At 42.3% G+C, this 71,376-nt stretch overlaps 4 protein-coding genes, 2 long non-coding RNA genes and 1 pseudogene across 7 annotated transcripts; 5 read left to right on the forward strand and 2 right to left on the reverse strand.

Annotated features, from left to right (window-relative positions):
* Positions 1–4,403: 4,403 nt before the first annotated feature.
* KLHL9 (kelch like family member 9) lies at positions 4,404–8,695 on the forward strand. The gene has a single exon (XM_027549135.1). It carries the CDS (start codon positions 4,916–4,918, stop codon positions 6,767–6,769), a length of 1,854 nt encoding a protein of 617 aa, XP_027404936.1. The 5' UTR covers positions 4,404–4,915; the 3' UTR covers positions 6,770–8,695.
* Positions 8,696–30,592: 21,897 nt separating this feature from the next.
* LOC113896983 lies at positions 30,593–37,578 on the reverse strand. 2 transcript variants are annotated; one of them, XR_003512207.1, is made up of 3 exons: positions 35,928–37,578; positions 34,667–34,753; positions 30,593–31,710 (listed from the first exon to the last, which is right to left on the reverse strand). It is a non-coding gene; the product is annotated as an uncharacterized LOC113896983 (long non-coding RNA). The 2 variants fall into 2 exon arrangements; XR_003512206.1 differs by lacking the exon at positions 35,928–37,578 and having other exon boundaries at positions 30,593–30,692; positions 31,639–31,710; positions 34,667–35,914.
* A 453-nt stretch (positions 37,579–38,031) lies between these two features.
* LOC113897795 (interferon alpha-G) lies at positions 38,032–39,033 on the forward strand. The gene has a single exon (XM_027550773.1). The coding sequence runs from the start codon at positions 38,204–38,206 to the stop codon at positions 38,771–38,773; it is 570 nt and encodes a 189-aa protein (XP_027406574.1). The 5' UTR covers positions 38,032–38,203; the 3' UTR covers positions 38,774–39,033.
* Positions 39,034–40,368: 1,335 nt separating this feature from the next.
* On the reverse strand, positions 40,369–42,151 carry LOC113897796. The gene is made up of 2 exons (XR_003512434.1): positions 41,903–42,151; positions 40,369–40,921 (listed from the first exon to the last, which is right to left on the reverse strand). It is a non-coding gene; the product is annotated as an uncharacterized LOC113897796 (long non-coding RNA).
* A 5,685-nt stretch (positions 42,152–47,836) lies between these two features.
* Positions 47,837–49,335, forward strand: LOC113896984 (interferon omega-1-like). The gene has a single exon (XM_027549137.1). It carries the CDS (start codon positions 48,439–48,441, stop codon positions 49,099–49,101), a length of 663 nt encoding a protein of 220 aa, XP_027404938.1. The 5' UTR covers positions 47,837–48,438; the 3' UTR covers positions 49,102–49,335.
* A 10,393-nt stretch (positions 49,336–59,728) lies between these two features.
* LOC113896985 lies at positions 59,729–60,812 on the forward strand (annotated as a pseudogene).
* A 7,893-nt stretch (positions 60,813–68,705) lies between these two features.
* Positions 68,706–70,472, forward strand: LOC113896986 (interferon omega-1-like). The gene has a single exon (XM_027549138.1). The coding sequence runs from the start codon at positions 69,635–69,637 to the stop codon at positions 70,220–70,222; it is 588 nt and encodes a 195-aa protein (XP_027404939.1). The 5' UTR covers positions 68,706–69,634; the 3' UTR covers positions 70,223–70,472.
* Positions 70,473–71,376: the final 904 nt, after the last annotated feature.

A 71,376-nucleotide genomic window follows, 5' to 3' on the forward strand; every position in this document is an offset into this window, starting at 1 on the left:
ATAATTCATAAGATCCATAGAAGAATGAAAATGGGCGAGGATTGGTTCTACACATTCAGTATTCTGGCATTAGAAGAAAATATAAAGAAAATGAGCTGGTGTTTGTAAAGATAAAGTTGACAAATGTTTGCACCATAGGAATATAGTTACCATCTGCATAAAAGTTTTATATGTACTTTTAAGAATTAAGGATATGTAAAAACATAATTCCCTAGTGGCTTAGATGGTAAAGAATCCTCCCTTAATTCCAGAGACCTGGGTTCAATCTCTGGGTTGGGAAGATCCACTAGAGAAGGAAAAGGCAACCCACTCCAGTATTCTTTCCTGGAAAATTCCATGGACAGAGGAGCCTGGTGGGCTGTAGTCCATGTAGTTACAAAGAGAGTCAGACATGACTGAGCATCTAACAAACAACACAAAAACATAATTCACAAGGACAATATACAACTAGTTAATGTTTTAAAATGAAATACAAATAAAAGAACTAAAAATAGCCAACAGAGCATATGAAAAGGCATTCTGGCCCACTAGTCTTTACAAATGGTTTAACAATGATGCTTAATATTTTAGCCTGTTTATATAAGCAGTTTTTTAAAAAATATTATGTGGTTTGTGCTACCACATATATTTCTTGAACTCTATCCCTAAAAATGTTTGTAAAACTTTTTTTTAATTATATCAAATAATAGAAACATACATTTTTATTCTCCCGGTGCTACCCTAGTTCTCTTCCTCTGTTCACAGATAAATCTCAGAAGAGGTTTCTATTTATTCTGTCTCCAAAACCTTTTTCTCCTATTTAAACTTAGTTGGTATACTCCAGTCTGGATTCTGCAGAATTAACTCTGCCAAACCAGCCCTCATTTTCCCTTAATATAAGATACCATGTTTTAAATGTATTTCTTCCTGAAACATTCTCTCATCACCATTTGTCTCCAGGTTGTCATCCTGTTGTGTTGCATTCCATTCCGGGGTTCTTTTCAGGCTCCTTTTTCTTTCTCTTCACTACATTAAAACATGAAGGTTTCTAAGCTTCAGTTTTTGGTCCTCCTCTTCGCTACTCTATTCCTAAAAGTCCTCATTCCTTTCTGGGCTTTCTGGAACCAGGATAAGCCAATTCCCAGGTTACCACTTCTAGCCATGCTGCTGCTGCTAAGTCGCTTCAGCTGTGTCCGACTCTGTGCGACCCCACAGATGGCAGCCCACCAGGCTCCGCCGTCCCTGGGATTCTCCAGGCAAGAACACTGGAGTGGGTTGCCATTGCCTTCTCCGGCCATAGCACTCTGCTAAGTTCTACAACTGTACATCCAGCGTCAAGTCGTAGATTCTTGAAACTGCATCCTCCAGTTTCTGGTGACAGGAGCTTTTTCTTTTGCCTATGGTGTTGTATGTAATGTAGTTGAAATGAATTAACAAATTGATTAATACTTTTATGTTTCCTTCTAGCAAAAAAGGAAGTTCCAAGAGGGCTGGCACTTCATTTTTTTCCTTCATCCTCACCTTTTAATCCTTCAAAGGCATAAAACCTGTGATTTAGATACATAACTTTAATGAAATGAATGAATGAAACTGCAATTCCACCCTTTAGTTTGTGAAATCAGTCTTAACATTAATTTAAGGGAAACAAATGCAAAAAGATTTGAAAGTAAAACTTTAAATAATAAATAATTTTAAAATAAAAAGATGAACACTTGTGTAATTAGCACAAAACAAAAATAATGAAATATAAGAGATATAGTAAAATAGATATTTAAGTATATAAGTACATTAGAAAGATTATCTGCAATTGTCTGGTGCCTGCTATGAACTAAATGCTTTTACTTATAGTTGTTTAATACTACCAATAAATGTTTTGACAAATTTAACCCATTAATTTTATGATGAAGGCAGAAAGAGGCTTTTGAAATTACTAACATGTGGGGGTATGATGAGTTGTATCCATCCATAGTAATTGTTTAAGAGCATACCTCTAATTCCTCAGCTCTTAGACTCTCTTGCAAGCTTGATAATAAAGAGAAGGATTTCATGATTTCTTGCTCTGACAACTTCCCAGGTATTGCAGCTCTGTTCTTTCTTTTCCAGAGAGAAACTGTTTCCTTGGAAGTGCTTTTTCACAACCATTCTGGAATTTTCCCAGTGAAGAATTCCTCCATGCTGGTCTCATTCCAACCAACCTCTTCTGCTGAACAGTTTGAAGATTTGCTGAAGCCTCTGATGGAACATAGCAGTGACCTGAGCCTTTTGGACCTTGCTGCCATCTGCCAATAACAACAGAAGACCATTGGAACCAGCTGAATGTCCATCTTTAGGGGACTAATCAAATAATGTAGGACTCATCCATTCAGTAGGAAACAATACAGCTATTTAAAAAGATAAAGAAGTTCTCTATAAATGACTAAGATCTCCAGGTTAAAAAAGATAGGTGCAGAACAGTGAGTATAGTATGTTATCTTCTATATAAAAACAAGGGAGAGTGTAATAAAAGAATATATCTATATTTTCATCAGTTAGCTTATACATAAAGAAACTAGAAGGATGTAAAAAACAGTAATAACTTCAAACCGTGGAAAATGTTGGAAGCAGTTGTCAAAGTACACATTTATTCATATACCCAAAGTTAAATTGACTAGTAATTTTTATGGAGAAGGCAATGGCACCCCACTCCAGTACTCTTGCCTGGAAAATCCCATGGACGGAGGAGCCTGGTGGGCTAAGGGTCAGACACAACTGAGCGACTTCACTTTCACTTTTCACTTTCATGCATTGGAGAAGGAAATGGCAACCCACTTCAGTGTTCTTGCCTGGAGAATCCCAGGGACTCAGGAGCCTGGTGGGGTGCCGTCTATGGGGTCGCACAGAGTCGGACACAACTGAAGCAACTTAGCAGCAGTAATTTTTAAAATATAAGTTAATCAACTATATTTGAATTTTTTAAAATGTAAATTTTTAAAATAACCATTAAGGGAAATATCAGTAGCGGGATACATATACACTCAAAGTGTCGACTTAAAAAAAGTACTTAAAAAGAGTTGCGAGTTAAGTTTTATTGGGGGCAAAATGAGGACTATAGCCCTGGAGATAGCATTTCAAATACTCTGGGAAGCTGCTCCAAAGAGGTAGAGGGAAGGTCGGTATATATGTGATTTCGGTGAAGAGATGGGTATATGCAATCAAGCACGTGTTTTTGCAGAAGATTTTGCTAGTCACGAGGGAACAGGTATCACCATGAAGGAATTTAGTGCTTTTCTAGATATGAGGAGATGCAAGAATTGTGCTCCTAAAATCTGCTCCTGAAAATATCTATCTGAAGACCTGTTCTGCCAGTTTTGCCAGAGCACGAGTGCCTCCTTTGGATCTCCACTCTGAATACCCATCAGGTGGTGTTGAAGGCCAGCAGCTACAACAGCAGGAATGATTTATTTAATCCTTGTAGGTAGATGGCAAGTGCCAATGGAAAGTGCCAATCTGTCGTTTTTCAAAACATCTCTGGTGACAATATTTTGGAAAAAAAACTTTGTATGTCTTCAAGCAGCATTCTAACGTTAGGATTTATCCCAAAACGGGAAGTTTTGTGCTCAGAGTCTGTAACACTGGAGAACAAGGAAGTATATATTCAGGAACAAATGACAATTGTCTATCCATTTAAAAACTTGTGAGTGGAAAACAAAAGCACGAAAAATTTACTGATAGAATTCTGCTGCATGGGAAAAATTCAGCCTATACTATTGACATAGCATGGTCATAATTTGGTATTTTAAGAGAAGCAAATGACCTGTTTTAAATGATTAAAATTTGAAAATATGTACCCAGAGTTATAAATGAACTGTCTATTAAATTGTGTGGGATAGGATTTTTTTGTTTTTTTGTTTTTTTGGTTGAGGAGTTTGAGGGATCTTGGTTCTGCAGCCAGGGTTTGAACCCTGGCCACAGCAGTGAAAACGCCGAGTCCTAACCGCTGACCTGCCAGAACATTCCCAGTGTGGGATAAGAATTAACAAAGTTTTTTTTATAGAGGAAAACTAAAAGCATCTTCCCCCTAAGGAAGCCTTCTGCCAGGTTTCAGCTTCCAGAAAAGCTGCATTTCAGTTATCCACAAGGGAGAAGCCAAGAAATGTAAATCTCGAAGTATTCATTTAGAGGAACAGCTCAGCTGCAGTGAAAGATTTATATTAAAAATAACATCTGCGCACCCATTCCTATTTAATAATACCACATACAAAGTACCCCGAAGACACCCCGCTGGCCCACCCAGCACAACCCTGCCGGACCCAAACCCCGCCTGCTCGAGGCACCGCCCACATCCTCCCATCCCCCACATGCCCGCCTACTGGCGAGGTCTGGCGGCTGCGCAGCCGCAGTAGCTGCCACGGCCGCTCCTAGCCCGGGGGATCCTGGGACGAGGCCTTTCCGGAAGGACCGGCTCGGCGTTGGGGCCTCGGCCCGTGTTCCAGGCCCAGGCTCGTGTTCCAGGTCCTTGCTCCAGGACGGGCCGGTAGCCGCGGCGACGCTCAAAGGGCGGCGGAGGGCGCGGCGGGCCGCTCTCTGAGGTGCCGGCCCTCGCCGTCGAGCGAGACGCCGGGCCGCAGGACGTGGCGGCACCTCCCCCTTGGCCCGGAGCAGAACTGCGGGAAGAAGAGCAGCGCAGGCCGGACCAAGTGAACCGGGTCACTTAACTGCCTCAGGTGATGAATCATCTACACAGTAGTCAGATTTGAGGTCCACAGCCCTCTGGGGCCAGCTGCAGAACAATTTTCAATGTGGGACTGTTGTGTTCTGAGGCGTGCTGCAGTGACAGTTTGCCCTTGATAAGGAAAGCGAACTCTCTTGCTCTTGGGACATCCTCGTTCCCTTTAAAGCTTTCCAGTCGTAACGTCTTTGTCCGGCATACATCTTTGTGCAAGAGGAAGGCGTTCACATGAAAGTGTCTCTTGGTAACGGTGAAATGGGCGTCTCCGCCCATTTACAGCCTTGCAAGGCAGGAACCACACGTTTTTTTACCAGCAATACTCACAGTTCGGTGGTATTGCAAGGTTTTGATCAACTTAGAATAGAAGGATTGCTTTGTGATGTGACTCTGGTACCAGGTGATGGAGATGAAATCTTCCCTGTTCATAGAGCTATGATGGCGTCCGCTAGTGATTACTTCAAGGCTATGTTCACAGGTGGAATGAAAGAACAGGATTTAATGTGCATTAAGCTTCACGGGGTGAACAAAGTTGGTCTGAAGAAAATTATTGATTTTATTTATACTGCAAAGCTTTCTCTTAATATGGACAATCTTCAGGACACTCTTGAAGCTGCCAGCTTTTTGCAAATCTTGCCTGTTTTAGACTTCTGTAAAGTGTTTCTTATTTCAGGAGTCTCTTTAGATAACTGTGTTGAAGTTGGACGGATTGCTAACACCTACAATCTTATAGAAGTAGATAAATATGTCAATAATTTCATTCTGAAGAATTTTCCTGCCTTACTGAGCACTGGAGAGTTTCTAAAACTCCCTTTTGAACGGCTTGCCTTTGTGCTTTCTAGCAATAGCCTTAAGCACTGTACTGAACTTGAGCTCTTTAAGGCTGCCTGTCGCTGGCTAAGGTTGGAAGATCCTCGGATGGATTATGCTGCAAAATTAATGAAGAATATTCGATTTCCACTGATGACACCACAGGATCTCATCAATTATGTGCAGACAGTAGATTTTATGAGAACAGACAATACGTGTGTGAATTTGCTTTTGGAAGCTAGCAATTACCAAATGATGCCGTATATGCAGCCAGTGATGCAGTCAGATAGAACCGCCATTCGATCTGATTCGACACACTTGGTTACCTTAGGAGGCGTTTTGAGGCAGCAGCTGGTTGTCAGTAAAGAACTACGGATGTATGATGAGAGGGCTCAAGAGTGGAGATCTTTAGCCCCCATGGATGCTCCTCGTTATCAGCACGGCATTGCTGTCATTGGAAACTTTCTTTATGTAGTTGGTGGTCAAAGTAATTATGATACAAAAGGAAAAACTGCTGTTGATACAGTTTTCAGATTTGATCCTCGATATAATAAATGGATGCAGGTTGCATCATTAAATGAAAAGCGCACATTTTTTCACTTGAGCGCCCTCAAAGGACATTTGTATGCTGTTGGTGGGCGAAGTGCAGCTGGTGAGCTGGCCACTGTAGAATGTTACAATCCAAGAATGAATGAGTGGAGCTATGTTGCGAAAATGAGTGAACCCCACTATGGCCATGCTGGAACAGTGTATGGAGGCTTAATGTATATTTCAGGAGGAATTACTCATGACACTTTCCAAAATGAGCTCATGTGTTTTGACCCTGATACAGACAAATGGACACAGAAGGCTCCAATGACTACAGTCAGAGGTCTGCATTGCATGTGTACAGTTGGAGACAAGCTCTATGTCATTGGTGGCAATCACTTCAGAGGAACAAGTGATTATGATGATGTTCTAAGCTGTGAATACTATTCGCCAACCCTTGACCAGTGGACACCAATTGCTGCCATGTTAAGAGGTCAAAGTGATGTTGGAGTTGCTGTCTTTGAAAATAAAATCTATGTTGTAGGTGGATATTCTTGGAATAATCGTTGTATGGTAGAAATTGTCCAGAAATATGACCCAGAAAAGGATGAGTGGCACAAAGTTTTTGACCTTCCAGAGTCACTTGGTGGCATTCGAGCTTGTACTCTCACAGTTTTTCCACCTGAAGAAAATCCTGGGTCACCTTCCAGAGAATCACCTCTTTCAGCACCTTCAGATCATTCTTAGGACCAAGGTGTAAAACCTTTGCAGTGCATCAAGGATGATCCCATAATTCCCCTTCAGTTGTATCTTCTTACAATGATTGGTACAGTTATTAGATTAAAAAGGTAATTGATGTTATTTGTATTGTTTGGCTTAGTATGTTTATCAAATGGTTAACAAATGTATTCTGCAAATGTATGTATTCAACATAGCTACTTTAACAAATGTAAAAAGCAGAAAAATGATAGATATCTTTTTGTGGTGTTGTGTAAGGTAAAGTGTAGGTGATTGAAGTAAATGTATAATTATGTTCATTATGCATCAAAGTTGAAAGTTTTCATCTTTGACTACAAAACATCAAAGGGAGGATGCCTGCTATAACCTAAAATAATAAACAAAAAAGGTCACCAAGCCTTATTAGCTGCTTCCCTCTTTTCATGGTTTGTGACATAGCTGCTGACTCACCAAATTGTGTGGGTACATTCAGAATATGTGACAATTCTTTGGCAGACTGGAGGAATATTAACTCAAAAAATAGTATAACCCCAAGTCAGGGTTTCATATCTCTTTCTGGGGAGAGGAAGAGAGAAAATACATTACCACACACATACATATGTATATACATGCATATACATATATAATTTTTAAATTGATTGGCACTTCAGCTATAGTAAAATTGTAAATTTAAACTCTTCTACGTAGCAGCTATTTCTGTTCAAATGGGAATTCACTACTAGAGAATAAATGTCTATGTAGTCTTACTGCAGTGATGTAGATAAGGACGTAAACATTAAATTATTAATAACAACCAAATACGTCATTTGACTGAATTGTTACTATAGATGAAACTTAACTTTTCCTGCTTGTATGTTGTTTTCTGTAGAGTTGCCTTTATACAGATTATTTAGCAGAGTTCAAGTCTCAGAGAATTGCTTTTGCTCAGTAAATTTAGACTCTGCTACTTTTCACCTTTGTGATCAGTAAAACTTATGAAAAAGACAAAAGCATGCTCAACAAAGCTGTAGGTTTTTAAGTTCAGTCTCTCAACTTAGTCATTCTGACATAACTATTTGATTGATTTGAGGTGGTTGCTGTGGTGCTGCTCCAGCCCATGTGCATCCTGAGCTTTGTGTGATCAGTCTTGAGGCTGTGATCTGAGCAAGTGGAAGATGTACTTTTGGCATCACATCAGAAAATGTCCTTTTGGCTATGTCTGAAGGACAGGACCAACTTCAGATTCCCTAAGAAGCCAGCCATAGAAAGCCTAGGACACTGTTGTCTTGCAGGCAGTACTAAAGTATATCTTCAGCCTCTTCAATACCAGAGGCATCCCTACTGGTTGAGAACGACAAGGGGAGACCTTAATGGGACCTTACCAGAAGTGGAATCATATGAGTCCTCTGAAGTGAGTGATTCTGAAGAATCTGAAGAGGTACTTCCCTGGAATAATTGCCTGCCTGAAGAAAAAATTTACATATATATTTATATCCCTGTCATAGTGTAAAGAGATTGTCATAGTGTAAATCAGAAACAACCTTGTTATTGACCATCTCAGGAACCAGAACGAAAGGAATTGGCTTCAAGGGATCTGAGCCTCACTGCCCTTTTCATTTTAATGCTTTAATGATTTCTGCATTGGCAGAAAATTTCATACTTCCTATTTTTTTTAATGACTCAATTTTTTATTACTAAATATAGCACATTTGAGTACATTTAGAAAATAGAAAAAGTAGAAATTATAATAACTTTGTGCATCAAATAAGCAAGAAAGAGCATCTCAGTTATTTCCTTAATTACTAATTAGGTTAAATATTTGCATTTTTCAGTAGCTGTGTTCCTCTTATAATCAAATGTTAATGTCCTTTGCTCTTGTAATACCTATTGGAGTTGCTTTCTTTTTCATATCAAGTTATAGCATCTCTTTATATAATAAATATAATTTAACTGGCATTTGCTTGCATTGACTTTTTTCTCTGTCTGTTAGAAGTTTACAAGACAGGGCATTCAGTTAATTTTTGAGATCAAATTTGTCCATCTTTTGTATTTTGACCTTTTGGGTATAATTTTGCCAAGTTTCCTTTATTTTTTATGTCATTTTGATATATTACTTTTTTGGTGCTAATTCTGACATGCTGAAATGGTACTGTTCTGCATAAGCTTTTCTCTTTTCTTTGTTGAGAAAAGGTTTCTGCCTTCTATTACATTTGACCCTGTTGTTTTGTAATTAAATATTATTTATCCAGGTAAGTTAACTGTTCCACCTATACCCCCTACCTCCAGCCTCACACATCCCACCTCTCATCCTTTTACTTTATAATTTTCTGCAGTTTACAGGTCTCTTGATAATCATAAAACAACTCACTGGTGCTTTGCTAATTAAATATATTAAATCTGGCATTCCTTCCTTACAGATATGGAAATTTTAGGTGACTGAAATGATTGGGGTGATACCTGTTTTAACAAGCTGATAGTTTTGGTTTTTTAAACAGAAAATTTAGACTGTAGAAAAATATTTCAAAGAGGATAAAAACTGTAAGCATATAAAACATTTTGTTAAATTTTAATTTCTTGTTTTAGTTTTTCTGATAGGGTCAAAAGTTGACTTTTGTTAAGTCTCCTGATTATAAAAATAATTTGTCTGTTACAGTAAGTTGTTTAGTCGCTAAGTTGTGTTTGATTCTTTGCGACCCTATGGACTGTAGCCCACCAGGCTCCTCTACCCGTGGGATTTCCCAGGCAAGAATACTGCAATGGGTGGCCGTTTCCTTCTCCAGAGGATCTTCCCAGTCCAGGGATCAAACCCACGTCTACTGCACTGGTAGGTGGATTCTTTACCACTGAGCCACCAGGGAAGCCCTATGTAAGTGTAAGTACAGGAAAATAAAAATGACCAGAAGGTATAAATTATCAATGATTCCACATTCAAAGGTAACATGTTAATACAAGATATATTGTGAATTTACCTATGTACAAAGTGAAAGTTGCTCAGTTGTGTCTGACTCTTTGCAACCTCATGGACTTACAGGTCATGGACTTGTCCAGGCCAGAATACTGGAGTGGGTAGCCAGCCGTTCCCTTTTCCAGGCGATCTTCCCAACCCAGGGGTCAAACCCAGGTCTCCTGCATAGCGGGTAGATTCCTTACCAGCTGAGCCACCAGGTAAGCCCAGGAATACTGGAGTAGGTAGCCTATCCCTTCTCCAGCAGATCTCCCCGATCCAGGAATCAAATCAGGGTCTCCTGCCTGCATTGCAGGGACTCTACAGACATTTGTCAAATATATTGCAAATATGCCAAACCTTAAGCTAAAATCTGGATGATGAAGTAAGTTCAACTTCCAGAGACACACACTGCTATTATTATGGCTTTCTCCAAGTTTTCTGAAATCTATATGTAATTAAATATATTTAAAAAATCTATATGTATTAGAAAGTAGTATATAAGATGTTTTTTCCTTAATTATCAAATGCATGTGCATTAAGAAAAACATTGCATTTATAAACCAGATTAATGTCCATACCTAATTTTTTTCCCATTTGCCTAGAGTAGTATTTCTGTACTTTACCTGCAAAGTAAACATATTTAATCATGTTCCAATTTTTCTGGTTTCTAATTAAAATCTTGTTCTGATTATAAAGATAAAATATACACCTTCAGAAAATTTCACTCAAAACTACCAAAACATACTATTGAGAATTCAAAGCAACATTCTGTCCACAGCTCAACTGAAAGACCTTAGGGTAAGTTAACCTCTCAAGGTTCATCTTCCAGTTTGTCCATGGGATGGATGGTACATGTTAATAAATGTATCTATATTAGAATTATAAGGAGATAATAATTCAAAGTGATTAGCATAAAACATATACAGAGAAGCATTAGGATAGTTATTACTAATTGACCTTGTACTACATCATGTTTTACTTTAATTTTGTCTTAATGATTTTCACAGATTCTTTTCTTTGAAAGTGTTAAATATCTATACCATATTTTATCCATGAATATGCTTTCATATATTTCCTTATGGGTTATATTTAAATATCTAACCCTAATTTTTTATCATAAATTAAGCAAGATTTAATACTCTTTCATAAAACTTTTTCCATCTCTATTGCCCTGTGATAAATTCTAAGTGAAATCTGAGTGAAATAGTGTAGGCTCTTTTACGCTTTTGAAAAATATTTCCAGGAGTGTGTGAATATGTGTTTTCACCAGAATGTGTTTAGTGACTATTTCAAAGGAAATCTTTGCAGTTCTGATTATTTACAGTTTGTACTTATATTTAATTATTGAAAACTGTGAATTTTTGTTTATTGAGCCTGTGCATTTTTTTTCATATGTGAATTATTTATTCCTTTCTATTGTTTTAAATGTTCTATTAGCTACAACGAATTTTCTCCTCAGTGTCATTTTTATGGGAACAGGGCTGTTCAATTTTTAAAATTCAGTTATAACTGGCATTTTATTATATTAGTTTCAGGCATACAACATAATGATTCGATGAAAGTGAAAGTGTTAGTCTCTTAGCCATTTCCTACTCTTTACAACCCCTTGGACTTTGGCCCACCAGGCTCCTCTATCCATGGAATTCTCCAGGCAAGAACACTGGAGCCATTTCCTTCTCTAGGGGATCTTCTGGACCCAGGGATTGAACCCAGGTCTCCTGCATTACAGGCAGATTCTCTATCATCTGAGCCATGAGGGAAGCCCAAAACATCACAGCTAGCAGAGGATGGTTATAGTATATATTATGAAATGATCACAAGCCTAATTAACTTCCATTACCACACATAGTTATACACTTTTTTCTTGTAATGAGAACTTTTATCATCTGTGCTCTTAGCAACTTTCAAATATTTAGTACAGTATTACTAATAGCCACCATGCTGAACATTATACTCTTGGGACTTATTTGTACCTTTGATCGCCATCTTCAATTTAATAGTCAAGTATGTCTGTCTTTTTTGTATTTTGACCTTTTAGTGATAATATTGTAGTTTTTGTCCATAGTTCTCATGTCACATTCCTTGTCCTTTATTTTATTGCTTTGTCAGTGCTTATTTTTAATGTGCTCAGGTAGCATTTACTGCTTGTTTCTTGTTCAAATAGCTTTTCTCTTTTCTGGTTGAAATGAAGATGAATTTTGAAAATTCTTTTATATTAAGAATATTATCTTATTCCCATCTTTTTTCTCTGAGTATATGTCTTACACAAGGTATTTCTTATATTGTAGTGAAATTAGTTTTTCCTTTGTCATTTTTTTTTTTTTTTTGGAGTATCTCCTAGTACTTTTATTTTTTAAATTTTATTTTTAAACTTTACAAAATGGTATTAGTTTTGCCAAATATCGAAATGAATCCACCACAGGTATACATGTGTTCCCCATCCTGAACCCTTCTCCCTCCTCCCTCCCCATACCATCCCTCTGGGTCGTCCCAGTGCACCAGCCCCAAGCATCCAGTATCATGCATGGAACCTGGACTGGTAACTCGTTTCATATATGATATTATACATGTTTCAATGCCATTCTCCCAAATCTTCCCACCCTCTCCCTCATTTTTTTAATGCTTTCTTTGCATAATTTTCCTCATCATGTGATGATGTAATTACCCTGGTATTTGATGTCATTGTTATGGATATGGCTTTTTAGCTTTTCACTAGTTTTCTGTTTCCAAGTTGTTATCCAGTTGTTTCACAACAACTTTTTGAATAATCTTTACTTTCTCACTGAATTTTTATGCTTTTTAAAATCATGTAGTAGAATCTTATTTATAATATGGGCACACTGGGGTCTTTTTCTTCAGTTATAGTGATCTTTTATTCACGTTGTCTTTGGCATGTAGATTGCTCTTTTGAATGGAATTTTGTTTTTATTGTGTTTGTTTCATAACTTAAAGCACTGGTTAATACTTTCAGCAGATTTTAGGTGTAATACAAGGCATTGTGCCTTGTAGGTAATTTTAACAGGGATAACTCTAGAATTAGAATTTAGAATTCCTTTGTTAAAGACAGATATTCTTGGTCTTGTTTTTGAAATATCTATCCTGCATTAACTGGTAGTCTTTAAAATGAGGGAATAATATTTGCATCACAAATACCAAAATTTATTGAGGGGGGCAACTTGTTTTCATACCAGATACTGAAAAAGAGTGTTTTTTGTTTTCCACTGTTGGATTAGAAAATACTCTCCTCGATCACTGATTATCAATTGGCATAGTTTAGAAAGCAGTTTGGCACGAGTAGTAAAAGATTGTCTTCCAACTTTCTCATATCTTTTGAACATTAAATGTATTTCCAAATTAGTAATAATAAATAAGCCCCCAAATGATAATCTCAGCATGATACTATTATTATTGATATTTCCTTTCTAATGTGACCCCCCTCAGACCTTCCATAAATACTTTTAAAAATGAATTTTTTGGAGTTTATCCTCCCTGATTTTGATACATTATATCTGTTGCTGGTATTCGCCGTTAAAGCATATATTTAAATGGTGGAGTGATGGTTAAAAAAGACTTAGATATTCACTAAAGATGATTGCATACACTGCAGAATTGTTGATGTTGTGGTCCTTAAATGTACTAATAATAGATCAGTCAGTTCAGTCGCTCAGTCGTGTCTGATTGTTTGCGACCCTGTGAATTGCAACACACCAGGCCTCCCTGTCCATCACCAATTCCCAGAGTTCACTCAGACTCAACATCCATCAAGTCAGTAATGCCATCCAGCCATCTAATCCTCTGTTGTCCCCTTCTCCTCCTGCCCCCAATCCCTCCCAGTATCAGGTCTTTTCCGATGAGTCAGCTCTTCACATGAGGTGGCCAGAGTACTGGAGTTTCAGCTTTAGCATCATTCCTTCCAAAGAATACCAAGGGCTGATCTCCTTTAGAATGGACTGGTTGGATCTCCTTGCAGTCCAAGGGACTCTCAAGAGTCTTCTCCAACACCACAGCTCAAAAGCATCAATTCTTCGGTGCTCAGCTTTCTTCACAATCCAACTCTCACATCCATACGTGACCACAGGAAAAACCATAGCCTTGACTAGATGGACCTTTGTTGGCAAAGTAATGTCTCTGCTTTTCAATATGCTGTCTAGATTGGTCATAACTTTTCTTCCAAGGAGTAAGCGTCTTTTAATTTCATGGCTGCAGTCACCATCTGCAGTGATTTTGGAGCCCAAAAAAATAAAGTCTGACAACTGTTTCCACTGTGTCCCCATCTATTTCCCATGAAGTGATGGGACCAGATGCCATGATCTTCGTTTTCTGAATGTTGAGCTTTAAGCCAACTTTTTCACTCTCCTCTTTCACTTTCATCAAGAGGCTTTTGAGTTCCTTTTCACTTTCTGCCATAAGGGTGGTGTCATCTGCATATCTGAGGTTATTGATATGTCTCCCGGCAATCTTGATTCCAGCTTGTGCTTCTTCCAGCCCAGCGTTTCTCATGATGTACTCTGCATAGAAGTTAAATAAGCACGGTGACAATAGACAGCCTTGACATCCTCCTTTTCCTATTTGGAACCAGTCTGTTGTTCCATGTCCAGTTCTAACTGTTGCTTCCTGACCTGCATATAGGTTTCTCAAGAGGCAGGTCAGGTGGCCTGGTATTCCCATCTCTTTCAAAATTTTCCACAGTTGATTGTGATCCACACAGTCGAAGGCTTTGACATAGTCAATAAGGCTGAAATAGATGCTTTTCTGGAACTCTTTTGCTTTTTCCATGATCCACTGGATGTTGGCAATTTGATCTCTGGTTCCTCTGCCTTTTCTAAAACCAGCTTGAACATCTGGAAGTTCACAGTTCATGTATTGCTGAAGCCTGGCTTAGAGAATTTTGAGCATTACTTTACTAGCATGTGAGATGAGTGCATTTGAGTGGTAGTTTGAGCATTCTTTGGCATTGCCTTTCTTTGGGATTGGAATGAAAACTGACCTTTTCCAGTTCTGTGGCCACTGCTGAGTTTTCCAAATTTGCTGACATAATGAGTGCAGCACTTTCACAGCATCATCTTTCAGGATTTGAAATAGCTCAACTGGAATTCCATCACCTCCACTAGCTTTGTTCATAGTGATGCTTTCTAAGGCCCACTTGACTTCACATTCCAGGATGTCTGGCTCTAGGTGAGTGATCACACTCTCGTGATTATCTGTGTCATGATCTTTTTTGTCCAGTTCTTCTGTGTATTCTTGCCACCTCTTCTTAATATCTTCTGCTTCTGTTAGTTCCATACCATTTCTGTCCTTTATCAAGCCCATCTTTGCATGAAATGTTCCCTTGGTATCTCTAATTTTCTTGAAGAGATCTCTACTCTTTCCCATTCTGTTATTTTCCTCTATTTCTTTGCATTGATCACTGAAGAAGGCTTTCTTACCTCTTCTTGCTATTTGGAACTCTGCATTCAGATGCTTCTGTCTTTCCTTTTCAACAAGAGTCTGAAATGCAGTACTTGGATGCAATCTCAAAAACAACAGTATGATCTCTGTTCATTTCCAAGGCAAATCATTCAATTTCACAGTAATCCAAGTCTATGCCCCAACCAGTAACACTGAAGAAGCTGAAGTTGAACAGTTCTATGAAGACCTACAAGACCTTTTAGAACTAACACCCAAAAAAGATGTCCTTTTCATTATAGGGGACTGGAATGCAGAAGTAGGAAGTCAAACACCTGGAGTAACAAGCAAATTTGGCCTTGGAATATGGAATGAAGCAGGGCAAAGACTAGTAGAGTTTTGCCAAGAAAATGCACTGGTCATGGCAAACACCCTCTTCCAACAACACAAGATAAGACTCTACACATGGACATCACCAGATGGTCAACACCGAAATCAGATTGATTATATTCTTTTCAGCCAAAGATGGAGAAGCTCTATGCTGCTACTGCTGCTGTGTCACTTCAGTCGTGTCCAACTCTGTGCGACTCCATAGACGGCAGCCCACCAGGCTCCCCCATCCCTGGGATTCTCCAGGCAAGAACACTGGAGTGGGTTGCCATTTCCTTCTCCAATGCATGAAAGTAAAAACTGAAAGTGAAGTCGCTCAGTCATGTCCGACTCTTAGCGACCTCATGAACTGCAGCCTACCAGGCTCCTCGTCCATGGGATTTTCCAGGCAAGAGTACTCGAGTGGGGTGGGAGAATCTCTATACAGTCAACAAAAACAAGACCAGGAGCTGACTGTGGTTCAGATCATGAACTCCTTATTGCCAAATTCAGACTTAAATTGAAGAAAATAAGGAAAACCACTAGACCATTCAGGTATGACCTAAATCATATCCCTTATGATTATACAGTGGAAGTAAGAAATAGATTTAAGGGACTAGATCTGATAGACAGAGTGCCTGATGAACTATGGACGGAGGTTTGTGACATTGTATAGGAGACAGGGATTAAGACCATCCCCATGGAAAAGGAATGCAAAAAAGCAAAATGGCTGTCTGAGGAGGCCTTACAAATAGCTGTGAAAAGAAGAGAAGTGAAAAGCAAAGGAGAAAAGGAAAGATATAAGCATCTGAATGCAGAGTTCCAAGGAATAGCAAGAAGAGATAAGAAAGCCTTCCTCAGCAATCAATGCAAAGAATAAAAGATAGTTCCTCTATTTTCTTGGTAACAGTTTTGAACAACCATTTTCCGGGGGTTTTGATGTTATTCTGCCATCTACTGGTTGAAATTTTAAATCCTTATGTAGATAGATGACAGAATATGTAGGCTTTTTTAAAAAACAGTAATGAGTGTATATGAAAGTTCAGAGTCTTCAGGTCATACTTAAATAAATGAATACGAAATCCCTATGGTAACCTTGGTGTACAGAGAGGGTCAGATAATCAGAGAATACATATTTCCCCACCCCCTCCATGGTCTCATTAAAATTTTTTTCGATTGAAATATAGTTGATGCTATTATATAAGGTGTACACAATTTTAAAGGTTCAGTTCAGTCGCTCAGTTGTGTCTGACTATTTGCGACCCCATGAATCGCAGCACGCCAGGCCTCCCTGTCCATCACCAGCTCCCTGAGTTCACTCAAACTCACGTCTATGGAGTCGGTGATGCCATCCAGCCATCTCATCCTCTGTCGTCCCCTTCTCCTCCTGCCCCCAATCCCTCTCAGCATCAGAGTCTTTTCCAATGAGTCAAGTCTTCACGTGAGGTGGTGAAGTATTGGAGTATTGGAGTTTCAGCTTTAGCATCATTCCCTCCAAAGAAATCCCAGGACTCATCTCCTTCAGAATGGACTGGTTGGATCTCCTTGCAGTCCAAGAGACTCTCAAGAGTCTTCTCCAACACCACAGTTCAAAAGCATCAATTCTTCGGCACTCAGCTTTCTTCACAGTCCAACTCTCACATCCATACATGACTACTGGAAAAACCATAGCCTTGACTAGATGGACCTTTGTTGGCAAAGTAATGTCTCTGCCCTTGAATATGCTATCTAGGTTGGTCATAACTTTCCTTCCAAGGAGTTAGTGTCTTAATTTCATGGCTGCAATCACCATCTGGTGTACTCCATTTAGTTATATAAAATATTGCCCATATTCCCTGCATTGTATGTCCTTGTGGCTTCTTTATACATAATAGTTTGTACCTAGCCTTTAATCCCCTATCCCTTGTATTACCCCTTCCCCCTTCCCTCTCCCCACTGGTAACCACTAGTTTGTCTTCAGTATCTGTGAGTCTGCTTTTTTTGTGTTATATTCTCTAGTTTGTTGTGTTTGTTAGATTCCACGTGTAAGTGATATACACTCTGTCTGACTTCACTTAGCATAATGCCATCCAAGTCCATCCATGTTGCTGTAAATGGCAACATTTTCATTGTTTTTATTGGCTGAGCAGTATTCCATTATATATAGATATCACATCTTTATCCATTCAACCCTTGATGGACTTAGGTTGTTTCCATATCTTGTCAGTCATAAAACTGCTATCTACATTGGGATGCATATATTATCTTTTTGAATTGATGTTTTTGTTTTTTCTGGATATGTAATGCTGGGTCATATGATAATTCTATTCGTAGTTTCTTGCATTTTGTAGTATTTTGAGAAACCTCCATACTGTTTTTTCCTGTGGCTGTACCCATTTACATTCCCACCAACAGTGTACAAGGATTCCATTTTTTTCCACATCCTCACCAACATTTGTTATTTGTATTCTTTTTAATGATAGCCATTCTGACAGGGTTGAGGTGACATTTCATTTTGGCTTTGATTTCCTTTTCCCTGATAATTAGCAATGTTGAATATCTTTTCTTGTGCCTGTTAGCCATCTGCATTTCCTATTTAGGAAAAATATCTGTTCAGTTCTGCCCATTTTTTAATCAGGCTGTTTTTTGATGCCAAGTTTTATGAACTGTTTATGTATGTTGAATATTAACCCCTTATAGGCCTTAAGGGGTTAAGGAATTAACCCCAAATCATTTGTAAATATCTTCTACCAATCAGTAGGTTGTCTTTTCATTTTGTTGATGGTTTCCTTTGCTGTGCTAAATCTTTTAAGTTTTATTAGGTCACATTTGTTTATTTTTCCTTTTATTTATTTTGTTTTAGGAGACAGATAAAATACTGCTACAATTTATGTCAAAGGGTATTCTGCCAGTGTTTTCCTCTAGGAACTTTATACATTTAGGTCTTTAATCCACTTTGAGTTTATTTTTGTATATGATGTTAGAGAATGTTCTAATTTTGTTTTTTTATGCATAGCTGTCCAGTTTTTCCCACTCCGCTTACTGAAAAGACTGTCTTTTTGCTAATGTATATTCTTGCCTCTTTTATCAGATTAATTGACTGTAAGTACTTCAGTTTATTTCTGGGCTCTCAATACTTTTCCATTGATCCATGTGTCTTGTTTTTGTGCCAGTACTATTCTATTTTGATTACTGGAGGTTTGTAATACACTGTGAAGTCAGGGAACATAATTCCTCTAACTCCATTCTTCTTTCTCAAGATTGTTTTGGCTGTTTGGGGTCTTTTGTTTTCATACAAGTTTTAAAATTATTTGTTGTAGGTCTGAAAAATGCCCTTGGTATTTTGATAGCGATCACACTGAATTGTAGATTCCCTTGGATAGTTTGGTCATTCCAACAGTATTAAATCATCCAGTCTAAGAACACGGTACCATCTTTCCATCTGTGGGTCTTCAGTTTCTTTCACCAGTGTCTTATTAATAAGTTTCTGAGTACAGATCTTTTACCTCCTTAGATAGGTTTCAGTTCAGTCCAGTTGCTCAGTTGTGTCCGACTCTTTGCGACTCCATGAATCGCAGCACGCCAGGCCTCCCTGTCTATCACCAACTCCCGGAGTTCACTCAGTCTCAGGTCCATCGAGTCAGTGATTCCATCCAGCCATCTCATCCTCTGTCCTCCCCTTCTCCTCCTGCCCCCAATCCCTCCCAGTATCAGAGTCTTTTCCAGTGAGTCAACTCTTCGCATGAGGTGGCCAAACTACTGGAGTTTCAGCTTTAGCATCATTCCCTCCAAAGAAATCCCAGGGCTCATCTCCTTCAGAATGGACTGGTTGGATCTCCTTGCAGTTCAAGGGACTCTCAAGAGTCTTCTCCAACACCACAGCTCAAAAGCATCAATTCTTTGGCACTCAGCTTTCTTCACAGTCCAACTCTCACATTCATACATGACCACAGGAAAAACCATAGCCTTGACTAGATGGACCTTTGTTGGCAAAGCAATGTCTCTGCTTTTCAATATGCTGTCTAGGTTTGTCATAACTTTTCTTCCAAGGAACAAGTGTCTTTTAATTTCATGGCTGCTGTCACCATCTGCACTGATTTTGGAGCCCCCCCAAAAAAAGTCTGACACTGTTTCCACTGTTTCCCCATCTATTTCCCATGAAGTGATGGGACCAGATGCCATGATCTTCGTTTTCTGAATGTTGAGTTTTAAGCCAACTTTTTCACTCTCCTCTTTCACCTTCATCAAGAGGCTTTTTAGTTCCTCTTCACTTTCTGCCATAAGAGTGGTGTCATCTGCATATCTGAGGTTATTGATATTTCTCCCGGCAATCTTGATTTCAGTTTGTGCTTCTTCCAGCCCAGCATTTCTCATGATGTACTCTGCATAGATAAGTTTATTCCTAGGTATTTTATTTGTTTTGATATGGTAAATGGGATTGTTCCCTAAGTTTGTTGTTCTTATAGTTCATTGTTAGTATACAGAAATGCAAGAGGTTTCTGTGTATTAATTTTGTATCCTGCAGCTTTACCAAATTCATTGATTAGCTCTAATAGTTTTCGGTGGCATCTTTAGGATCTATGAATAGTATTGTGTCATCTGCCAACAGTGACAATTTCAATTCTTTTCCAATTCAGGTTCCTTTTATTTCTTTTTCTTTTGCTGTGGCTAGGACTTCCAAGACTGTTAAATAAAAACAGTAAGAGTGGGCATCCTTGTTTTGTTTCTTCTGATCTTAGAGGAAATTCTTTTAGCTTCTCACCATTGAGTATGATGTTAGACGTCAGTTTGGCATATATGGCTTGTATTATCTTATGTTCCCTCTGTGCATTTTCTGGAGAGTTTTTTTGTTTTGTTTTGTTTTTTTCATAAATGGATGTGAATTTTGTCAAAAGATTTTACTATCTCTACTAAGATGATCATATGGTTTTAATTCTTCAGTTTTTTTAATGTGGTATATCACATTGATTTGTGGGTATCGGAAAGTCCTTGCATCTCTGAGATAAAATCCTACTTGATCATGGTGAATGATCCTTTTACTGTATTGGATTCAGTTTGCTAGTATTTTTTGAATATTTTTGCAACTATGTTCATCAGTAATACTGGCCTGTAATTTTATTTTTCTGTGGTGTCTTTCTTTGGTTTTGGTATCAGGGTAATGCTGGCTCCATAGAATGAATATGGAAATGTTCCTCTGAAATTTTTGAGAATAGTTTGAGGATAGGTGTTAACTCTTCAGATGTTTGGTAGAGTTCACCTGTGAAGCCACCTGGTCCTGGACTTTTTTGTTTGTTGTGAATTTTTAAAATTATTAGCTTAATTTCACTACTGGTAATTGGTCCGTTCATATTTTCTCTTTCTCCCTGATTTGGTCTTGGGATATGGTACTCTTATAAGAATTTGTCCATTTCTTCTAGCATTTCTTCTAGGTTGTCCATTTTACTGGCATATAGTTTGTAGCTGTCTCTTAAGATCCTTTGTATTTCTGTGGTCTGGGTTGTAACATCTTCGTTTTTCATTTCTCAGTTTATTGATTTAACCGCCGCGCCACCCCCCCCTTTTTCTTAATGAGGCTGGCTAAAGTTTTTCAGTCTTGTTTATTCAAAGAACCAACTCAGTTTCATTGGTCTTTCCTTTGTTTTTTAGTCTTTATTTCTACTCTGATCTTTTGCTTCTACTAACATTGGGTTTTTGTTCTTCCTCTAATTCCGTTAGGTGTAAAGTTAGGTTGTTAAGATTTTTCTGTTTCCTGAGGTAAGTTTGTATTGCTGTAAATTTCCCTGTTAAAACTGCTTTTACTTCATCTCATAGGTTTTGGAGTATCATGTTTTCATTTTCATTTACCTTTAAATATATATTTTTTTAATTTCCTCTTTGATTTCTTCAATGATCCACTGGTTGTTTAGAGTGTCTTGTTTAGCTTCCACAAGCTTTGTTTGTGTGTTTGTGCTTTTTTGCAGTTGACCTCTAGTCTCATTTTGTCTAATAAGTATTGCTACTCTAGCTTTCTTCTGACTTCCACTTGCATGGAATAACTTTATCCATCCCCCCACTTTGACTGTGTGTCTGTAGATCTGAATGAAGTCTCTTATAGGCAGCATATATGTACAGGTCTTATTGTGTCCATTCAGCCACTGTATGTCTTTTGATTGGAGCATTTAGTCCATTTGCATTTAAGATTATTATCAACATGATATCCTTATTGCCATTTTGTTAATTGTTGGGGAGTTTTGTATGTCTTTTTTTCCCTTTTGTTTTCATGATTTGATGATCTTAAATGTTGTTTGGTTTTCCGTTTTGTGTGTGCATTATGGATGTTTAATTTTGTGGTTCCCATGAGGTTTGTATATAGCAATTTATATATTATAGCAGCCCCCAGGTGACTCAGCAGTAAAAAGCCTGCCTGCCAAGGCCAGAGACACAAGAGACCCAGGTTTGATCCCTGGGTCAGAAAGACCCCCTGGAGGAGGAAATGGCAACCCCCTCCAGTATTCTTGCCTGGAGAATCCCATGGACAGAGGAGCCTGGTGGGCTACAGTTCATGGGATCCCAAAGAGTCCGACATGACTCTTTTATATAGCAATCTATATATTATATACATACATGATTATTTTGAGTTGCTGGTCTCTATTTCAAATGCATTGTACTTTCCTCCTCTCAGTTACTGTTTTTGGTATGTTTTATATAGTTATTTTGTGTATCCCTTAACTGCTTATTTGTAGATACAGATGATTTGACTACCTTTGTCTTTTAACATTCCTACTAGCTTTGTGCTTGGATGATTTTCTACATTTACTGCATGCTTGCCTTTACTAGTGAGCTTTTTCATTGCATAATTTTGTTTCTAGTTGTGGCATTTATTGTGTGTTTTTTGGCATAGAAAAGTTTCTTTATTGTTCGTAAAGCTGGTTTGGTGGTGCTGTATTCTTTCAGCTTTTGCTCATCCATGATGCTTCACCAAATCTGAAGGAGAGCCTTGCTGTGTATTCTTGGTTGGAGCTTGTTCCCTTTCATCACTTTAAATATATTGTGCCACTCCCTTCTGGCCTGCAGAATTTCTGCTGAAAAATTACCTGACAGTCTTAGGGGATTCCCTTGTATGTTTATTGTTTTTCTCTTACTGCTGTTAATATTCTCTTTAATTTTTCTCATTTAAATTACAATGTCTTGGTGTTAATCCTCTCTGGGACTCTGCTTCCTGAACTTACATGACTGTTTCCATCCCCAGGTTAGGGAAGTTTTCAATTAGGATGTCTTCAAATATGTTCTCAGCTCCTTGTTCCCCTCTCCTCATTCTGGGACCCCTATGATGCAAATAATTAGTGTGCTTATTGTAGTCCTAGAGGTCTCCAGCTCACTGGTTCATTTCTCTGTGTCACTTGGTCTGTTTTTGATTCCTTCATGTATATTTTCCATTTCAGTTATTATGTTCTTTATATTTATTCTTACTGTTAAAAAATTTCTAACTTCTCTGTGCATTCATTCTTCTCCCAAATTCTTTGATCATCTTTACCATCATTACCCTGAACTCTCCTTGGTTAAGCTGTATATCTACTTCATTCTTCCTTCGTCTGGAACATATTTCTCATTTTGTCTGTTCCTTGCAGAAGTGGCCTTCTCTAGGAGACATCTTATGCATTCTAGCAGTGCAGTCCCCTCTCATTTCCTATGCTATATGCTCTAGGCATTCCCCTCCACCCCCCACAAGGGTGGTGTGGGTCCTTGATTCTGGCAGGCGGGCTATGTGGGGAGTCTGGTAAGCTTAGTTAGCTCCTATTATGGTTGGTTGCCATGCCTTGCCTGGTTCACAGGCTGCCAGCTGCTAGTTGATGGGGCCTTGTCTCTTTTCAGGACCCCAGGGGCTGCAGGGCTAGTGCTGGCTCACTGGTAAGCGGAGCCAAGGTCCAGAAGACTGGGGCTGTTGCCTGCCCACTGGTGATGGGCTTCATGCCAGGTCTCAGGGTAGGTCCTCAAATTAGTTCCAGACTACTGGCAGGCAAAGCCAGATCCTGGAGTCAGGCTGCAGGGCCCAGAGATCCCAGAGCTGGTGTCATGGGGGATGGGGGTGTGGTTCCTGACACAGTTGGGTATGCGGTGTCCCTAAGCTTGTTTTGACATGCTGGTGGGCAGGGCCAGGGCCCAGCTTGTCCCAGGGCATGGTGTGGCTAGCTGTGGGTAGGCTGGGTCCACTGGCTGCAAGATTGTGGTTTTGAGTCTGAGGTCTGGTACCCCTCTCCCCCACCTCCCCTTATACAACCTGTCCACTGTAATCCTACCTAGTAAGTTGTATGGCCTGAGGTATCCCAGCACTGGCCCCTAACAGCTGTTGGGTGGGGCCAGGTCTTGGCACTGATGAGCTAGAGAGAGGATCCCACAACAGTGCCTGCCCATCCAGTGTCCATGTGGTAGAAGGAACTCCCAAGTATGGCTGCTGCTGATGCCTGTGTCCCCAGGGTCAGCTGCAGCCACCCACTCCGCTACCTCTCTGAGAGACTCCCTAAGACCAACAGGTAGGTCTGGCCCAAGGTCCTGTCAATTTTCTGCATTTACCCTGGGTCTCATTGCAGAGAGATTGTGTGCCCTTTAAAAGGGGAGTCAATTTTGTGAGTCCCAAAGGACTGGGAGAAATAAGCCCCACTGACCTTCAAAGCCAAATGCTCTGGGGACTCAACTTCTTGGTGCAGGACCCTCAGGCTGAGGAGCCCAACGTAGGGCTCAAAACTTACTCCTATGAGAGAACCTGTGCAATAGAACTGTACCAGTTTGTGGGTCTCCCATCCCAGGAGGGGCGGTATGGAACATGACTATATCCGAGTCTGCCCCTCCTTCCCAGTCACACTGTAGTTTCTTTTTTATGTCTTTAGTTGTAGAAGATCTCTTCTGGTTGGTTCTGGTCTTTTTCATTGACCAGGTTGTTCTGCAGGTAGCTGATTTTGGCATGCTCGTAAGACAAGGTCTGTCTACTCCACCTTCTTGGCTGTAGCACAAAAATACAGATTTAAATTGCCTTGGCTTTTATCTTATTGATAAATTCATATAACTTGAGTTTGATACAATTCTGAAACATATCATCTGGATTTTGAGTATTCACACCCATTACTATGTGGCTTTTTTTTTTTTAAAAATGAAGCTTCAGCTTATAAAGTATCACATTAAGAGTAAATCTTTTAATTGCAGAAAGGATTTAATGTGCAAATATCCAGGTATAAGTAAACTTGGTAAACTTATACTATCATAAGGGCTTTTTATATTGCTTTGCCCATGCAGATGCTAGGATCAGGTCACTGCTCTAGCCACAAAGCTTTCATCCAGCCCAGACAGCAACATGTACATAAGAACTCATGTGTGATAGAGAGTGGCTTCTGGACCAACTGATCCAAATTATTTTTAGTACCATCCCTGGGCTCCAAGGGAGAAGGCAGTGGCACCCCACTCCAGTACTCTTGCCTGGAGAATCCCATGGATGGAGGAGCCTGGTAGGCTGGAGTCCACGGGGTCGCTAAGAGTCGGACACGACTGAGCGACTTCACTTTCACTTTTCACTTTCATGCATTGGAGAAGGAAATGGCAACCCACTCCAGTATTCTTGCCTGGAGAATCCCAGGGACTGCGGAGCCTGGTGGGCTGCTGTCCACGGGGTCGCACGGAGTTGGACACGACTGAAGCGACTTAGCAGCAGCAGCTGGGCTCCAAGAAAGCCTATTTTTTGGCTAGGGAACTACCCACTTCCCAGGTGGCACTAGTGGTAAAGAACTCACCTGTCAATGCAGGAGAGGAGTGTTTGATCTTCCTGGGTCAGGAAGATTCCCTGGAGGAGGGTGTGCCAGTCCACTCCAAAACTCTTGCCTAGGGAATCCCATGGACAGAGGAGTCTGGCGGGCTACAGTCCATAGGGTCCCAAAGAGTTGGACATGGAACAACAGACTGGTTCCAAATTGGGAAAGCAGTACGTCAAGCCTGTGTATTGTCACTCTGCTTATTTAAACTATGCAGAGTACATCATGTGAAATGCTGGGCTGGATGAAGCACAAGCTGGAATCAAGATTGCCAGGAGAAATATCAATAACCTCAGATATGCAGATGACACCACCCTTATGGCAGAAAGTGAAAAGGAACCAAAGAGCCTCTTGATGAAAGAGGGGAGTGAAAAAGTTGGCTTAAAAGTCAACATTCAGAAACTAAGATCATGGCATCTGGTTCCATCACTTCATGGCAAAGAGATGCGGAAACAGTGACAGACTTTATTTTGGGGGGCTCCAAAATCACTGCAGATGGTGACTGCAGCCATGAAATTAAAAGACACTTGCTCCTTGGAAGAAAAGCTATGACCAACCTAGACAGCATATTAAAAAGCAGAGGCATTACTTTGCCAACAAAGGTCCGTATGGTCAAAGCTGTGGTTTTTCCAGTAGTTATTTATGAATGTGAGAATTGGACTATAAAGAAAGCTGAGCACCAAAGAATTGATGCTTTTGAACTGCGGTGTTGGACAAGACTCTTGAGAGTCCCTTGGACTGCAAGGAGATCCAACCAGTCCATCCTAAAGGAAGTCAGTTCTGAATATTCATTGGAGGGACTGATTCTGAAGCTGAAACTCCAATACTTTGGCCACCTGATGCAAAGAACTGACTCATTGGAAAAGACCCTGGTGCAGGGAAAGATTGAAGGTGGGAGGAAAAGGGGGACGACAGAGGATGGTTGGCATGGCATCACTGACTCAATGGACATGAGTTTGAGTAGGCTCCAGGAATTGGTGATGGACAGGGAAGCCTGGCATGCTGCAGTCCATGGGGTCACAGAGTCGGACATGACTGAATGACTGAAGTGACTTAGCATACACGCAGGGAACTATCCATTTCATTTGTCTCCAAAACATTGTCTCAGAGCAAAATGTTCTAGTACTGAGCATTCTCTCCCTCAAGTGACCTCTTAATTATGCCTCCTGAAGGCTGTCAAGAATGCACTTAGCTCATAGATCTTTGCGAGATATAAGCTTGTCCTCCTGTTCTATTTAATACAGTATTAGAACAAGATGAATATAAAGCTGCTGGTGGCAGTTAAAGTCTGTTACCTGAGCTCAGTTGTTTCACTGTATATACAGGCCCTTCTCAGTTTTAAGTTCACGTAGTATTTCTAGCTCTTTACTAGTCCGTCTTCCAGAAGGCTCTGACTATAGTGGTAGTTTCTCATTCTTTGCCTCATTTCACCCAACAGCCTATCAGCAGACTCTATGTGTGTGAGTGAGGGACAGGTCTAATTTCTACTGACTGAACTTTTATTGAGAAGGACTGTTTATCACTTAGAAGCCAACACATTCCAGTCAGGGATTAGTGATCAATAAAACACATTTCTTCATACTAAGCAGAGTGTTTGGTTATTGAGCTCTCCATCCTTCTCCTGATAACACTGTTCACAAACCTTCCATGTATGCTCAAAGGTATCACTTACACTCGGAGAATGGGAAAAAAGGGTTTTCTGACCTTCCAAGCTGACTTTCCATTAGTGAAATAACCTGTGCCCTCAACTTTTCCTACTTTACCTGTAAGGGGAAAGGGTTATGGATTCCACTTAAATTGTCCACTTAGTTTACTTCTCCGGTATTAGTATCTGCACTTCTCATTCACCCTCACCACTTACCTCGTAGTACAATCTCTTACCAGCCATGTGCAACAGCTTCTTTATGTGTAAACTGAGCTGAGAAGTGTCTCCTCTTGGCCCCCAAACTGAGTTCCAGAAATGTGTTTTTACATATCCTCCTGGGCACTTGCATCTGGTCAAAGCTCCCAGTAGACAACCTGCCTGTTTGGAGTATCTACTGGGACACCATAGAGAATCCCTATCAAGACCTAAGCAGCAATCAGGATTGTAACTTTTGAGAATGACATAAGTCTGCTGATGCCTTGGTCCTGTGCAGAGGTGTTAGCAGCAAGGGGACTTGTTCAGGACAGTGACAGAGCTAGAATCATCTTACTGTTGTTTAGTCGCTAAGTCATGTCTGACTCTTTTGTGACCCCCATGGACTGTAGCCCAGCATGCTTCTCTGTCCATGGGATTTCCCAGGCAAGGATACTGGAGTGGCTTGCTATTTCCTTCTCCAGGGCATTACTGCACTAACCAGTCTTGAACTACAAACAAGTCACCAGCTGGATGTTTTCTTTTTAAAAGTCAGTAAAACTGACCATTCTTCTGTCCATAATCTCACTTCCCTGGGGTAGTTAATACTTCACAGATGTTGCTAGACCAAAACCATTCTGTTTGGAGAGATGTGCAGATGACTGCAGAAGGTGGTGGTATCAGGCACAAGAAAAACGCACACCCTGCTACTCCTATGCACCATCCCTGCCAAAAGTGATTAGTTTTCCTCTAGTATCCTTTACTAGGGCTTCCCTGGTGGCTCAGCGAGAAAGAATCTGCCTGTGAAATAAGAGATGCAGGTTCGATTCCTGGGTTGGAAAGACCCCTGGAGAAAGAAATGGTAACCCACTCCAGTATTCTTTGCCTAGGAAACCCCATAGACAGAGGAGCCTGGCAAGCTGTAGTCCCCAGGGTCACAAAAGAGTTGGACATGACTTAGTGACTAAACGACAGCAGCAATCTTACTGTTTCACCATCCGACTTCTGTCTTTCAGAAGAGCAGGGTCAAAAGAAAAATCTCCACACTACTCCCGTTTAACTCTTAGGAGTAGCCTTCATCCATCCCTGAGGAATGACTACACCCCAGACCTTATCTCTACTACACTGTCCACAGTTCTCTTCTACTCAAGCTGACTTATAAAAACTGCTTTTATTAATACCAAGAATATAATGCTGAGAAACACTGTTCTCTCACATCATAGATTTATTATGTTTGTCCCATACATTTCTAATCATCTTGAAGGATCTGAGCCACTTTGGTACAACAGAGAAACATCCTGATTCCCAAACCAGATGCAAAGCTTCATATAGTGAGTGGGTTTTCATACACTGCCTTCCTTATCTATCTATTACATTTTCCAGGGAAAAACAGAAACAGGTTTCTCTTTAATCCCTTTGCATTGGGGGACAAAAGGTGATCTTCCTAACATTTCTAAAGAAATGTGGCAAACAACACAACCCTCTCAGCTTTAGAGTGATCGTAAGAAAGCAGCAAGGACTACCTAAGCTCCACTGTGTTCCTAGGACTTCCAGAAAAATAGCTCATGTGAGCTCAAACATTTTGACCCTGAACTGACACCCTCCTCCCTGACTTCCTTAGAATCATGTCATCCAAACTCAAACCCTGGACAGATCCCCTTCCCACTTCTTCCTCCTGAGCCTCCTCACACTTCTTCACAGAGAGGACTCTCACTGCAAAAAAAAAAAAAAGAAAAGAAACCCTGACTTGGTTTAACTATAGAGCTGTTTCTAGGGGTCTGTAGCTGCTGGGCTTCATACCACCACCAGGAAAGGAGAGCGTGCAGAACTAGCAGTCTTCCAGCCCCATCTGTTCCCTGAGTGGTCAGAGAGAAGAAAATTTGGTGCTAATTTTTTCTGGGGAGGGGGGTGGTGTGAGGGTGGAACATGGCCTCTTCTATTTTATGCATATAAGCAACGTTTTATGTGTGTTAGTAACATTTTTAACTATGCAAAAAAAATCTGAAGAATTTGAGAAAAGCTCTATTTCCTTCAACTAATAGGTTAAGAAAAAAGGACTGGAGGTTTAGATGTGTCCTTAACATTCTCATAGCCACAGTATAGATAGATTGTACATTAAACGTTCAGCATTGTGAACACATCTTTACCCAAGTCCCTTGAAAGAATATCATCAAAAGCACTGGTTTTGAAACTTTGAGAAGATAAAAGATTTCATAGTCTCCACTTCAAAGAGCATAAGTTGTAAAACCACAGAGCAAAAGACTGACAGATTTAATCTTCCAAGGATACCAACAATGCTAATTGCCATCCCACAGGCTCCTTGGAAACTTTGCCATTTCTCACCAAATTGAATCCACTTCACTCTTTAAATGTGAGAATGCTTCTGTTGCATTGTACCTCCTGCTTGCTCAGTTGCTTCTATCGTGTTCAACTCTTACTGACCACCAATTCTTGTATGTGCACAAACACAGAATGATCAATGGCTAAATGGAAAGCGAATCTTAAGCAAAATACTGCAGCAATACCCAGTGGAATGCAGGCAATCTCACCTATTTGAGGGAGGAAGATACTATTACTCTGAGAATTTCCATCAGATTGGCTCATCAGTTACTAAGGAAACCAGCAGCATGGGGCCCTTCCTTTAAACAACTCAAGTTACCGCCATCGCCAGGGCTAATATTTACCTTTTAGGAACTAGCAGATGGGGAGCCCTTTTGGCCTAAGTATCAGAACAGCCACTAGGTGAGGTAAGGGCAAGCACATTCCTGTGAGTGGAGTGTAAGTCCGCAGGGACCTGTTTAGTCGGAGATGTAGGAAGAGCAAGAGAAGTCATCTTGAAGGGCCTAACCATACACCTCACCTCCCTACATACCTGCAGAGCCCTTACAATCCTGGTCTGCCCATATTCCGAGACATCCTCTGGGTCAGTTCAGTATGTAGCAGTTCAGTTCAGTTGCTCAGTCGTGTCCGACTCTTTGTGACCCCATGGACTGCAGCACGCCAGGCTTCCCTGTCCATCACTAACTCTCGGAGCTTCCTCAAACTCATGTCCACTGAGTCAGTGATGCCATCCAACCATTTCATCCTCTGTCATCCCCTTTTCCTCCCACCTTCAATCTTTCCCAGCATCAGGGTCTTTTCCAGTGAGTCAGCTCTTCTTATCAGGTGGCCAAAGTATTGGAGTTTCAGCTTTAGCATCAGTCCTTTCAATGACTATTCAGGACTGATTTCCTTCAGGATGGACTGGTTGGATCTCCTTGAAGTCCAAGGGACTCTCAAGAGTCTTCTCCAACACCACAGTTCAAAAGCATCAATTGTTTGGTGCTCAGCTTTCTTTATAGTCCAACTTTCACATCCATACATGACTATTGGAAAAACCATAGCCTTGACTAGATGGATCTTTGTTGACAAAGTAATGTCTCTGCTTTTTAATATGCTGTCTAGGTTGGTCATAACTTTTCTTCCAAGGATCAAGCATCTTTTAACTTGATGGCTGCAGTCACCATCTGCAGTGATTTTTGGAGCTCCCAAAAATAAAAGTTTGTCACTGTTTCCCCATCTATTTGCCATGAAGTGATAGGAGCAGATACCATGATCCAAGTTTTCTGAATGTTGAGTTTTAAGCCAGCTTTTTTCAGTCTCAAGAGTATGTAGCAGCGTCTACAACCAAATATCATAAATGCATTAAATACAAAGGACAGCAGCTGAGAAGTGTCAAGAGTAAGCAAGGCCCTTGGCAATCAGGACAGGAAGAAGGCAAGAGTCTTCATTGGCCCCACATGGCTGCGTTAGCCAGGTTGATTTCCCTCTGCGTCCTGCTGCACACCAGCCAGCAGATTCACTTTGCAGAGAGACCACCACTGTCACCCAGTCCTCCAGCTGATTCCCTGCCCTCAAGCTAAGGAGGAAATCTAGCAGGACAATACAGAGAGGTCCTGACCAGTAAGAAAAAGATAAGCCTTAAGAGCATTCTCAGATAATGCCACCCAGGCCTGTGTTTTCTGTCCTGGCTACAGTACCACACGGTCTGTGCACCCCCAGTCCCCACAGCTGGTGCCACAACTAGCCTGCAGCAGCAGGGCTATAAGGTAAGTGGGAACACCAGAACTTGGCCAGTACACTGGGATTTCCTGGTCACTATCAATGTCTATGGTAAGATAGGATGACGAGAGTACAACCGTTGTGAAAAAAGATCAGACAGTAGTCTGAGGTCCAATCCACAAGCCTGTCCTCAGCTAATATCCCTAAAACCGGTAGCTTTTAATAGTTTAGGGGTGGTGGGTATGATCAATTACCCAACCAAGTAACTCCTAAAGCATTTGATAAAGGAAGAAACCAGGTCATTGCGTTTTGCCTGCATGCACCAGCCATCCCCGTGCAGTCAGATCAACCAGGAGCACAGGATGTCTACTTTATAACTGGAAAGAGACTCTGAGGTTAACAGGATATCATCAATGTAAGGATCTAGAAAGACATGCCTCACAGTAGACAGCGGCCATAGGATCTCTAGTGGAGGGCCACTTTGGAATTAGCAACCCCACCCTTTCTCCCCAAACCCCACCCTAGTCTGTTTCCCATTTTTATTTCCCTACATCTCAGCACTCACCAGAGCTTCTTTGCTGGCTCACCAGTGATTGAGCTGCACCCGGCAGGCCTGCAAGTTTTAGAGTTGCCCAGCCTAGAGGTTGAGGAAAGGGCCCAGAGTAAGTGGCAGAGACATTAGCAGTTTATTGAACTAGAGATCTTACATGTCTGAAGCCAAAGGTCTTCCAAGAACATCCAGCTGGGAACAGCAAACAAGACAGATCTGTCATCTTTGCTACTCTAGTTGGGGGTGCAGGGTTGGGGGGGCAGATACAGACTAGTATTTCACTAGGCAAAACTGACCTGAGGTTGGTTCATTGGTTACTAAAGAAACCAGCAGCTGGGGCCAGTCCCTCACAACCCCTTAGGTTAATGTCCATCACCAGGGCTGATATTTCTCCTTAATGAACTAGCAGTGGAGCCCTTTTGGCCTAAGCACGAGAACAACCATTAGGTAGGGCAGGGGCAAGCATGGTCCTTGAGTGGGGTATACCTGTAGCAGGGACAGGCCTAGCAGGGGATGGAGAAGAGCCATCTTCAGCGACCTGACCATACATTCTACTCTGTACATAACCTGCACAACTCATTATCCTGGTGTCCCTCTTCAGAGACGTCCATGGGGTCAGTCTAGTGTGTAGAGGTGCCCTGCAACTAAATACAACAAATAATACAAAGGAGAGCAGCTAAGAAGTGTCACAGTAAACTAGGCCCAGGACAGGAAGAAGGCAAGGGTCTTCACTGGCCCCACGTGGCTGCATTAGCCAGACTGATTTCCCATCCAGTCCTGCTGCACACCCAGCCAGAACAGTCATTTTGCAGTGAGGCCACCATGGTCACCCAGTCCTCCAGCTGATTCCCCACCCTCAGTCAGGGAGAAAATCCAGAAGGACAATACAGGGAGGTTCTGACCAGTAAGAAAAAGACAACCTTGACACCATCTCAGATAATGTCGCCTCTGCCCATGTTTCCTGCCTTGGCCTGCAGTACCACACAGTCTGTTCACCCCCAGGCCCCACAACAGATGCCACATAAGACTTCCAATTAGCCTGCCAGCAGCAAGGTTGTAAGTCAGGTAGAAATAACCAGTGCTTACCATCCTTATCAGCTCATGAGACAGTCTCTTTTCTTAAACAGGCAACTCACTGTTCTACTCGTGGAGCCTGCTTTGGTTTTCTTTTTTCTTTTTTTTTTTTTGCCCCTTCTCTCTTGGGCACAAATCCTCTGTTGTAATAAAAAGCTTTGCTTGCCTAAGAGTCTTCTGGAAGTGGTATCATTTCTATGATTTTGCTGCCCAAGCATCTAGAAAGGGCTTGGGAACAACAGCAGTCCTGTTTATTGCTCACAGCTGTTCTAGATTCCCCAGAAGTGATTTTTGCCATTGCTTGATGACTGATGGAAGCCTGTGGTTATGGTTTCCACTGCTTCTAAGACACTAGACAGCAGAGAGCTGTGGTTTCATCACACTGCGTCCTTGCTCCATCCTCTTCCAGAGCTGGGCCCAGAAGCTCCATGGTATTCTTAATATGTTGGGTTCACAACAGGTTCCAGTGAAACCCTTGAAGGGAACTGGTCACACCCAATTCACAAGCCTGTCTTCAGTTATCCCCAAAGCCTGTGGCTCTGTTTAGGGGTGGTAGGTTGCTGGTACAATCGATTACTCCCAAAGTATCTGACAGGACACCCTAGCCCTTGCATTTTGCCTGCATTCACCAGCCATCCCAACACAAATTGGCCTCGAGCACAGGGCTGCTACTTTTAAACTAGAAAGAAACTGAGGTTAGCAGGGTATCACCAGTAAAAGGATTGAGAAAGACATGCCTCATGGTGGACAGCAGCCGCAGGGTCCCTCATGCTAGCGGAAGGCCACCTTGAGATTAGTGCCTCTGCCCATTCCCCGCCACTTTCCCTACCCCCGACCCCAGTCTGTTTCCCATTTTTATTTCCCTACATCTCAGCACTCAAAACTTCTTGGGCTTCTTGGCTGGTTCACTTGTGGTTGAGCTGTACTGGCATACCTGCAAGCCTTAGTGTAGCCTAATCTGTAAACTGAGGAAAGAGCCCAAGGTTGGTGGCAGAGACATCAGTGGTTTATTGGACTGAGGATGCTGCACAGCCAAAGGTCCTCAAAGAACACCCAACTGTCAACAGCAAACAGCAGGTAAGAAAGGCCAGGCATCCTTGTTACTTGGTGCCCAGGGGTAGGTGGAGATTAGCATTTCTATGGGAAACAGACTTCATGTTGGCTCATCATTTACCAAGAAAACCAACAGCAGGTTCCACTCCCTCAAACACCTCAGGTTCATGACCATCACGAGGATTGGTATTTCCCTTTCAGGAACTAGAAGGTGGAGCTACTTCTCCCTAAGCATTGGAACAACCACTAGGTGGGGCAGGGGCAAGCAGGTTCCTGTGAGTGGGGTGTAAGTGCAGCAGAAATGCTCTAGCAGGGGACAGAGAAAGAGCAGGAGAACAGCCATCTTGAGGGCATGACCATGCATCCCGAGCCCCTACATAACCTTGCACAACCCTTACAATGGTGCCCCATCCTAGACATCCTTAGGGTCAGTCAGTACGCTGCTGGGTCAGCCCAGCAACCAAATACCACAGATGTAATACAAGGGAAAGCAGCTAAGAAGTGTCATTGTAAGCGAGGCTCTGCGCACCCAGGACAGGAAGAAGGTAAGACTCTTCATTGGCCCCACGTGGCTGCATTAGCCAGGCTGATTTCCCACAGCGTCCTGCTGCACACCAGCCAGCAGACTCCCTTTGCAGAGAGGCCACCCCTGTCGCCGGTGCTCCAGCTGATCCCCTGCCCTCAGGCCAGGGAGGAAATCCAGCAGGACAGTACAGGGAGATCCTGATCAGTAAGCAAAAGACAAGCCTTAAGAGCATTCTCAGATAATGCCACCCAGGCCTGTGTTTTCTGTCCTGGCTGCAGAACCACACAGTCTGTCCACCCCCAGTCCCCACAGCAGGTGCCATGTGATAAGCCTTCCAATGAGCCCTGTAGCAGCATGGTTGTAAGGAAAAGTAGAAACACCAGTGCTTACCAGCCTCATCAGCCATTCCTGAAATCCATGGTCAGTAAAGTGGGATTCCTCGTTGCTCCATGGTGAGTAAATTGGGATTCCTTGTCGCTATCAATGTCCATGGTGAGATAGGAAGACAAGAGATTATCCATTTTGAAAAAAGACAAGACAATGTTTTAGGGTCCTGGGGTCCTGAGTCTGGGTACCTGGGTGGCAGTGGTCTCCCAGAAAAAAAAGAACTTTCTCTCTGCTACACGAAAGTGTATACATAGTTTGCAAGGCAAGAAGGTCCATCCACTGTAACCTTTAACCGTGCCTGTTTTTGTGCTTTCTTTCAGAATTCTCACACACTCCTTTCCCCACACCAAAACTCGCCATTCCTGATAGCCACCATGGGCCTCCTGCTGCTGAACCAAGAAGTGTGATGATTTCTGGACATTATCAGTCACCAGAGACAAACCCTCCCATTTATTAGAAATGCAACTCGCCCCCCTCTACTCAGGGAGCTGGCTTTTTCTTGCCCCTTCTCCTTTGTGCACATGCTCCTTGAATAAAAAACTGCTTCCCCAAGAGTCTTGTGGAAATGATATCATTCCTGTGCTGTTGCAGCCCAAGGATCTGGAAAGTGCCCGGGAACTTTGGGAATCCCATTTATCCCACACAGCTGTTCTGGATTCCCCATCAGTGGTTTTTCACATTGCTCTATGCCTCATTGAAGCCTGTAGTTATGGCTTCCACTGCTTCTAAGACATTGCAGATGGCAGAGAGCTGTTGTTCCATCACACGGAATCATTGCTCTGCCCCCTTCCAATGCCCCAAAGCTCCAAGGTATCCTTAGTATACTACCTTCACCAGAGGCCTGGACAAAACCTTTCTGGGGAACTGGCCATGCCCAATTTATACCCTCTCCTCAGTTAAATATCCCTACAGCTTGTGGCTGTTAACTTTAGCGGTGTTGGGGTTGGGGGTCTGCTTGATTACCCAACCAGGTTAACTCCCAAAGTATCTGATAGGAAACCCAGGTCCTTGCATTTTGCCTGCATTCACCAGCCTTCCCTGTCCAGTCAGATAGACCATGAGCTCAGGGCTGCTGCTTTTTACCTGGAAACAGACCCTGAGGTTAAGAGGATAGCAGCAGTAGAAGGATCTAGAAAGACAAACACAGTGGACAGTGGCCTCAGGGTCCCCCTTGCTAGTGGAGGGCCACCTTGGGATTAGCACCCCTCACCAGCACCCTTCCAGTCTGTTTCCCATTTTTATTTCCCTACATCTCAGCACTCACCAGAGTTTCCTTGGCGTCTTGGCTGGCTCACCAGTGGTTGAGTGGCATCCCCCACGTCTTCAAGCCTTAGGGCTGCCCACTCTGGGGGATCTTACTGGTCTTAGCAGAAGGTCCTCAAAGAACACCCCACTGTGAACAGCAAATGGCAGGCAGGATGGGCCAGTCATCCTTGCTACTCAGTGCCTGGGGAGGACTGAGATGATCCTTTCCAGCGGGAACTGACTTCAGGTTGGCTCATCAGTTACCAAGGAAACCAGGAGCCAAGCCATCCCTCACAACCCCTCAGGTTAATGACCAACACCAGGGCTGATATTACTCTTTAGTAAAGTAGTAGGTGTAGCTGCTTTAGCCCAAACAGTAGAACGCCCCCCCAAACTGGGTGGGGCACTCATGTTCCTGTGAGTGGGGTCTAGGTCTGCAGGGACCGGTCTAGCAGGGCATGTAGAAAGAAGAGAACATCCAGGTTGAATTGCCTAAGCATACAGCGTGTGCACTGTTTACAGAGTAATTTGTTGGAAACATATTCTATGACTTCCAATGGTAGGTTAGGGTTTATCAACCTCGGCACTGCAGACATTGAGGGCAGATCACTGTTTGCTGTGCTGTCTATCCTGTGTGGACTGTAGGGCATTGAACAGCATCCCTCACCTCTATCCATTAGATGCCAGTGTCAGCCCTCATCACCAGTTTTAGTGACTGGAAATGTCTCCAGACATCGCCAACATCCCCTCGGGGACAAAATTCCCCTCCCTGAGAATCAATGGATTATGTCATAATAGCTTGCTCACTGGACCACTCACTTTTGAGCTCAAGTTCCCCATGTAAAAAGTACAACTACACTGAGTACACCATGCTCACAGGAAAACCAGGCCATAGGAGAGGTCATGGAGAGGTGCGTCGCTGCCCAGGGCCAGTTGAGGTCCCAGCTGAGGCTTATTAGCATCAGATCTATAAGTGAAAGCGCCCACCAACTGCCAGGTCACCCCCAGTTACCCAGTGATCTGTGCATCTGAGGCCCTAAAAAATCGTGAAACAGGGACAAGCCATTCCTTCTGTGCCCTGTGGAAATAAATCCCTGACTTACAGAATCTGTGAGCTGAGACAATTATTATTTAGGGTGATTGATCTTGGAGTAAGTTATTTCAAAGCTATAGTGACAGGGACATTGTATTGTGTGCAGAAAATGTTTTAAGCTACTAAATTTTATGATAACTTGCAATGCAGCAATATTTACCATAACATGCTCTATGCTCAGAGTTGACTAATACAGGGAGCACAAACAAATTAGAATAATTCCTTCAGCAATTTCACTTGGAGTACCAGGGCAAATTGCTTCCTTTCCTCTCCCCGCAGTCAGAAGGGGAAATGGGAGAGGCTGTGGCCTCAAAATAAAGCTGCAGGACTCCTATCTTTTTATTTTTATTATTATTGTTTATTTATTTTTGGCTGTGCTGGATCTTCTTTGCCACACTCAGGCTTTCTATAGTTACAGAAGGCAGGGCTACTCTCTAGGCGTGGTGATGGGCTTCTCATTGCAGTGGCTTCTCCTCTTGCAGAGTATGGGCCCTAGAGCTCAGGAGTTATGGACTCAGGAGTTGTGGCTCTAGGGGTTAGTTGCCCTGCAGCATGTGGAATCTTCCTGGATGATGGATCGAACCTGTGTCCCTTGCACTGGCAGGTGGATTCTTAGCCACTAGACCAACAGGGAAGTGCCGATGTCATTCTTTTTTTAAAAGAAAAATATTAATTTATTAGGCTGTGCCAGGTGTTAGCTGCAGCATGTGGGATCTAGTTTCCTGACTAGGGATCAAATCTGGGCCCCCTGCACTGGGAGCCTGGAGTCTTACTAGATCACCAGGGAAGTCCCCTATGTCATACTTAACCATGTATTCAATACAAAGAGAAAGTGGAGTACTTCCATTCTCTATGTATAAGGATATACATGGAGTATAAAATAGATCCACAGTACATCTGTGATATCAAAACTTCACAGTGTGGGCAAATCAGAAAAAATATCTCAAAAGACTGTGGATGGGGGGAAAGGGAGGCAATAATGAAAAAAAAATTAACAGTTGAGAAATGCTGTCAGAACCCATTTGGAGAGTGCAAAATGAAAAGCAAAAACAAAAGTAGAAAGTGAGAAGGAACTTTCAGAAAATGGAAACCATGGGCTCCTATTTAAGACACAGGCCTGAAGGAAGGTCTTCAGAAAACAAAGAGAGCAGGTTCACAGAGTCACCCACCTCCCCAGGCCACAAGCATCTGCAAGGTCCCCGATGGCCCCAGCCTGGTCCTTACTCCTGGCCCTGCTGCTGCTCAGCTGCAACGCCATCTGCTCTCTGGGTTGCCACCTGCCTCACACCCACAGCCTGGCCAACAGGAGGGTCCTGATGCTCCTGCGACAACTGAGGAGGGTCTCCCCTTCCTCCTGCCTGCAGGACAGAAATGACTTTGCATTCCCCCAGGAGGCGCTGGGCGGCAGCCAGTTGCAGAAGGCTCAAGCCATCTCTGTGCTCCACGAGGTGACCCAGCACACCTTCCAGCTCTTCAGCGCAGAGGGCTCAGCCGCCGTGTGGGATGAGAGCCTCCTGGACAAGCTCCGCGCTGCACTGGATCAGCAGCTCACTGACCTGCAAGCCTGTCTGAGGCAGGAGGAGGGGCTTCGAGGGGCTCCCCTGCTCAAGGAGGACTCCAGCCTGGCTGTGAGGAAATACTTCCACAGACTCACTCTCTATCTGCAAGAGAAGAGACACAGCCCTTGTGCCTGGGAGGTTGTCAGAGCAGAAGTCATGAGAGCCTTCTCTTCTTCAACAAACTTGCAGGAGAGATTCAGGAGAAAGGACTGACACACACCTGGGTCAACACGGAAATGATTCTCATGGACCAACAGACCACACGTCCTCCTGCGCTGCCATGTCAAGGACTCTCATTTCTGCTGTCATCCTGCACTGAACTGAATCAATATGTCACATGATTTCAGGAATATTAAAGGATATCATGTTCTACTCTATAGGCACTGGTTCCTCACAGATGCCCTAGCTGATGTATCCATTTATTTATCTACTTGGACATTTATTTATTTACTTATTTATAAAGATTTAAATTATTCTTGTCCATATATATTTGTGTATATATATGTTGTCATTAAGAGAAAATATATATATACTCTGTATGCAGTTTATTATTTTTCTTCACTCATTAAATTCTTCCTATAAAAACTTCATTTGCAGTTTATTTAAAAAAGAAACACCAAACCTGAATGTGCAACTTGATTCAAGAATACATTTTACAATTCCTTGACCCTTTTTTACAACTTGCATGTTAGAAGTAAAAATACACTTCCTTTAGCCAGGGTATTTGTTGCCTTCAGAACATAGAGGTGAACATAACTAGTCCAGTCTTTTTTGTAATTCTGATTTTTTTTTTAAGGAAAATAACCTAGAAACAATAATCAGTTAATTCATAATAATGTGTTAATTATTTTAAAAATAGTATTAATTAGTTGTAAAAAATATCAGTTAGGTTGAATGCAAAAACAAAAAGGAGAAAAATGGAATTCCCTCAGTAGAAGGTGGATCAAGCTATGTGAGGACATAAAAATAAAAGTTAACTACTAGACTAGTGGGCTTCCCCCACCGCTCAGCAGTAAATACTCTGCCTGCAATGCAGGAGCCACAGGAGGCATGGGTTCAATCCCTTGGTCCGGAAGATCCCTGGAGAAGGAAATGGCAACCCACACCAGTATTCTTGCCTGGGGAATTCCATGGATAGAGGAGCCTGGTGGATGACAGTCCATAGGGTCTCAAAGAGTCAGACACAACTGAAGCGAGTTAGCACAGCACAGCACTAGACAAAGAGACATTTCAGTGCAAATGTCCATTGGATTTGGAGATGGCAATTGATGAAGTGTAAAGCATGGAACAGAAGAAGTGATCAAATGGGAGGAGAATACAGAATGAGAAAAGGACTTAAATTGAGTTCCATGACCTTAACCTTAAAAAGGAGGGAATGTCACAAAGGAAGCAGAGAGAGAGTAGCCGTAAGTTAACAGGACAAGAGAGAATGGTGAGAAGACAGATGCAAAGGCTGCAACCACTTAAGAGGCAATGCATTCATGAACATGTAGATGGAAAGTGCCTCCTACTTGGGAAAAGAGATGACATTGACCTTTTAGTGAGAGCTTTCTTGGTAGAATTAATCAGCAGAAACCATAGTGGACAAGACGAAAGGATGAAGAAGAGAAGGTAATGATAATATCTAGAACATGGCTTTCAGATATTTGCTGTCTGAATTGGAGGAGACGATAGGGTGGGACCTAAAGTAGAAGGTGGATTTTTTTCTTTTCTTTTTTTTTTTTTTTTTTTGCTCTGCAGTGTTTTCCCTTTTTGAAATACTTTGCTTATGAAGGGATTTCATGGATTTGATATATAGACAACTCATATCAGTGTTCAAGATTGGATTTATTTTAAATCATGAGATTCAGTCACATACAATGGTAATGTATCATTATTTTGATTAATTGGATGTTGAAAGTCCCTTATGCTGGGAAAGACTGAAGGCAGGAGGAGAAGGGGATGACAGAGGATGAGATGGTTGGATGGCATCACTGACTCAATGGATATGAGTTTGAGTAGGCTCCGGGAGTTGGTGATGGACAGGGAGGCCTGGCGTCCTGTAGACCATGGGGTCACAAAGAGTTGGACATGACTGAGCAACTGAACTGAACTGAACTGAATGTCAAGAAGCTGCTCCATGGTTGAAACCATTCACTACATGGGAAATAGATGGAACTGACCTTACTGAGAGCTGTTGTGGTGGAATCAATCAGCAGGAACCATACTGGAGTAGGTAGAAGATTATAACAAACGAAGTCCCATGGACATTTACTCACCTGGGGATTCACTTCACGTCTGTTACTCTCGTCAAAGTCAGATTTGCATTAGTTTTTTTTTTTGCCTCAGTGTATCCGATACAATGATGGCTTTCCAAGAAAGCTGAATGGAGAAGAAAATCGATGTGTTGAACATTACAGAAAATTATGGTACAGACCCTTTATGTTCCCATTTTTACTTTCGTACTAGGCTACTAACCTCAAGGTGATACAGAAAGTAATTCAGAAGTAGCAAGAAAACCCCTGCCCAGAAAAATAGGAAATGAAAAAGAACGTAAAATCACATAGACTCTGAAATCAGGAGAGCATGAGGCTGATTTTACCTAGCATCACAGACACTACAGCTCCACTGTGAGATGACAATGATGATCCAAGAGGCTCAACAGAAATGTACTCAACCAGCTAATGATGCTTATTAACAACTTCTATTACAGCTCTGATGTAAGGTGAATAGAAGCTTATGATGGGAGCTATGATGGAAAAATCTAAGAATACTCATTGTGAATAATTTTTTGGATTAATTATGAACTCTGTGCTAACAATAGAATGGTGAACAAGAAAAAAAAAAAAAGAATGGTGAACAAGAGATATACCTTTCTCCTTTGGTGGTTACTTGTTAAATGTGTCTAATAAATCTATTTTCAAGAAGACCAATGCAGAAGGATAAGTCAGAGGGACTGGTATAAAAAAAAAAAAAAAACAAGGCAGAAACAGAAACAAGACTAGAAGTAAACGCAGCCAAACTCCTTGCAAGATAAATGTAACTCCTTATCCTACATTTACTTCTTTTCCTTTATCCCGTCCATCATATTCAATGTATGACAGAAACTCACTATACTAAAAGGGGAGAAACACAGTTTGAAGAGACAGAGAAAATATCAGAACTAGACTCAGATACAGTAGATATTTAGAAATTATCAGACCAGCAGTCAATTAACAGTGACTAAAGTGCTAAGGCTCTAATGTATTCACCTACTTATCCCTGCACTTAATCTGTCATATTATGTATGGTATTTAAAATTTTTGTTCATATAATATCATGTTCAACTTTATAATATATTCAAATATAATAAAGGATGCTTACCTTTATCATCTCTCGAATTATTTTCTTTTTTAATTTATGAAGCTCTTCCTCAGGAGACATCTTGGAGCTGTTATTCTTACAAAAAGAAATAGCCTAAATTTGCAAAACAAACTAAAAAATGGATGATAGTTTCTACTCATTATTCACTTCTTTAGTAGGTTATATTTTAAAACCTTATATTTCTATATTACTTCTCTGGTGGCTCAGTGGTAGAGAATCCTCCTGCTAATGCAAGAGATGCAGAAGATGTGAGTTGGATCCCTAGGTTGGGAAGATCTCCTGGAGAATGAAATGGTGACCCACTCCAGCATTCTTGCCTGGAAAGCCCCATGGACAGAGGAGCCTGGTGGGCTACAGTCCATGGGGTCACAGAGTCAGACACGACTCAATGACTATACAACATTTCTATATCAGATATATGATAGCTCTGATAATACAGAGGTGAAAAAAGCAAACGTAGAATCTCTTCTTCTGAAGACTTCTGTTTGGAAAAAAAAGATTTAAAAACTGTAATCATGCTTAATTATTTCATTTAAACGTCCTGTTACAATGATAGCTAGACAAAAGGAGATTCTCTCATGGGAATCTAGCTGAGAACTCTCAAGAAGGAGAGAAAGCAGATGTAGTCTATAAGTGCCCAAGAAACACCTAAAGACAGATTTCCCATTGGTAGAAGCTTATGTGGATATTGTGCCTTAGGAGACGAGTGTAGAAGGAGAAGATGACCTAACGCTTACAAGGACCTTTCATTTTGAAGGCTGAGAAAGTTAAGGAGAGTCTACAAAGGGCCCAGAGTTGGGACAACCAGGGCACTTGGGAGCCACCCAGGAGAAATGATCTTCCCAAAGCATCAAAGAAGAAAGCAAAGGATTGAGAATCACACAGGCTGAAAGTTAAAGAATGATTTCTATGTTATATGAGATCCTGCATCGAGTCTAGACTCTGTCAGGACATACAGGTAATCACAGGAAATCATTGAACTTCCCTGAGCGTCAGCCTCCTCAAATATAGAGTAAGTGAAAATGTTTCTAGAGTTGTTTTGAGTACCAGATAAACCAGAACATTCAAGAACACTTAGCAGAGTATCACTCACTGAGTGAGGGCTAAACAGGTAGTGCCTATTTTATTGTTTTTTTACATATAAATATAAATGGCGATAATGAACTCTCCTACCATCTCTCTGTAACTGCAAACAAATCTAAGAAAAGAATTGGGGGAAAGTGTTCCATCAATTATTATGTAATTATATACATAATAATATACACATACATCATATGAAAACATATTATACAGTATACTCAGTTCAGTTCAGTCTCTCAGTTGTGTCCAACTCTTTGCGGCCCCATGGATTGCAGCACGCCAGGCTTCCCTGTCCATCACCAACTCCCGGAGGTTGCTCACACTCATGTCCATCGAGTCGGTGATGCCATCTAACCATCTCATCCTCTGTCATTCCCTTCTCCTCCTGCTTTCAATCTTTCCCAGCAGCAGGGTCTTTTCCAATAAGTCAGTTCTTCACATCAGGTGGCCAACGTTTTGGAGTTTCAGCTTCAGCATGTCCTTCCAATGAATATTCAGGACTGATCTCCTTTAGGATGGACTGGTTGGATCTCCTTGCAGTCCAAGGGACTCTCAAGAGTCTTCTCCAACACCAGTTCAAAAGCATCAGTTCTTCAGTGCTCAGCTTTTATAGTCCAACTCTCACATCCATACATGACTATTGGGAAAAGCATAGCTTTGACTAGACAGACCTTTGTTGGCAAAGTAATGTCTCTGCTTTTTAATATGCTGTCTAGGTTGGTCATAGCTTTTCTTCCAAGGAGCAAGTGTCTTTTAATTTCATGGCTGCACTCAACATCTGCAGTGATTTTGGAGCCCCCAGAAATAAAGTCTCTCACTGTTTCCATTGTTTCCCCATCTATTTGCCAGGAAGCAATGGGACCATATGTCATAATCTTAGTTTTCTGAATGCTGAGTTTTAAGCCAACTTTTTCACTCTCCTTTTTCACTTTCATCAAGAGGATCTTTAGTTCTTCTTAGCTTTCTGCCATAAGGCTAGTGTCATCTGCGTATCTGAGGTTATTGATTAAAGTATACTACGTACATAATATACCATACACCTGCTGATTCTGATACATGGTATAATTCTGCCTTCCTCTCTGCACTATCCTTGATCTCATTGTTTCAATCAAATATCACAATCATTCACTCCTCTCAGTGTAGAAATCCCCAGCATGCTCTCCTCATTCACTCTGCATGAAGGCGTCCTTTCCATTCATATAGCTGTGTCCTTCTCCGTTACGGTTTCTAGTTGTCAATTTCCCCTTATGGTTGCAAACCACCAACTAAAAGCAGAAGCTGAGTAAAAGTTCTAGGTTTGTCAGACACTCTCCTATGACTTCACCCACTCAGCCGGCCAATCGCTGCAGGTCCAGACTGTCCAGCCTCTCAGAGAAACACAGAAAATAGAAGGAACCCTGCCCCACAGTGAACAATGGTGGAGACACCAGGGGCTCCTCTGAGGCTCTACCTGGGCTCTTCCTGTGCTGACTGCACTAGGAGGAGCTCACCTGGTTCAGGAATCTCATTTGCTCAAAAAGCCCAAAGCGCAGGAAACATGGAGCCAAAACTTGGAAGCTTGGAACTTGGAAGCTTGAGAACTTGGAAGGAGAACAGAGATGTTTAAAGTGTTCGTGGAGCAGCAGCAGGTCCTCAGGACATGGAACCACATAGATGAGCTGCACTGAGGCAAGCGTTTCTCCAGAACATTCCTTTTCAGAGACTGAGAAGACTGAAGTGGATGCTGAGAGCCCAGAGACAGAGCACAAGGGCCTGGCCACCAGCTGTGTCACCCAGCACGGGTGACATTCATACCACAGCAGCCTGCAGAGTCCTGGAAGGGGCGACAGTCACTCCCGTCACAGCTTCAGACTTGTTTCTTCCTTAGGAATGAGCTTACAGTGAATGATGTCAGATTCATCATCTCCGAGGAAGAAGATTTAGCTTCAGGACCAGGGACCAGGCTTGATCACTCAAGAACTTTTGTATAGCAAAGTTTTACTACAGTATGAAAAAGAGACAGGGAAAGCTTCTGACATAGATATCAAAAGGGGTACGGAGAGTGCCCCCCTTGCTAGTGTTAGCAAGGGAGTTACATACTTTTTAAATTGGTTATTACAGTAAATCAAAAGAATGTCCCAAGGTTGTAAAGATCCTACTAGACCCACTCCCACAATATACATTTTAAGATAACAGGATTAGTCAGAAGGTTTTCAGGAAGGAGAAACATGTCCTCAAGTAGGATCCATTATTGTTATATAATCCTTACTAAGGAACATAGAAAAAAGTTTGTCCTTTCCTCCTTGAGAATTCCAGACCCCTACCTCCTCCTTGAGAGCCCCAGACACCTTTCTCCTCCTTGGGGACCCTAGACTTCTTATCAACCTGCCTAGGAATTGACTCTCTCAGGACCCGGCAAGTTATCACAGAGCAGGACTAGGTGTTCCTGGGGATAATGCAATCCAAGGAAGTTCTTAAAATTCCATCATGATGTCTTTGCCTCTTTGAAAGACAAAAAACAATAAAAACAAGTTTGATAGAAGAGACAAGGGCTGGGCTTTTAATACATTTAGTGCAGATGGTGATTGTAACCATGAAATTAAAAAAATGTTTGCTTCTTGGAAGAAAAGCTATGACCAACTTAGACAGCATATTAAAAAGCAGAGACATTACTTTGCCAACAAAGGTCCATATGGTCAAAGCTGTGGTTTTTCCAGTAGTCATGTATGGATGTGAGAGTTGGACTATAAAGAAAGCTGAACACCAAAGAATTGAGGCTTTTGAACTGTGGTGTTGGAGAAGACTCTTGAGAGTCCCTTGGAGATCCAACCAGTCCATTCTAAAGGAGATCAGTTCTGGGTGTTCATTGGAAGGAGTGATGCTGAAGCAGAAACTCCAATACTTTGGCCACCTAATGCAAACAGTTTACTCATTGGAAAAGACCCTGATGCTGGGAGGGACTGGGGGCAGGAGGAGAAGGGGATGACAGAGTATGAGATGGCTGGATGGACATGAGTTTGAGTAGGCTCTGGGAGGTGGTGATGGACAGGGAAGCCTGGCATGCTACAGTCTGTGGGTCACGAAGAGTCAGACACGACTGAGTCACTTTCACTTTCAGACCTGAAGAGGTCCTCTGGGAAATCAGTGAGGTCATTCTCAACTGAAAACAAAACAAAACAAAGCAATGTGAGAGCTGAGAGTTCAGTTTTGGGGAGGACTTGCTGCAGGTTATACCTAGGAGGACAGCATCTCATCAGCTCCCAGGAACTGCTCCAAGGTCAGGGGAGGTCCGTATATGTAATTGCAGTGAAGAGGTTACATGAAGACACCTCACATCTTGGTAGAAGATGGCTGAGAGTCAGGATAACAAATGTCTCTATGAATGAGTTTAGTGCTTTTCTATGTATATGTTGCAAAAAGTTAGCTTCATAAAACTTTCTCCAGAAATGATCTAAAGTATCTTAAGGCCTGTTTTGCTAATTTTTCCAGAGCACAGAGTGTCTCATTCCTGATTTCCAACCTGAACCTCTATCAGGGAGAATTGGAGATCAGGGACTAAGTGGCTAGTGACTTCATTCATGTAGAACAAGATGGTGAATGACATTTTAGTCGTCATCCTGAAGGAGAAATGTCGGAGCTCATGTGGCAAGAAATTGTTAGGTACTTTTTCTCTGTCCATAAACTCATGAGAAAAGTTAAGGGCATAAAATACATAGATTATAGGGTTCACCTCTCGTACAGTTAATAATTTACTATATTTCGCTGAAGAAATCACTCATAAAATCTCAGACTTTGTGCCTCAAGGGTTGTGGGTTCTTGGTTTCCTACCAGGAGTTGAACTCAGACCTCAGAAGTGAAAGTGCTGGATCCTGACCACTAGACCACTAGATTAGAAAACTAATGCTTTTTTTTCCTTTCAACTGGCAGAAAAATCTATAGTCTTCTAGGTATTTATTAGTCTATTTTTGATTAAAACTTAATGTCAATTCTGTAGACTCAGATCCCATTCCGAATTGCCTTAACAAAACCATAGAATGTAACCCTTTGGCATCTGAAATGGATTACAGGTCCTTCGTCATCTCACTCTCCTCTGTCTATGTATTTCATTGGTTCCTAAATATCATGTTCATCTACACTCTTCACTTTTTTAAACAGGCTTGTTCAGACAAATCATTGTAAAGCTCCTAAAATATGCCTGTGTACCTTTGGTACACTGGGAATAGTCCAGTGGTTCAGATTTATATTTCTTTCCAGCTGGATAAGTGGGTATGGTCCCAGCAGGATTAATGACAGGATTGATTTAATATTTTAAAGACCTTAGAAAGTGCCTAGTCTGCTAGTAGCAAGCAATAAAATTCAGTTACTTTTTAACATCATGATTACTACTACCTGGGGATTAACATAAGTATCTTTGGAATCATTTGATTCCCTTCTTTTTAATTCTAGTTTTTGCAAAGCATCTTCTCATTGTCTAAGTGGATTTATCATCTGAGACAGATGCTCAGCAAGGCTGGTGTCCTTGATCCTGCCAGAGAGGGTTAATGTTGCAGCAACTGGGGTTCTAGTTGCCCATCTCTTGTGAGCTGGTGGGTGTGACTTCTTCCTTCTCTCCTGAAACTGATCCTACATTGATTAAAAGAAAGAAAAATGATGCAGCTGATCTTGAAAAGCAAAGAGCAGTCAACTGACCAAGGACTTGACCTTCGTTGAACTTCTGTCAGAAGCAGCCATGTCCCAGCCTTTCTGTTCATCATACTGACCTCATCCTTCCCCTCTGCCACAGCCTCGTCCCCAGATTTGCTGCACTGAAGTTTGCTAACTCAGAATATGTCATTGTGTCAGAATACTTCCCTTCTATAATATTCATGACATTGAGACTTACACTTGTTTTCTTTTTGCCCACAAAAAACATCTCAAATTTTACTTTGTAGGAAAAGCTGCAAAGGGAAACAAGAAATCTAAAGTCTTGAAGGTGATAGAGATACAGCCCCTCTGCCTGTCTTTACTTCCCTTTATTGTTCGTATCTCATCATGAATTAGAAGGATTACAGCAGGAGCAGCAGGACAAATCTAGTCCAGTAAGTCAGTAAATGAAAATGCATATATAAAGTTTAAACGAAAAATTGTACTCAAGTAAAAGAAAGAAGGCTGTTTCTCCTAATCTAGTAGCCTGATCCTCAGACCCTGCATTCTCAGAGACGAGACAGAGGGACAGAAATGCCCAGTGAAACTTAGAAACCCATATCAATTCAGACATAAGACACAGATCTTTCTCATTTGATTGATAAATTTCCATTTAGATGGGTACATTTAAAGCTTTTGGAGATAGATAAAATAAACAGTTTAGATTGATGACATTTTCTTTGACCATATTCAGAATACATAAATGAAAATCAAAAAAGGAAGTAAAAGTGTATAGAAATGATTAGAAAATGAAAATTACCATGTTCCCTATTTAATGGCCTTGCTTAGAAACAATGCCATCAGAGAACCTACCTCAAGGTTCCACCAGACGCCTTCCCAGCCAGCCCAGCAGCAGCCTCATCTTCCCCATGGCCTTTGTGCTCTCTCTACTGATGGCCCTGGTGCTGGTCAGCTATGGCCCGGGAAGATCCCTGGGCTGTGACCTGTCTCAGAACCACGTGCTGGTTGGCAGGCAGAACCTCAGGCTCCTGGGCCAAATGAGGAGACTCTCCCCTCGCTTCTGTCTGCAGGACAGAAAAGACTTCGCTTTCCCCCAGGAGATGGTGGAGGGCGGCCAGCTCCACGAGGCCCAGGCCATCTCTGTGCTCCATGAGATGCTCCAGCAGACCTTCAACCTCTTCCACACAGAGCGCTCCTCTGCTGCCTGGGACACCACTCTCCTGGAGCAGCTCCGCACTGGACTCCATCAGCAGCTGGACAACCTGGATGCCTGCCTGGGCCTGTTGACGGGAAAGGAAGACTCTGCCCTGGGAAGGACGGGCCCCACACTGGCCGTGAAGAGGTACTTCCAGGGCATCCATGTCTACCTGAAAGAGAAGGAATACAGCGACTGTGCCTGGGAAATCATCATAATGGAAATCATGAGATCCTTCTCTTCATCGACCAGCTTGCAAGAAAGGTTAAGAATGATGGATGGAGACCTGAACTCACCTTGACATGACCCTCACTGACTAAGATGCCACATCATCCTTGTATACTCACCTGGGGTCATTTCAGAAGACTCTGAATTCTGCTTTAGCCAGCAAATTTGTTGAATTACTTCAGCCAATACTTTGTCAGTAGTAAATGAATATATGTAAATTATTTTTGTGGCTGCTGGTGCATCAGTCCTGAAGTGTAGACAGCTCTGATGTTATTGTTTGTTTGCTTATTTATTTTGTTATATTTATTCTTTTATTTCCTCATATTTATTTTTCCATATAAAATATATTTGTTTACATTATATTAAAATTTAGCAAATACATTCATGTTTATTTCATTAAATTTGTAATTCATTGTGTTTATTAAATATTATCAAGGTAAACTTCTGGAGTTTTTTGTTATTTTTTGTTTAGTTGCTAAGTAAAGTGTGACTCTTTTGTGACCCCATAGACTATAGCCCACCAGGCTCCTTTGTCCACAGGATTCTCCAGGCAAGATTACACTGCTGCTGCTAAGTCATTTCAGTAGTGTCCAACTCTGTGCGACCCCATAGACGGCAGCCCACCAGGCTCCCCCGTCCCCAGGACTCCCCAGGCAAGAACACTGGAGTGGGTCGCCAGTATGTTGCAATTTCCTTTCCCAGGGGATCTTCCCCAACCAAGGATGGAAGCTGCATTTCAGGCAGATTCTTTACTGTCTGAGCCACTAGGGAAGACCCTTGGTTGAAAAAATGAGAGAAAAAGGGATTTTGTAAACTGAAATTAATTATTTATGGTAGTTACTGGGTCATAGGTTAGTCAAATATGGCATTTGTGCAATGAAGTGAGATAAACTAGGAAGCAGTTTTCAAAACAGTACTGATGATTTTGCTTCCACTGAAGCCAAGAACTTAAACTAAAGTTTTGTTTGGTCATAAAATATCTTAACTTGATATTTAAGACTTATACATTTTCAGTTATTTATAATTACTTATAAATTATAAGAATCCACCTGCAATGTAGGAGATCCCGGTTAGATTACTGAGACAGGAAGATCCCTTGGAGAAGGGACAGGCTACCCACTCCAGTATTCTTGGGCTTCCCTAATGGCTCATTTGGCAAAGAATCTGCCTGCAATATGAGAGACGTGGGTTCGATCCCTGAGTTGGGAAGAGAAGGGAATGCCTATCCACTCTAGAATTCTGGCCTGGAGAATTCCATGAACTGTATGATCCATGAAGTCTCAAAGAGTCAGACATAACTTAATGACCTTCAGTATAAATTCTGAAATATTTTTTAACCAATTAACATTGCAAGAGAAATTAACCATTTATATTAATATTAAATGAAATACTTTTCCCTTTAAGTCTCAGTCTTGTCCCCAAGTCTTCCCACTGGAGGGTCTGAATATCTAATAGATTTCTGTCCAGATTTCAGGTGCCTTTTTCTTTTCCCTGAATCCCTGAAAGAATTAGTCTTTCTCCCCAGAAACAACCCTGAATTTGAAAATACTTCACAACTTGCTCTGATTTCCAGCCATCAATCGCAGCATAAATGGCCCGGTGTAAATAGATCTGGCCGAAATCTCCTCCTAGGAAGGGGAGGGAGGACATGGGGGCAGGTGCAGAAATCTAAGGATCTGAGCAAAGTAGCATTAAAGCTCCCCTGGGCAGTGGGACCCAAAAGGAAGTTTCCTCACTGCTCCCCGGGCCCCTCAGGCTCCCTGGGCTGTGGCGGCGGCGCCTCGTCGGGGTCAAGGCTCTTGCCAACGGGGACTCCTCGGTTCTCCCCTGGATCCTGCGCGACAGTTCGTGGCGCTGGACGTGGAGGCGCGTCCTGTCCATTACTGAGAGTTCAGGTGCACATCCCGGCCGCTGGGACGCCCCGAAGGGAGCTTGGAGGACTTAGCTTAGTGCAGGACCTGAGCTGTTTCACTGAGACCCAGATGAAGAGCTGAATTTCTGAAACTCTGGTCTCCCTGCTGATGGCAACGGGGATGCTCTGCTCCATCCCTAACATTTCACCTGTTAGCATATCTCGTCTTCTATTCTTCCAGTCATTTCCCATATTCATGTAATTTGGTAGCATTAAGTATTTTTAACCTAAATCCACAAGAGCCTTGTCAGCTTGGTGTTTTCTACAGTTGTTCTCATTGTTTAGTCGCTAAGTCTTATTTGACTCTTTGTGACCCCATGGACTGTAGCCTGCCAGGTTTCTCTGTTTGGGATTCCCCAGACAATACTGGAGTATGTTGCCATTTCCTCCTCCAGAGGACTTTCCCAATCCAGGATCTAACACCCCTCTCCTGCATGGACACGTGGATTCTTTAATCCACTGAAAGATTCTTTCCCACCAGGGAAGCCTGTTTCCTACAGAGATTCACTGAAATGTTTGTAATCCAATCTCTTGCAATGGCTATAATTCTCAAGGGCTTTATCTATCATGCATCTCAAGTTTATGGTGATGGTTAATTGAGCAATGTATATAAATCATCTTGGACAGTTAAATATGATTATTTTATAATTATTAGAATCATTAATTTTGTCAATCACATTTAGATTCTCAGAAAGAATTACCAATTGATAATTTCATTTTGCTTATTACATAAAATAATCAGGATACTTTATCAATTGCTCAATTCATCTAGAATTTTGGAGGTAGATGATAAACTAATGAAAATATAAAGTACTGTAACAGCAAGGTATGGAAAACAAAGGCACAACGTGTGTTAGTGAAATAGGAAAATAAGCGATGGTTCAATACGTACAATTTGCACAGTGTTTATGGTATGGATAGGGAGGTGGAGTTTGGAATTTGACATAATAGGTTTTGAAACCTGGACTTCCATTTTCTTAGATTGTTTTTTCAAATAAAGTCTTAGCAGGTGGCTCCTGGAAATGAGAATATTTACAACTCAGGTTCAACTGTGTTGGAAGGATTAAGTGTCCCTTTTAAGGGCTAAGGAATTTGTAGTTGCTGTTAACGTCACTTGTTTAAGATTGAAAGTCTGTGGAATTTGTTTGGCAAGTTCTTGGTAATCATGTTCCCAGTAGCATTGTAACATTTAATTAGTAATCAATTCAGGATGAATGAGCCATAATAAGGGATGACAGCATCAAGGAATGTGTTCAGTTCAGTTCACTTCAGTCGCTAAGTCATGTCCGACTCTTTAAGACCCCATAAATAGCACACCAGGCCTCCCTGTCCATCAGCAACTCCAGGAGTTCACCCAAACTTATGTGCATTGTGTCGGTGCTGCCATCCAGCCATCTCATCCTCTGTCCTCCCCTTCTCCTCCTGCCCCCAATCCCTCCCAGCATCAGAGTCAACCCTTTGATTGAGGTGGCCAAAGTACGGGAGTTTCAGCTTTAGCATCATTCCTTCCAAAGAACACTCAGGGCTGATCTCCTTTAGAATGAACTGGTCGGATCTCCTCGCAGTCCAAGGGACTCTCAAGAGTCTTCTCCAACACTACAGTTCAAAAGCATCAATTCTTCGGTGCTCAGCCTTCCACAGTCCAACTCTCACATCCATACATAACCTCTGGAAAAACCATAGCCTTGACTAGACAGACCTTTGTTAGCAAAGTAATGTCTCTGCTTTTAATATGCTATCTAGGTTGGTCATAACTTTCCTTCCAAGGAGTAAGCGTCTTTTAATCTCATGGCTGCAATCACCATTTGCAGTGATTTTAGAGCCCAGAAAAATAAAGTCTGACACTGTTTCCACTGTTTCCCCATCTATTTCCCATGAAGTGGTGGGACCAGATGCCATGATCTTCTTTTTCTGAATGTTGAGCTTTAAGCCACCTTTTTCACTCTCCTCTTTCACTTTCATCAAGAGGCTTTTTAGTTCCTCTTCACTTTCTGCCATAAGGGTGGTGTCATCTGCATATCTGAGGTTATTGATATTTCTCCCGGCAATCTTGAATCCAGCTTGTGCTTCTTCCAGCCCAGCGTTTCTCATGATGTACTCTGCATAGAAGTTAAATAAACAGGGGGACAGTATACAGGCTTGATGTACTCCTTTTCCTATTTGGAACCAGTCTGTTGTTCCATGTCCAGTTGTAACTGTTGCTTCCTGACCTGCATATAGGTTTCTCAAGAGGCAGGTCAGGTGGTCTGATATCCCCATCTCTGTCAGAATTTTCCACAGTTTATTGTGATCCACACAGACAAAGGCTTTGGCATAGTCAATAAAGCAGAAATAGATGTTTTTCTGGAACTCTCTTGCTTTTTCGATGATCTAGCAGATGTTAGCAATTTGATCTCTGGTTCCTCTGCCTTTTCTAAAACCAGCTTGAACATCTGTAAGTTCACAGTTCACATATTGCTGAAGTCTGGCTTGGAGAATTTTGAGCATTACTTTACTAGAGTGTGAGATGTGTGCAATTGTGTGGTAGTTTGAGCATTCTTTGGCATTGCCTTTTTTTGGGATTGGAATGAAAACTGACCTTTTCCAGTTCTGTGGCCACTGCTGAGTTTTCCAAATTTGCTGACATATTGAGTGCAGCACTTTCACAGCATCATCTTTCAGGATTTGGAATAGCTCAACTGGAATTCCATCACCTCCACTAGCTTTGTTCATAGTGATGCTTTCTAAGGCCCACTTGACTTCACATTCCAGGATGTCTGGCTCTAGGTGAGTGATCACCCCATCATGATTATCTTGGTCATGAAGCTCTTTTTTGTACAATTCTCTGGGTATTCTTGCCACCTCTTATTAATATCTTCTGCTTCTGTTAGGCCCATACCATTTCTGTCCTTTATCGAGCCCATCTTTGCATGAAATGTTTCCTTGGTATCTCTAATTTTCTTGAAGAGATCTCTAGTCTTTCCCCTTCTGTTGTTTTCCTCTATTTCTTTGCATTGATCGCTGAGGAAGGTTTTTTATCTCTTCTTGCTGTTATTTGGAACTCTGCATTCAGGTGCTTGCTGCTACTGCTAAGTCACTTCAGTCGTGTCCGACTCTGTGCGACCCCATAGATGGAAGCCCACCAGGCTTCCCCATCCCTGGGATTCTCCAGGCAAGAACACTGGAATGGGTTGCCATTTCCTCCTCCAATGAATGAAAGTGAAAAGTGAAAGTGAAAGTGAAGTCGTGTCCAACTCTTAGCGACCCCATGGACTGCAGCCTACCAGGCTCCTCCATCCATGGGATTTTCCAGGCAAGAGTACTGGACTGGGGTGCCATTGCCTTCTCCATTCAGATGCTTATATCTTTCCTTTTCTCCTTTGCTTTCACTTCTCTTCTTTTCACAGCTATTTGTAAGGCCTCCCCAGACATCCTTCATCCAAGGTAAGGAGCAGCGGCTGCGCTTTGCTGGAGTAGCCGTGAAGAGATACCCCATGTCCAAGGTAAGAGAAACCCAAGTAAGACAGTAGGTATTGCAAGGGGGCATCAGAGGGCAGACACACTGAAACTATAATCACAGAAAACTAATCAATCTAATCACACTAGGACCACACAGCCTTGTCTAACTCAGTGAACCTAAGCCATGCCCTGTGGGGCCACCCAAGATGGGTGGGTCATGGTGGAGAGGTCTGACAGAATGTGGTCCACTGGAGAAGGAAATGGCAAACCACTTCAGTATTCTTGCCTTGAGAACCCTATGAACAGTATGATAAGGCAAAATGATAGGATACTGAAAGAAGAACTCCCCGGGTCAGTAGGTGCCCAATATGCTACTGGAGATCAGTGGAGAAATAACTCCAGAAAGAATGAAGGGATGGAGCCAAAGCAAACACAATACCCAGTTGTGGATGTGACTGGTGATACAAGCAAAGTCCGATGCTATTAGGAGCAATATTTCATAGGAACCTGGAATGTCAGGACCATTAATCAAGGCAAATTGGAAGTGGTCAAACAGGACCACTTGGGCTCTAGGGCACTCGGGCTTCAGTCATGGCGGTCCCGGGGTCTAGAGCACAGGCTCAATGGCTGTGGTGCACAGGCTTCACAGCCTCTAGACCACATGTAGTCCTATGTGTCACCTGCCTTGGCAGGCAGATTCCTTACCACTGAGCCACCAGGGGAGCTCCTCGGAGGACATTTAAAGTACATTGAGAGCTGTAGAAAGCTTCTTGAGGATTAGGGTCCTAAAACAAGTAAAAAACATTCCTTTATTACTGGTAAAAGTATCATTTTATTAACAAATTATTTTCTAAATAACTTTTCAATGTCAATTCTATACTATTACTTAATGATGTTTAATAAGTTGATCTAGAAATTTAAAAAAAATGATAACTACATAAGGCATTGAAGCTTACTTCACAAGTCAAGCCAGTGTCTCCCTGCTAAGGAGAAAAATCTTCCCTGCTTCTGTCTAGGAAGCACGTATGTCTTTCCCTTTTGTCACAAACAGGCCTCCTCAACATCCACATCCTGAGCAGAAGCTGGAAAACAAGGAGCAGAGGTTCTTCACTGGACTCGACACCAGGATGACCCGTCTGGACTGGAGGTGAGCAATGCAGGTGTCCTCCTTTAGAATGAGAACAGCAGGCTGTGGGAGTTCATTTTCTCAGGAGGACTTGCTGAGGACTACAGGCTGGAGGTCAGCCTCTCTTCTGCTCTAAGGGACTGCTCCACAGATGTCGGGGAGGTCAGGATGCATGTGATTGTGGTGAAGGGGTGACGTGCAGATAAGCTCACATCTTGGGAGAATGTGGCTGAGAATCAGGAGGAACAGATGTCTCTCTGAAGGATTTTAGAGCTTTTCTACCCATGAGAAGGTGCAAAATTGGGTTCATAAATTTGCTCTGGAAATTATCTAACTCTCTGCTGACCTGCTGTGTCAGTTTTCCCAGAGCACAGAGTGCCTCGTTCCTGATCTCCATCCTGAACTCCTATCAGGGTGTGTTGGAGGTCAGGACTGCAGTGAGTAGTGACTTCATTCTGCAGAACCTGCTGAGGAAAGATGTTTTCATTGTCATCCTGAAGGAGCAACGTCAGAGCTCATGTGGCGAGAAACTGTTGGATGCTTTTTCTTTGTACTTAAACTCACAAGAAAGGTCAAGAGTTTAAAATATATAGAAAAGAGGGCTCACTTCTCATAGGGATAATAAAGTTATTTCACTATATTTCATTGAAGAAACCACTCATAAAAGCTTAGACTTCCTTCTGCGCGGCTTGTGTGATTAGACTTCCCCAACCAGGGATCCAGGGACTGAAATCAGGTCACAGCAGTGAAAGTGCTGGATCCTAACCACTAGCCAATGAGCAAACACCTGCTTTTTTTTTTAAGCTGGCAGAACAATCTATTCCCTTCTAACTACTTAATAGTGATTTCGCTATTTAAATTAAATCTTAGTTCTGCTGACTTCAGACCACACCCTGTGGCCCTACAAAACAATAGATAGTGGCCTTTTGGCATTTGAAATGGATTAAGGGGTCTTTGTCATCTCATTCTCCTCCTCACTTACTTCATTGGTTCCTTAACGTCATGCTGATTTTCACCCTTCCTTTTATTTTTTAATGGGATCCTTCAGACAAATCAAAGCCGCCAAGGTTTGCCCTTGAATCTTTGCTGCTATTGGAATAGTTCATTTGTCCAGATTTATATTGTTCTCCAGGATTCTAAGTACGTGTGACCTAAGAGTTAATGAGAGGATTCAGTTAAAATTGTAAAGAACTTGGAAAGTGGCTAGTCCATTAGTAGCAAGCAATAAAATTCAGTGATTATTTTAATATCATAATTACCATTTCCCTGATTAAGATCAGGGTCTTTTGGAATCATTTAATTCCATTTCCTTTTAGTTTTTCTCAAAGCATCTTCTCATTGCCTGGGCGGATTTGTTACCTAGGCAGATGCTCAGGAAGGTTGGGCTCCAAGACACTGCCAAAGAGGATTCGTGTTCTAGCAACTGGCAATCTAGTCATTCACCTCTTGTTAGGTGGTGGGTTTGACTTCTTCCTTCTCTCATGAAACTAATCCTACATGGATTAATTGAAAGAAAACTGAGATAGCTGATCTTCCAAAGCAAAGGGCAGTCAACTGACCCAGGATTGGGCCTTCCTTGAGCTTCTGTCAGAAGCAGCCATGCCCCAAGCTCCGTGTTGTTCGTCCTGGCCTCATGCTCCCCTCTGCCACAGCCTCGTCCCCAGCTGTGCTGTATTGAATTTGCTAACTCAGAATGAGTCATTCCATCAGGGGAAACCACCTCCCTTCTTTCAGACATTCAGAATACATTAGTTTTCTCTGCCCACAACACAACTGTGGACTTTTACTTTCCAGGGAAGTGTCAAAGGAAAACAACAAGAACAAAAAAAACTAAAGTTTTGAAATGATAGAGCTACAGCCCCTTTGCCTTTCTTTGCTTTATTGTTCTTACCTCAACGTGAATTGGAACCAGAGCAGAAGCAGCAAGACAAATCCTGACCAACAAGTCACTAAAAGAATGTAGAAACTTTAAGTAAAAAATTACACTGTGGAAAATTCTGAAAGAGATGGGAATACCAGACCACCTGACCTGCCTCTTGAGAAACCTGTATGCAGGTCAGGAAGCAACAGTTAGATCTGGACATGGAACAACAGACTGGTTCCAAATAGGAAAAGGAGTACATCAAGGCTGTATATTTTCACCCTGCTTATTTAACTTCTATGCAGAGTACATTATGAGAAACGCTGGGCTGGAAGAAGCACAAGCTGGATTCAAGATTGCCGGGAAAAATATCAATAACCTCAGATATGCAGATGACACCACCCTTATGGCAGAAAGTGAAGAGGAACTAAAAAGCCTCATGATGAAAGTGAAAGAGGAGAGTGAAAAAGTTGGCTTAAAGCTCAACATTCAGAAAACGAAGATCATGGCATCTGGTCCCATCACTTCATGGGAAATAGATGGGGAAACAGTGGAAAAAGTGTCAGACTTTATTTTTCTGGGCTCCAAAATCACTGCAGATGGTGACTGCAGCCATGAGATTAAAAGACGCTTACTCCTTGGAAGGAAAGTTATGACCAACTTAGATAGCATATTAAAAGCAGAGACATTACTTTGCCAACAAAAGTCCGTTTAGTCAAGGCTATGGTTTTTCCAGTGGTCATGTATGGATGTGAGAGTTGGACTGTGAAGAAGGCTGAGCACCAAAGAATTGATGGTTTTGAGCTGTGGTGTTGGAGAAGACTCTTGAGAGTCCCTTGGACTGCAAGGAGATCCAACCAGTCCATTCTGAAGATCAGCCCTGAGTGTTCTTTGGAAGGAATGATGCTAAAGCTGACAAAATACAAACTCCAGTACTTTGGCCACCTCATGTGAAGAGTTGACTCATTGGAAAAGACTCTGATGCTGGGAGGGATTGGGGGAAGGAGGAGAAGGGGACAACAGAAGATGACATGGCTGGATGGCATCACTGCCTCGATGGACGTGAGTCTGAGTGAACTCTGGGAGTTGGTGATGGACAGGGAGGCCTGGCATGCTGTGATTCATGGGGTCACAAAGAGTTGCACACAACTGAGCGACTGAACTGAACTGAACTGAAAGAAAAGAAGGCTATTTCTCCCTGAACGAGTAGCCTGCCTCTCACTATCCTGAATCTCAGAGGGAGAAAGAAACAGAGGAACAGAGATGCCCAGTGGAATCAACTGCCTGAATGAACGACTGTAACTCACTAGATTCTGTGACATAAGCTTCCAGTGAGAGACAACACCATCACTCAATCTCCTTCTTCCAACTCAGAAACTCTGAGCAGAACAAGTCTTGAACAGTTTAAGTAAAAGGATTGAATAATAAAACTATACTCGGCAACGCTGATAATATTTATCTACTAAAAGCAAAATAATTGCAGTTGAAAATTCCTCTACCAACTTGCACAAATACATATTTGCTCTCAGTATCTGAGCACTGCTGATACTTTGGACATCTGGGGACATGGGTCAGGAGAAGAGGAGGTCACCACTGAGAACTAGGGTTCTTCACACAAACACTGCAGGGGAGAGGACGGGGGTTTAGGAAGATGATTTATTCTCCCAACAAATAAGCCCTCCACAGAAAGGAGATTTTTGAGTCCACAGGATGTGGTGAGCCTGTCCTCAGGGAGGGAGTCCAGAAGGGGAGGAAGGGACTCTGTCACTCTAGAGGACAAGGGGTGGCTCCATGTGATCTCTCCCTTGTGAGTGAGGTGCTGCTGGGAAAATACAATTATCCTGGATTTGGAGTTTCCTCTCCAATGTTCTCTGAGAAGAACCAGGATTGTGGTGGGGGTATTGGCCCAGTCTGTGGAGGACAACAGGTCTCCAGTAAGAAAATGATGGAAAGAAAGGGTGATGTCTGTAATGGTCCTGCCCTCACGGTTCCCTGAAGGGCAGGGATTTGCAGGAATGTGTTCTAGAAGGAAGAGAAATGTGGGAGGAGTTCAAGGACTGATAATAATCAGCCTCTTCTCTAAATCAAACACTAAAGAAAACTCATCATTTGTTTTGAAGAATTTAATTGACAGAGTGATCTGGTAAATCCCTGAATAAATACGGAAACCACAGAGCTGAGGGAGCCTCTATTCCCATGTAAAGTAAGAGGGAAAAAAGGAGCCTAATATCAGGGCTCCCGATGTGTTCATGGATAAGAGGAGAGCAACATTTATGCATGAGAGACAAAGAGCAATAATGTATATAATTACAAATGTCCATTAATTCTGACTTAAGAAAAAGACCTTTCTCATTTGATTGATAAATATCCATTTGGATGGGTACATTTGAAGTTATTAGGAAGTAGGAAAAATTAATAGTTTAGATTGATGGGACATTCTCTTCGATCATACTGTGAATACATAAATGAAAATCAAAAAAGGAAGTAAAAGTGCACAGAAATGACTAGAAAATGAAAACTATCATGTTCCCTATTTAATGGCCTTGCTAGAAAGCATGGCATCAGAGAACCTACCTCAAGGTTCCACCAGACGCCTTCCCAGCCAGCCCAGCAGCAGCCTCATCTTCCCCATGGCCTGTGTGCTCTCTCTACTGATGGCCCTGGTGCTGGTCAGCTACGGCCCGGGAGGATCCCTGGGCTGTGACCTGTCTCAGAACCACGTGCTGGTTGGCAGGCAGAACCTCAGGCTCCTGGGCCAAATGAGGAGACTCTCCCCTCGCTTCTGTCTGCAGGACAGAAAAGACTTCGCTTTCCCCCAGGAGATGGTGGAGGGCGGCCAGCTCCACGAGGCCCAGGCCATCTCTGTGCTCCACGAGATACTCCAGCAGACCTTCAACCTCTTCCACACAGAGCGCTCCTCTGCTGCCTGGGACACCACCCTCCTGGAGCAGCTCCACACTGGACTCCATCAGCAGCTGGACGACCTGGACGCCTGCCTGGGGCAGGTGATGGGAGAGGAAGACTCTGCCCTGGGAAGGACGGGCCCCACACTGGCCGTGAAGAGGTATTTCCAGGGCATCCATGTCTACCTGAAAGAGAAGGAATACAGCGACTGCGCCTGGGAAATCGTCATAATGGAAATCATGAGATCCTTGTCTTCATCAACCAACTTGCAAGAAAGGTTAAGATGATGGATGGAGACCTGAACTCACCTTGACATGACTCTCACTGACTAAGTTGCCACATCACCCTTGTACGCGCACCTTCAGCCATTTAAGAGACTCTGATTTCTGCTTTAGCCACAATATTTATTGAATTAAATCAATAAATACTTTCTCAGTAGTAATAAGAAAGTAGTTATAAAAAGTATTCAGCTGCACAGAAATCAGTGCATAGCGATGACTGCCCTGATGTTATTTATAAGTTTCTTTATGTACATATTTTCATTTATTATTTTATCTCATCATATTTATATTTTCATATAAAATATTTTACATTGTAATAAAATTTAGAAAACATGTTCATTTTCTTAATCTTCTAATTTGTTTTTATTAAACTCTTATGAAGGTAAACTTGTTTCTTCATTCTGAAGACCTAAATCTTTATTTTGTCTACATAAACCTATTGTGGAATAGCATTTGTCCATGTATACTATGGAATGGCTCTATTACTTCTCAGGACTTGATTGTCAAAAGGTGGAATTCCTGGAATTCCCTGGCAGTCCAGTGGTTTGGACTCCACGCTTCCAGTATAGGAAGCTCAGGTGCCATGGATATCTGCTCAGGGAACTACGATTCTGCAGGCTAGAGAGGGCAGCCCTTGATTCCACCCCTCCAAAGAAAAAAAAAAAAAAAGGTAGAAAGGAGTTCTGAAACTGTGGAAAATGATTAGTCCTGAAGTCACAGATAAACTAATTTATACCCAGTCAGCAAAGAACTGTTGGTGTCAGTATCTGGGGGGAAGACACATCTCCTCCAGAAAAGTTGCCAACATGTGGTGCTGAGTGGCTGATCCCGACACCTGTTACTCTTCCTCCCACCTTCTCCTCAGTCCTGCTTTACTGAACAATCTACTCCCTTACACAATCTTCTCACTGCCCCCAATACAGGAGCTCTGTTCTGTGATGGTTTCTGGTTCAAAGTTTCTCTGAGTGGAAATCACTGGAAGAGAGCGCAAGTGAAAGGAGAGTTCTAGAAATTTCAAAACCTTTGAATTGCAGCTCTGCTATTTAACAGCAGTGTGACCCTGCAAAATATCACAAACACTAAGGAGAAGGAAATGACAACCCACTCCAGTATTCTTTCTTGAAAATCCCATGGACAGAAGAGCCTGGTGGGCAACAGTCCATGTGTCACAAGAGTCGGACACGACTGAACCAACTTAGCAGGCACGCAGGCACGCATGCTGTCTTGATCCTCTTCTTTAACATGGGGAAAATAAGAGTAGTTTTTGACAGGATTACTGTTAGGATCAATGAGCCCATATTACAAGAAGCATAAAAGTGCACCTGGCAGAAATGTTCAGGACAATGTGTCCCAGAGTAGCTGCCCACAGGGAGCAGACAGGACAGCTGGCCTGAGGCAGTGACTGGAAGGCTACCCTGGAAAGATGCTGGGTACTTGGTAAAATTATTTAACTTGGGTGCTAGTTTCAGGGCTTAGTTTGTGAACTCTTCTGTGCTCAATGCTGAAAACAATTATAATTTCGGTATCTCAGACTTCTAGAAGTATTCTGAGGAGGTCATAGAAATTCTTTGAGAAAGAAGGATTAGTAGAAAATGCTTTGATCTACTATAAAAATGAATAATAGGGAAATCATAGAAATCTCATAGGACTGCAGAAAATCACACACATGACCCATTAATAATGTTTCTTGTTCTTTAGTATGAGTACTACTCTACTACTTCTTGAAGACATTTCTAAACTTACCTTCTCAACTCTCTGTTGGGTTTCAGTCTTTCAGCAGCAAAGCAGAGGCGGGAAGAAAAGAGCAAGGGCCATGCAGGATGAGGCTCTGCTCTCCAGCCCTGGGCTGTCCTGGGTTTGATCCTAGTTGTTTTCCGTGAAGACTTCAGTCCCTAAGTGCCGGCAGTGTCACCTCCTAGAGTCGGTCCTTCTCAGAAATTAGTGCCTTTGAGGAGAGACTGCTACAAGTGTATGCAGGTGTCTTATACCCAAGCGAGAGTCTTTCTCTGAACACGGGGCCATGAAGTCAATTTTATTGATCAAAACACATAAACCTTAAACATGCATACTGCCAACTGTCCATGACAACAATGGCTACACTAATCCATACTGAAGACCATATAAGCACTTATACATTCTCACTCACTGACCAAAACAGGATCTTATCATCCTTTTTACTTTTTGCCAGTCTGACTGGTGACACATAGCATCTAGCAGCAACCATTAGTTTTCCTTTTCCTAATTGATGGCGGTTGTTATCAGTCATACTCCAGTCAGGAAAACAGAAACTTCCTTCCAGCCTTCTAGTCCACCCTTGGAACTGGTATGGGAAAGGCAAACAATCCGCAGGCAAAGGAGAAATGTACTGGAAGGAACTAGAGCCCCAGCATCACAGAGTAGAGTTGAGGAGAAGAGCTGTGGAGCTGAGACGTTGGTTGAAGACCGCTGCACTAGGATAGAGGACGGCCTTTCCCCATCACATCCACTGCAAGCGCGGCTTCCCTGTGAATTTCTGATCCACACAGACGCACCCACTGCTCTTGCACTGTCACTTTACTCACGTAAAGAAGGTCATCATTCATTTTCAGTCAAACTCCGTGATCTCCAGCTAGAAGACACACAGATTGCAAGGTCCTCAACCAGATCCCAAGCTCCACACTCACACTGCACTCCTGCCATCTGGCTGGTATCCAGTCTGAGTTTCATTTGTGACAAAGACACTTGTGGTTTTCCTGTGTTCAGGGCCCAGAACTGTCTTCTGTTCAAACTGATGAACTAGGTCATGACCTGCTCTAGTTTTCAGGCCTTTAAAAATCTATCTTGATGGTGATGTCTTCCAAAGATGCATGCTGGAATCATATGCCCAACTGCCTATTTCACAGTTGGTGTCTACTGAGCACACATTATGCTGAAATCAAAAGCATTTTAATTGCAATTTTTTAAACAACTTATCCATATGAGAAGACAGTTTGAAAAAGGTAATGAAACTCTCCAATGAAAAACTGACTAAAAAAAAAATGCTTAATAGATGACCTTTGGTTAAAAGAAATGAAAACAAAAAAGGAGTTTGTAAACTGAGATGAGTTATTCAAAGTAGTTACTAGGTCATAAGTTTGTCAAATATGGCTTTTGCTCAGATGAAGAGAGATATACAGAGAAGTAATATTGAAAACATTACTGATGATTTTGCTTCCATTAAAGCCAGGAACTTAAAGTACTGTTGTGGCATAAGGAAAATATTTGAATTTGATGTGAGTTGAAGACTTAAACATTTTAAAACATTTTCCAACCAATTAATATTACAGGAGAAAATAACCATTTATATTAATATTAAATGAAATAATTTTCCCTTTACCTAGGAGCTTCTTTTTAAGTCTCAGTTTTGTCCCCAAGGCTTCCCACTGGAGGGTCCCAATATCTAGTAGATTCCCGTCCAGCTTGTAGATACCTTTTCCCTTTCCCTGAATTACTCCTTTTCCCCATAAACAAGGGCTTCCCTTGTGGCTCAGCTGGTAAAGATCTGCCCGCAATGAGGGAGACCTGGGTTCAATCCCTGAGTTGGGAAGGTCTCCTGGAGAAGGGAAAGGCTACCCACTTCAGTGTTCTGGCCTGGAGAATTCCATGGACTGTATAGTCCATGGGGTCGCAAAGAGTCAGACACGACTGAACGACTTTCACTCACTCCACAACAATTCTGAATCCGAAAACATACCACAACATGCTGTGATTTCCAGTCGTCAATCGCGGCATAAAAGGGCATCGGTGGAACCGCTCTGGCTAAAATCTTCTCCCAGGAAGGGGAGGATGGACACAATGGTAGCTTATCTAGAATTTGGAGGTGCAGAAATCAAAGGCTCTGAGCGACGCGGCAAAGATCGCATGGGCAGTGGGGCCCGAAAAGGAAGTTTCCTCTCTGTTCCCGCGGCCCCTATCTCTCCCTGGGCCCCGGCGACGCCTCGCTCCTGTCGCGACTCCTGCCCACGGCGACCCGCGAGTTCTCCCCGTGGATCTGAAGCCCCAGCCGGCAGCGCTGTACCTGGAGGCGAGTTCTGCTGGGTGGGCGGTGCCGGTCAGTCAGTTACTGAGAGATCGGCCGCCCCCTCCCGGCCGCTGGGGCGCAGCAAAAGGAGTTTGGAGGGCTCCCGAGCTCAGTGCAGGACCTGAACTGTTTCACAGAGGCCCAGGTGAAGTTCTGAATTTCTGGACTCTGGTCTCCCTGCTGATGGCAATGGGGAGGCTCTGCTCCATCCCTCACATTTCACCGGTTAGCGTAGGTCGTCTTCTATTCTTTTTATCATTTCCCAAATTCATATAATTTGGAAGCAAAAGTTTGTTGCTGAACCACGAAAGACACCAGGATTCTTGGTCTCCAGAGAAGAAGGATTCAATCCAGGGCCAGTGACGAGGCTTGATCGCTCAGAACTTTTGTGTAATAAAGTTTTATTAAAGTATAAAAGAGATAGAGAAAGCTTTTGACATAGACATCAGAAGGGGGCAGAAAGAGTGCCCTGACCTAGTCTTCAGCCAGATGTTATATAGCTACTGCTGCTGCTGCTGCTAAGTCGCTTCAGTCGTGTCTGACTCTGTGCAACCCCACAGACGGCAGCCCACCAGGCTCCCCCGTCCCTGGGATTCTCCAGGCAAGAACACTGGAGTGGGGTGCCATCGCAGTCTGCTAATTAGACAAAGGAAATATCTCAAAACTCAGAGAATGGCACCAGGCCCCTCACCCACAACATGCATGAGATAACATTGGCACCAGGTGAGTCATCCCTGGCCATAACACGATTGACATGAATCTTGAAGAAAGGCAGATTTCCAAACAAATATACAGTATCATTAACACAGATTAGGAGAATACTCTATGAGTGTAACATACTGGTTTGTCAAGTCGGTTCTGAGCCTTTAGGTGGAACTGACTTGAACACAGAGTCTAGGGTAAATGCACATTATCAGCTTAAGACAAACATTTCCATTAGAAAAATGCATTGGTTAGCTCAAGGTTTGGGAAAAGTTCAGTTCAGGTGGAACCAGGTGTCATTATGGCAACACAGAAGTTTAAGAGAAACCTCTTTCTAAATGTGTATGGAGAAGGGGAACAAATCTAAGACTAGTTTGTTTCCTCCTGCTGCTGAAGAGAGAGAAAGAAAGTGTCTGACACTTGCAACCTGTTTCCTCTGTTTGGAAACCCCTGACCTTCCTGTCTGTTACCCTCTCAAAAGCATTAAGTAGTTTTTTTACTTACATTCACAAAGCCATCAGCTTGGTGTTTTCTACAGAGGATTCACTGAAATGTTTGTAATCCAATCTCCTGCTGGGGTCACAACTCATAAGGATTTTGTCCATCATGTATCCCCAATTTATGCTGAGGATTCATTGAACAATCTATATGAATCATCTTGGACAGTTAAATATGATTATTTTGTAATTATTAGAATTATTAATTTTGTCAATCACATTTAGACTTTCAGTAATAACTACCAGTTGATAATTTCATTTTGCTTATTATACAAAATAATCAGACATGTTGTAAATCGATCAGCTTATCTAGAATTGGAGGTAGATGTGAACTGATGGAAACAAGAGGTTTGTAGCATCGAGGTATGAAACAACAAGGGTGCATCTCGTGTTAGAAATAAAACAGGAAACTAAGTGAGGGCTCAGCACACGCAGTGTGCGCAGGTGTGACGGTCTACATAAGCAGTTTGGAATCTGACATACTAGGTTTTGAAAACTTGCCATTTCATTATTAGATTGTTTTATTCAAATAAAGTCTTAGCAGGAGGCTCTTCGAAACAAAAATATTAACTCGGTTTCAACTACGTTGGAAGGATTGCGTGAGTCCCTCACAAAGGCTAAGGAGTTTGTAGTTGTTGTCACTGTCATTTTTGATAAACACATAGTCTGTGGAATTTGTCTGGCAGGTCCTTGGTAATCATGTCCATGGTAGTCTTGTAACATTTAATTAGTAATCAACTCAGGATGGATGTGCCATAAAAAGTGAGGGCAGCATCAGGGAATGTGTTCTTACTTCTCAATAATATCAAGAATGAAATAGATCCTAATGAATCCTTGCCATAAACACAATACCTTGGTATCTTCTTACTACTGTGTTACGGACTGAATGTGTGTGTGTTCCCCAAATTCATATATTGAAACCTACCCCTTGACTTCCCTGATGGTCCAGGGGCCAGGACTCCATGCTCCCAAAGCAGGGAGCCTGAGCTGGATCTCTGGTCAGGAAACTAGGTTCTGCATGGCAAGCAAGACTTCCCGTGGCTTAAGTAAAGATCCTGCACGAAGCAACCAAGATCCAAGAACCAGCATACATCGACTAAGACATGCCGCAGCCAAATAAACACATAAAATAAACATTTTAAAAAGTCTTTAAAAACCTGCAGAAACCCAACCCATCAATGTGATAGTATCAAGAGCTGGAATATTAGGGAGATCATTAGGGTTAGTAATCAATAAAATTCAGTTATTATTTTTAATGTCATAACTACTGTTAGTTAGACTAAGATCGGGATCTTTTGGAATCATTTAATTCCCTTTCATTCTAGTTGTTTCAAAGCATATTCTCTTTGCCCAAGTGGATTTATCACCTACGCAGATGCTCAGCGAGGCTGGTCTCGTAACCCTGCCAGAGAGGATTAGTGTTCGAGCAACTGGGGCTCTGATTGCCTGTCTCTTGTGACCTGGTGAGTGTGACTTCTTCCTTCTCGCTTATGCTGACCACATGCTGATTAAAGAAAAGAAAAATTAGGAGGCTGGTCTTACAAAGCTGACGACAGTCAACAGATCAAGGACTTGTCCTTCTTGTAGCGACTGTAAGAAGCAGCCCTGTCCCAGCTTTTCTGTTGTTCATATTGTCATCGTTTCCTCTGCCTCAGACTTGTCCCCAGCTGTGCTGCACTGCAGTTTGCTAACTCAGAATACGTCACTGGGTCAGGGGAAAACCACTTCCCTTCTTTCATATTCATGACATTGAGACTTACTCTTGTTTTCTTGTTGCCCACAAAAAAACTGGGCAATTTTACCTTCTAGAAAAGTTGCAAAGAGAAACAAAAAAATCTAACGTCTTGAAAGTGATAGAGATGCAGCCCCTCTGGCTTTCTTTACTTCACTTTGTTGTTCTCACATCATCATGAATTGCAGCCACAACAGGAACAATGAGACAAATCTTGTCCAATAAGTCAGTCACTTCAGTTCAGTTCAGTCACTTAGTCATGTCCGACTCTTTGCAGCCCCATGAACTGCAGCACGCCAGGCCTCCCTGTCCATCGCCAACTCCCAGGTGCTGCTAAGTCACTTCAGTCATGTCCAACTCTGTGCGACCCCATAGACGGTAGCCAGCCCACCAGGCTCCCCTGTCCGTGGGATTCTCCAGGCAAGAACACTGGAGTGCGTTGCTATTTCCTTCTCCAATGCATGAAAGTGAAATGTGAAAGTGAAGTCACTCAGTTGTATCTGGCCCTCAGCGACCACATGGCCTGCAGCCTTCCAGGCTCCACCATCCATGGGATTTTCCAGGCAAGAGTACTGGAGTGGGGTGCCATTGCCTTCTCCTGCCAACTCCCCGAGCCTACCCAAAAGAAGTCACTAAGTGAATATAAAAAGTTTAAATGAAAGATTACACTCAAGAAAAGAAGACTATTTCTCCTGATCTAGTAGGCTGGGTCTCACTGCCCTGCATTCTCAGAGGAACAGAGACAGAGGAACAGAGATGCCTGGTGGAATCAACTGCCTGAATGAACAACTGTAACTCACTAGATTCTGTGACATAAGCTGCCAGTAAGAGACAACACCAATACTGAATCTCCATCCTCCAGCTCAGAAAGTTTGAGCAGAACAAGTGTCAAACAGTTTAAGTAAAAGAGTTGAATAATAAAAACTATACTTAGCAGGGTAGATATTATTTATCTACTAAAAGCAAAATAACTGCAGTTGGAAATTCCTCCACCAACTTGCACAAACGCACTTTTGCTCTCAAGGACTGAGCTTTGCTGACACTTTGGACACGTGGGGAAACGGGTCAGAGAAGAGGAGGTCACCACTGAGAACTAGGGTCCTTCACACAAACACTGCAGGTGAGAGTTGATGGTTCAGGAAGACGATTCATTTTCACAAGTAAATGAGCCCTCCACAGAAAGGAGATTTTTGAGTCCTCAGGATGTGGTGAGCCTGCCCTAAGGGAGGGAGCCCAGCAGGTGAGCAAGGGGACTCTGTCACTCCAGAGGACAGGGGGTGGCTCCATGTGATCTCTCCCGTGTGAGTGAGGTGCTGCTGGGGAAATACAATTATCCTGGAATTAGAGTCTCCCCACCCATATCATCTGAGAAGAACCAGAATTCTTGGTAGGGGAAGGGCTGGGCCACCAAAGGACAATAGGTCTCCAGTATGAAAATGGTGGAAAGAAAGCGTGATGTCTGTAATAGTCCTGACTTCATGGTTCCCTGAAGCACAACCACATGGACCTGCAGGAACGTGTTCTAGAAGGAAAAGAAACATGGGAGGAGCTCATGGACTCACAATAATCAGCCTCTTCTCTAAATCAAACACTCAAGAAAACCCATCCTTTGTTTCAAACAGTTTCTTTGCTAGAGTGACCTGGTAAATGCCTGATAAACACAGAGCCTGCCTTCCTAAGTAAAGTAAGAAATAGAAATTGAGCCTAGGATCAGGGCCAAAAATGTGTTTATGGAACAGAAAAGAGCCACATTTACACATGAAAGAGAAAGAGTGATAATGTTTGTACTTAGAAACCTACATCATTTCTGATGTAAGACAAAGAAAGGCCTTTCTCATTTGATTGATAAATAACAATTTGGATGGGTACATTTGAGGTTATTGGGAAATAGATAGAATTAAGAGTTTAGACTGATGACAATTTCTTTGACCATATTCAGAATAAATAAATGAAAATCAAAAAAGGAAGTAAAAGTGTATAGAAATGACTAGAAAATGAAAATTACCATGTTCCCTATTTAATGGCCTTGCTTATAAAGAGTGGCATCAGAGAACCTACCTCAAGGTTCCATCAGACGCCACCTCAGCCAGCCCAGCGGCAGCCTCATCTTCACCATGGCCTTCGTGCTCTCTCTACTGATGGCCCTGGTGCTGGTCAGCTACGGCCCGGGAGGATCCCTGGGCTGTGACCTGTCTCAGAACCACGTGCTGGTTGGCAGGCAGAACCTCAAGCTCCTGGGCCAAATGAGGAGACTCTCCCCTCGCTTCTGTCTGCAGGACAGAAAAGACTTCGCTTTCCCCCAGGAGATGGTGAAGGGCGGCCAGCTCCACGAGGCCCAGGCCTTCTCTGTGCTCCATGAGATGCTCCAGCAGTCCTTCAACCTCTTCCACACAGAGCGCTCCTCTGCTGCCTGGGACACCACCCTCCTGGAGCAGCTCCGCACTGGACTCCATCAGCAGCTGGATGACCTGGATGCCTGCCTGGGGCAGGTGACGGGAGAGGAAGACTCTGCCCTGGGAAGGACGGGCCCCACACTGGCCGTGAAGAGGTACTTCCAGGGCATCCATGTCTACCTGAAAGAGAAGGAATACAGCGACTGCGCCTGGGAAATCATCAGAGTGGAAATCATGAGATCCTTGTCTTCATCAACCAGCTTGCAAGAAAGGTTAAGAATGATGGATGGAGACCTGAACTCACCTTGACATGACTCTCACTGACTAAGATGCCCCATCATCTTTGCACACTCATCTTCGGCCATTTCAGAAGACTCTGATTTCTGCTTTAGCCACAAAATTTATTGAATTATTTCATCCAGTACTTTGTCAGTAGTAAATGAATATATATAAATTTTTTTGACTGCAGGTGCATCAGTCCCGAAGTGAAGACTGCCCTTATTTTATTGTTTGTTTGCTTATTTATTTTGTTATATTTATTCTTTTATCTCCTCATATTTATTTTTCCATATAAAATATTTTTGTTTACATTGTATTAAAATTTAACAAATACATTCACATTTTTATTTCATTAAATTTGTAACAATGTTTTATTTATTAAATATTATCAAGGTGAACTTCTTGAATTTTTTACCATTTTATGTTTAGTTGCCAGGTAAAGTCCAACTCTTTTGTGATCCCATAGACTGTAGCCCACCAGGCTCCTCTGTCCATGGGATGATCCAGGCAAGACTACTGGAGTATGTTGCCATTTACAGGGGATCTTCCCAACCAAGGATGGAATCTGGAATCTGCATTTTAGGCAGATTCCTTACCATCTGAGCCACAAGGGAAGACCCTTGGTTGAAAGAAATGAGAGAAAAAGGGATTTTGTAAACTGAAATTAATAATTTACGATAGGTACTCGGTCATCAGTTCAGTTCAGTTCAGTCCCTCAGGCATTTCCGACTCTTTGCGACCCCACGAACTGCAGAACACCAGGCCTCCCTGTCCATCACCAACTCCCAGAGTCCACCCAAACTAATGTCCATTGAGTTGGTGATGCCATTCAGCCATCTCATCCTCTGTCGTCTCCTTCTCCTCCTGCCCTCAATCTTTCCCAGCATCAGGGTCTTTTAAAATGAGTCAGCTTTTCCCATCAGGTAGCCGAAATATTGGAATTTCAGCTTTAGCATCAGTCCCTTCAATGAACACCCAGGACTGATCTCCTTTAGGATGGACTGGTTGGATCTCCCTGTAGTCCAAGGGACTCTCAAGAGTTTTCTCCAACACCACAATTCAAAAGCATCAATTCTTCGGCACTCAGCTTTCTTTAAAGTCTCACATCTATACATGACCACTGGAAAAACCATAGTCTTGTCTAGATGGACCTCTGTTGACAAAGTAACGTCTCTACTTTTTAA

This window comes from Bos indicus x Bos taurus, chromosome 8 (genome assembly GCF_003369695.1).
Source record: "Bos indicus x Bos taurus breed Angus x Brahman F1 hybrid chromosome 8, Bos_hybrid_MaternalHap_v2.0, whole genome shotgun sequence".
Classification (NCBI taxonomy): domain Eukaryota; kingdom Metazoa; phylum Chordata; class Mammalia; order Artiodactyla; family Bovidae; genus Bos; species Bos indicus x Bos taurus.

Excerpts from the sequence above, each read along its gene's own strand:
- KLHL9 (XM_027549135.1), top strand. The coding sequence starts at position 4,916 with ATGAAAGTGTCTCTTGGTAACGGTGAAATGGGCGTCTCCGCCCATTTA.
- LOC113897795 (XM_027550773.1), top strand. The coding sequence starts at position 38,204 with ATGGCCCCAGCCTGGTCCTTACTCCTGGCCCTGCTGCTGCTCAGCTGC.
- LOC113896984 (XM_027549137.1), top strand. The coding sequence starts at position 48,439 with ATGCCATCAGAGAACCTACCTCAAGGTTCCACCAGACGCCTTCCCAGC.
- LOC113896986 (XM_027549138.1), top strand. The coding sequence starts at position 69,635 with ATGGCCTTCGTGCTCTCTCTACTGATGGCCCTGGTGCTGGTCAGCTAC.